The sequence below is a fragment of the Bufo gargarizans genome, chromosome 4, assembly GCF_014858855.1.
Source record: "Bufo gargarizans isolate SCDJY-AF-19 chromosome 4, ASM1485885v1, whole genome shotgun sequence".
NCBI lineage: Eukaryota > Metazoa > Chordata > Amphibia > Anura > Bufonidae > Bufo > Bufo gargarizans.
In genome coordinates this window covers 3,114,472-3,186,560 of record NC_058083.1, presented here as the reverse complement: position 1 = coordinate 3,186,560, position 72,089 = coordinate 3,114,472, and the positions used below count along the sequence as shown (strand labels likewise).

General features: G+C 47.3%; 2 protein-coding genes across 2 annotated transcripts; both read left to right on the top strand.

Moving 5' to 3' along the window:
• The first annotated feature begins 16,905 nt into the window (after positions 1 to 16,905).
• On the top strand, positions 16,906 to 41,363 carry LOC122935826 (piggyBac transposable element-derived protein 4-like). The gene is made up of 2 exons (XM_044291733.1): positions 16,906 to 16,950; positions 39,436 to 41,363. The coding sequence occupies exon 2, from the start codon at positions 39,526 to 39,528 to the stop codon at positions 41,224 to 41,226; it is 1,701 nt and encodes a 566-aa protein (XP_044147668.1). The 5' UTR covers positions 16,906 to 16,950; positions 39,436 to 39,525; the 3' UTR covers positions 41,227 to 41,363.
• On the top strand, positions 38,065 to 70,521 carry LOC122935827 (zinc finger protein OZF-like). The gene is made up of 2 exons (XM_044291734.1): positions 38,065 to 38,121; positions 64,542 to 70,521. Exon 2 carries the CDS (start codon positions 64,574 to 64,576, stop codon positions 65,840 to 65,842), a length of 1,269 nt encoding a protein of 422 aa, XP_044147669.1. The 5' UTR covers positions 38,065 to 38,121; positions 64,542 to 64,573; the 3' UTR covers positions 65,843 to 70,521.
• Positions 70,522 to 72,089: the final 1,568 nt, after the last annotated feature.

The window sequence follows — 72,089 nt, the reverse complement described above, 5'->3', positions numbered from 1 at the left end:
TAAGGTTGCTTTACTACCCGGGTGCCCAGCAAGTGCCGAATTATGATGTTCCTTTAATAATTTGAGACGTAGGTTCAACGGTACAAACAATTTCTCTGAGGGGCAAGAGACCGGGGCGTCCCCCTGGGCCTCTAACACCTTCCCCTCCAAAGCAGAGTGTACCGCAGAGACAACCACTCCTCTTTGTAGAATGGGTACCTGATCACTCACATTACCCCCTCCAGGGAAACAACGAGACAATGCATCAGCCTTGGTATTCTTTACCCCAGGACGATAGGTAATCACAAAGTTAAACCTGGTAAAAAATAGCGACCACCTAGCCTGTCTAGGGGTGAGACGCTTAGCTGATTCGAGGTACAGCAGATTTTTGTGGTCCGTAATCACAGTGACGGGGTGGACTGCCCCCTCTAAAAAGTGACGCCACTCCTCAAACGCAAGTTTAATGGCTAATAGTTCCCTATTGCCAATATCATAGTTCTGTTCTGCTGCAGATAGTTTTTTAGAAAAGAAAGCACAAGGATGCCATTTGCCAGGAGACGGACCCTGAGACAGCACAGCCCCCACTCCCACCTCTGATGCATCGACTTCAACAATAAAAGGCTGAGAGACATCAGGTTGGACTAGTACAGGTGCCGAGGTAAACCTCTCTTTTAGAGAGGAAAAAGCAACTTTAGCGGCGTCAGACCATTTAGAAAAATCAGTCCCCTTCCTAGTCATATCAGTAAGCGGTTTTACAATAAGTGAATAATTTTTAATGAATTTCCTATAGAAATTCGCGAAGCCCAAGAACCGTTGCAGTGCTTTGAGGTTCTCAGGAAGATCCCAATCCAAAATTGCCTGGACCTTCCTAGGATCCATACGGAAACCTGACGCAGATAAATAATAACCTAGGAATTGTATCTCCTGAACGGCAAAAACACATTTTTCAATTTTAGCATATAATTCATTCGTCCGTAGGACCTGCAGTACTTGTCTGACATGCATCTCATGTGTTTTCAGATCAGACGAATAAATTAAGATATCATCTAGGTATATTACCACAAACCTGCCGATTAGATGACTAAAAATGTCATTAACGAAATGTTGAAAGACGGCAGGAGCATTGGTCAGGCCGAAAGGCATAACTAGATTTTCATAATGCCCCTCAGGGGTGTTAAAAGCTGTTTTCCACTCATCCCCCTCCTTGATACGAATCAGATTGTAGGCCCCCCTAAGATCGAGTTTGGAGAACCACCTAGCACCCGCAGTCTGGTTAAACAGGTCAGGAATGAGAGGAAGAGGGTATGGGTCTCGGATGGTTATCCGATTTAATTCACGAAAATCTAGGCAAGGACGCAGGCCCCCATCTTTCTTTTTAACGAAGAAAAACCCTGCAGCCACAGGTGAAGAAGAGGGTCTGATGTGTCCCTTAGCCAAACTCTCGGAGATATAATCCTTCATGGCTTGTCTCTCTGGACCTGAAAGATTATATAACCTGGTCTTGGGTAATTTTGCGCCGGGAATAAGGTTAACCGGGCAATCATAAGGACGATGAGGTGGTAACTTCTGACAACCCTTTTCAGAAAAAACGTCCTCAAAGTCCGAAACAAATGTAGGTAGGGTAGCTATGGAGGCGACTAAGCAATTGCTATTTAAGCAATTTTCTCTGCATGGCTCACTCCACTCCAATATCTCCCTGGCCTGCCAATCCACCACTGGATTGTGCGCTACCAACCAGGGAAGACCCAGCACTACCGGAGCGGGAAGCCCCTCCAGAACATAACATGAGAGCATCTCGTTATGGTGGTCCCCTACCCGAAGGTGTAAATTATTGACAATGTGGGTGAGGTTTCTCTGAGACAGAGGAGCAGAATCAATAGCGAATATGGGAATAGGTCTCTGTAGTGTACAGAGAGACAAACCCATAGTGCGGGCAAAATGGGCATCTATCAAATTTACCCCTGCTCCACTGTCTAGAAAGAAAGAAATAGTCTCTGTCTTATCACCAAAAACAATAACCGCTGGCAACACAAATTGCGATGTACGTATGGAGGAAACGTATACCCCCCGGCTGACATCCTCCACACAGCCTGGGGTTAGTAGTTTTCCGACGTTTTTTTGTTTCTGAGGAAAGAAGGACAGACGTTAATGAAATGACCCCTCTCCCCAGAGAAAAAACAAACCCCACGCCTACGGCGAACCTCAGGAGGACGGACCTGACGAGTGGTTCCTCCTAGCTGCATAGGCTCGTCTAAGTCCGTACAGACTAACTGCTGCTTGGGAGGGGTTACCAATGGCTCTGGTTTTTTCAACCTGTCCCTAAGGCGTCTATCTATACGGATAGAAAGGGACATAACCGCATCAAGGGAAAAGGGGGTCTCATACAGCGCAAGCGCATCCTTAACCCTTTCGGATAACCCAGAGCAGAACTGACTCCTGAGAGCCGGGTCGTTCCATTGGGTATCCGTAGCCCACCTACGGAAGTCAGAGCAATATTCCTCTACCGGCCGCTCTCCTTGTAGGAGTCTCTGTAATTTTGATCCAGCCAGTGCGACTCGGTCAGGGTCGTCATATATGAGACCCAAGGCCCCGAAAAACTCATCCACTGACCGAAGAGCCTGGGAATCAGTAGGTAAAGAGAACGCCCAGGACTGCGGGTCCCCCTGCAGCAGGGAAATAACCACACCCACCCGCTGTTCTTCATTACCAGAGGAGTAAGGGCGCAGCTTAAAATATAACTTACAGGCCTCACGGAATGTCAAAAACTTGTCCCTTCCCCCAGAAAATCTGTCAGGGAGAGGGACCTTGGGTTCCGCAACAACCTGGTTACCAGTAGCAACCGCTGGGCTTGCGGTCAGTTGTAATTGCTGCTGTTGCTGGAGGACCGACGCCTTCAATCCTGGCACCTCCAAAGACAGGCCATGAAATTGTTTGGACAGAGCAGCAATTGGATCCATACTGGATTCTAAGTAGGTAAAAAAATATATATATATTTTTTTTTAACCTACACAAAAATAAGGGCCAGATATAATGTAATGACCGGCGTCACGCACAGGGAGGGAAAAGGGAAAGTCCTGCCCAAGGGAGAGGGAAAGGTGGTGACCCCTGACTCACCTTGCGGCTGGCACCTGACTGCCCTGACGTCCCTAGACGGGTTCCTCACCCGTGCGGCGATCACGTGCCTAAACCCTGGCTTTCCCTGAAATGAGCCCTAGATAATGAACGGGCCGGTGGGATCACTAGTCCGCACCACTGCACTAAGAGGGAAACACCAGGGAGAGGACAGACAAACACAAACACCCAGGTGGACGACAACAACTGTCCACAAAGGTCCAACAGGGATCCGGAGGGTAGCGTTCTAAACCAACAATCAAAAAACGCAGCAACACAGCTCCAGTGGGTCAGAATAGATGTCCAGGCAGGAAGCTCTATATCTGGCAACCAGAGAAGTGTGAGAGGGGAATATAAGGAGGATTGGGAGTGCTGGACAAGGAACAGCTGAGAGAAGGAGCTACGGATCCCTGAGAGAGCCAAAAGGGTTTGCAAAGCAAACCCAGAAAGCTACAATAAGGAAACAGCCCTATCTTACATAGAGCGTGCAGCCAACCGCTGCGACCTCCTGACCCCGGGTACAACGGAGTCAGGCGTGGCTCTTGACACCCTCGTGACACCAACAGAGAGTTGGAGGAGACCACCGACTGCAGAGAGAGGAGCGGACCTCCACTAATGGTCGAGAAGTGAGAGCGGAGAAGAGCAACGCCCCCAACAGAGAGATGGAGGAGGAGACCACCGACTGCAGAGAGGAGCGGACCTCCACTAATGACCGAGCTGCGAGAGCGGAGAAGAGCACTGTCCCTAACAGAGAGATGGAGGAGGAGACCACCGACTGCAGAGAGAGGAGCGGACCTCCACTAATGGCCGAGCTAGGAGAGCGGAGAAGAGCACTGCCCCCAACAGAGAGATGGAGGAGGAGACCACCAACTGCAGAGAGAGAAGCGGACCTCCACTAATGGCCGAGCAGTGAGAGCGGAGAAGAGTACTGCCCCCAACAGAGAGATGGAGGAGGAGACCACCGACTGCAGAGAGAGGAGCGGACCTCCACTAATGGTCGAGAAGTGAGAGCGGAGAAGAGCACTGCCCCCAACAGAGAGATGGAGGAGGAGACCGACTGCAGAGATGGGAGCGGACCTCCACTAATGGCCGAGCGGTGAGAGCAGAGAAGAGTACTGTCCCCAACAGAGAGATGGAGGAGACCACCGACTGCAGAGAGGAGCGGACCTCCACTAATGGCCGAGCTGTGAGAGCGGAGAAGAGCACTGCCCCCAACAGAGAGGTGGAGGAGGAGACCACCGACTGCAGAGAGGAGCGGACCTCCACTAATTGCCAAACTGTGAGAGCGGAGAAGAGCACTGCCCCCAACAGAGAGATGGAGGAGGAGACCACCGACTGCAGAGAGGAGCGGACCTCCACTAGTGGCCGAGCTGTGAGAGCAGAGAAGAGCACTGCCCCCAACAGAGAGATGGAGGAGGAGACCACCGACTGCAGAGAGGAGCGGACCTTCACTAATGGCCGAGCTGTGAGAGCAGAGAAGAGCACTGCCCCCAACAGAGAGATGGAGGAGGAGACCACCGACTGCAGAGAGAGGAGCGGACCTCTACTAATGGCCGAGCTATGAGAGCATAGAAGAGTACTGCCCCCAACAGAGAGATGGAGGAGGAGACCACCGACTGCAGAGAGAGGAGCGGACCTCCACTAATGGCCGAACTGTGACAGCAGAGAAGAGTACTGCCCCCAACAGAGAGATGGAGGAGGAGACCGACTGCAGAGATGGGAGCGGACCTCCACTAATGGCCGAGTGGTGAGAGCAGAGAAGAATACTGTCCCCAACAGAGAGATGGAGGAGACCACCGACTGCAGAGAGGAGCGGACCTCCACTAATGGCCGATCTGTGAGAGCGGAGAGGAGCACTGCCCCCAACAGAGAGGTGGAGGAGGAGACCACCGACTGCAGAGAGGAGTGGACCTCCACTAATTGCCAAACTGTGAGAGCGGAGAAGAGCACTGCCCCCAACAGAGAGATGGAGGAGGAGACCACCGACTGCAGAGAGAGGAGCGGACCTCCACTAATGGCCGAGCTATGAGAGCGGAGAAGAGCACTGCCCCCAACAGAGAGATGGAGGAGGAGACCACCGACTGCAGAGAGGAGCGGACCTCCACTAATGGCCGAGCTGTGAGAGCGGAGAAGAGCACTGCCCCCAACTGAGAGATGGAGGAGGAGACCATCGACTGCAGAGAGAGGAGCGGACCTCCACTAATGGCCGAGCTATGAGAGCGGAGAAGAGCACTGCCCCCAACTGAGAGATGGAGGAGGAGACCATCGACTGCAGAGAGAGGAGCGGACCTCCACTAATGTCTGAGGTATGAGAGCGGAGAAGAGCACTGCCCCCAACAGAGAGATGGAGGAGGAGATCACCGACTGCAGAGAGGAGCGGACCTCCACTAATTGCCGAGCTGTCAGAGCGGACCCCCATCACAGGACATTAGAGAAGGTAGAAAAGGAGAGGATTACAACTCCCATCATGTCCAGCCTGTTATTATGTGACATTAGAGGACATTACAGGAGGAGATATAAAATGGAGAGAACTACAACTCCCAGTCTGCTATGTGATATCAGAGGAATTTCTGTTTGATTCAAAGCTCCGCCCCTTCAGGTCACATGACATCTTTACAGCTTCTGCGCCATCATTCCTCAGCACTACAAAGCTCCCGCCCACAACTGCTGGGATCACATGACGGTGACGTCACCGCAGGTCCTGTTGCTCAGTGTTGTGTGGTCGAGGCTGAGGGACGATAGTTGTGGGCGGGGCTAGAAGAGGATCTGCCCCCGGCCGCCATGATGGAGGCTCCCCTCCCAGGTAACAGGAGCTGTGGACGAGTCTGGTCCGGGCTGACACTGCTGGATGTACGGGGAGAATCCTGGCGGCTCCGCCCCTCACGTGACTTGGCGTTATAACATGTCATTGACTGTGCACTGCTGATCTCCCCTCCTGCTCTATTCATATGAAAGTGACGTCACCGCAGGTCCTGTACCACCACCTGTCTGCACTGCTGAGCCACGCCTCTTCTTGCTCTGGTCACATGACAGTGACGTCACTCCAGGTCCTGGAGAAACATTTCTGCACTGCTCAGCTCCGCCCCCTGTTCTGTCACATGACAGTGACGTCATTCCAGTTCCTGTAGAAACATTTCTGCACTGCTGAGCTCCGCCCCCTGTTCTGTCACATGACAGTGAGGTCACCGCAGGTCTTGCACCACCTCCTATCTGCACTGCTGATCTGCCTGCTCTGGTCATATGACAGTGACGTCACCGCAGGTCCTAGACCACCACCTGTCTGCACTGCTAAGCCCCGCCCTTTCCTGCTCTGGTCACATGACGATGACGTCACCCCAGGTCCTTCCGCTCTCAGTCCCCATGGAGAAGCTGCCCCCGGCCGCCATGATGGAGGCTCCCCTCCCAGGTAACAGGACGGGTCCGGGCGGACATTCCCGGCGGCTCCCTCGCGGCCATGTTGGTTCCGGGCACATCTCGGGCAGACCCCCTGGGTTATGCCTGGCACATATCAGTCCTCCCAGACTGCGGCAGACATGGCTCCCTGGGAGATGTGAGGGGGAGGCCGGGCGGCCATCATGGAGACAGAGCGCGGGGCCGGCAGACCTTAGAGGCTCCTGTGCGGCCCCGGCCTCCGTCCATGTCTGGAGCAGGTCAGCTGCGGCCTCCATCCAGGGGAGTAATGCGGCCTCTGTGGCCTCCTGGTCTGTCAGGGCGGTCACCACAGCCGGAGGGGCTGCTCTCCAATATGGCCGCCGTCCAGCCCCCCGGCATTGTATATAGGCTTCCCTACAGAGCTCAGGAGGGCGACATCAGGGTCTACACCAAACACAGCCCTGGAGTCGTATAGATGTCCACCTCCTTGTCCTCTCCCAGATTACACCCTGCAGGGATGGAGATGTCCTCACCCAGATTACACCCTGCAGGGATGTAGATGTCCTCCCCCAGATTACACCCTGCAGGGATGGAGATGTCCTCACCCAGATTACACCCTGCAGGGATGTAGATGTCCTCCCCCAGATTACACCCTGCAGGGACGGAGATGTCCTCACCCGGATTACACCCTGCAGGGATGTAGATGTCCTCACCCAGATTACACCCTGCACTGATGTAGATGTCCTCACCCAGATTACACCCTGCACTGATGTAGATGTCCTCACCCAGATTACACCCTGCAGGGATGTAGATGTCCTCACCCAGATTACACCCTGCAGGGATGGAGATGTCCTCCCCCAGATTACACCCTGCAGGGATGGAGATGTCCTCACCCAGATTACACCCTGCAGGGATGTAGATGTCCTCACCCAGATTACACCCTGCAGGGATGTAGATGTCCTCCCCCAGATTACACCCTGCAGGGACGGAGATGTCCTCACCCGGATTACACCCTGCAGGGATGTAGATGTCCTCACCCAGATTACACCCTGCACTGATGTAGATGTCCTCACCCAGATTACACCCTGCACTGATGTAGATGTCCTCACCCAGATTACACCCTGCAGGGATGTAGATGTCCTCACCCAGATTACACCCTGCAGGGATGTAGATGTCCTCACCCAGATTACACCCTGCAGGGATGTAGATGTCCTCACTCAGATTACACCCTGCAGGGATGTAGATGTCCTCCCCCAGATTACACCCTGCAGGGATGGAGATGTCCACCCCATTGTTCTCACCCAGATTACACCCTGCATTGATGGCTTCACCTCCACCTCTTGTGCTGAGCACCTAGAAGGCAGTGGTTTCTGGATCGTTGCCTGGTATTCCCGGTAATGATTCCCCTCGGTCCACATTCCACCATCTAGGACCATCTACAGAACACTCAGTATAAGGATCAGTGAGACAGACATAGGTGATACTGTGTTAACCCTTCGATGTCTGACAACCATGTACATATATCATCACAAACTGCTCCTCCTCATCAGTGGTCTCTCGATGCCCCAACCCCCCCCCCCCCCCCCTATCAATGTCATTTCCTATCCCCCCCCCCTTTCTGACCCCACGGACAGCAGCAGAGCTGGTTCACAGCATTACAGGATTGGGGGTTGTAATAAGTCACTGGAGAGGTGTCTGGGCTGGAAGGTCTATGAGAGGACCTCCGAGGACTATGTCCTCCATCTTCTTGATGAGTTCAGCTACAGCTGCTGGTACACAGAGGACCCCAGCAGTATCCCGGGGCCTTCTGTTTACCCCTGTGCCCAAATCCGTATTTCCTCACGCTTCGTGGTAACGAATCTTATTCTTTCCTACAATGGTGACTACACGTGTGAGGACATGGAGCAAGGAACTCTGGGAAGGCGGGATCACCCACAATGCCATGCGTGCAGCCAATCAGCAGCCGGCCCTGTGATGTCACTGCCCTATAAATAGCCTCAGCCATCTTGGATTCTGCCCGTTTCCAGTACTTAGTGCAGGGAGAGACGTCGGCAGGCGCTAGGGACAGTGCGAGGAAAGGCTTCATTGTGCTGGAAAAACGATTTACAAGTTCAGGGAAAGAGTCTTCAAGGTGCAGGGAGAGGACAGGGAGGGATCATTCCGCAGCGTTTCTGTAGAACAGGGTTCAGTCGGGAGGTCACAGCCTGGGGAACAGGCACAATCCTATTACACCTCGCTGCACGGACTGCGGCGCCAGATTGCAGTTATTCTGCTGCTTTCCGGTTTGCGCTGTATGATACAGCAGTAATTTGCCTGTGATCGGGGTGCAGGCGCTGTGATACCGCCACTTACCGGGTGCATTAATAGGGACTATACCTACCTCCTATTGGCCGTCCTGCGGGGATTTACATTATTTTACTTTTCTGGGGTTTATTAATAGAGGGGAAAAAAGAAAGTATATGTGATAATTGCCGTTCAGCGGTGAAGTTACGTTGTACTATAGACATTTATGGGGTGTATTAACCCTTTCGGTACTGGACCACTTTTCACCTTAGAGGACCTTTCATGGGTCCAGACATTAGGAAATAAGTAGCGGGTTATGTAGGGCATAGAGCAGGGATCTACGAGGGCTTCTGGGCGCCGCTCCGTTCACCCGCTGTGCCCCCCTGCAGCACTCCTGCCTGGTATGCTAATGAGCACCATCGGAACAGGAGGAGGGGACGGCAGGGTTTCTCATTGGGCGTCTCCTTCTCCCTGGCTGTGACGCTCTGCGCTGTGATTGGACCCCGGCACACAGCGCTCCGGTGTGAGCGCGAGCTGGAAACTTTAAACTTGAGCCGCGCTACCGGCCGGGGCGAGGTGATAAAACATGGATAGGGCTTCTCTCCTCATCAGACATGTGCAAGCGCGAAGGGAGGACAGAGACGTCCAGGACAGGGAAATAAATACACACAGTCTCGGACAGCACTGCCCGCGCACATTGCTTTTCTCCGTTTATTTTGTCCGTTGTGTTTCCGTTCCGTACTTCTGCTAAAAATCTCTGTTTGGTTTCCGTCTGCGATCCGTGTTTTGTGGATCGGAAACAGGAACTTATTCATCATATTTGGACACCAAACACATGCGCAAAATAGTCTGGGCCTAGCATTTCTACAGTATGGATCCGAAAAATACGGCAGACGTAAGTGTGTTCTATATGCATTCCGTATTTTTTGCAGACGCATTGACTTGGAGACACGGAACGTTATTGGCGGACAATAATAGGACAAGTTCTATCTTTTAGCGGAACGGAAAGGGAATAACGGAAAGAAAAGTGACCCTATTTTGGAAATTACACCCCTTAAAGAATATATTATGGGTGGGTTCACATCTGCTCATTTTTTGTGGGATGCGGTGACTGATTGGTACAATTTTAGGTTACATAAGACTTTTTGTTCACCTGACGGGGTGGGTCATGTGATAGCCGGTCGATACGGACGCGGCAACAACTAATATGTCTACTTTTCTTTTTTCCCCTATTTTAATTTTATTTATTTTATTATAGGAAACTTTTTTTTTTTTTTTTACTTTTTATCCCACTCTGGGTTTTTAAACTTTTGGGGGTCTGATCCCCTGTAGAATACTTCTGTATTGTAATGCATTGGCTGTAAGTGTATTACCAGGTCCCTATCACAGCAGCAGGGGGACCCCCTGTGCCTGGCAGGATGCCGCATGTGCCGCAGTCAGCGCAGACCGCGGCAGTGCAAGGATTAATGTTTTCACCGATGCCGGCGCATATTGCAGGGGGCCAGTTATCTGTCAGTGCCGGACCCCTGCAGCTTATTGGGCGGGCACAGCTCCTGCGCCCACTGATCAGAGCGCCGCATCTGTACGGCGCTGAGATTTGTGACCCTGATACCGGCACCGTACATGTTCGACGCTGCTATCCTACGGGTTGAAAGGAAATATATGTACGTCCCAATAACCGTTCTGCGGTGAATTGTGATTGTTATATTTCTTTTTTGGGATGTAGTTATAGGAAAAAGAATGCGTCTTAATTGCCGTTCAGCGGTGAATTGTGATAAATTTTTTATGGGGGGGTTAATAATCAGAAAAAAAAAAAATATATATATGTCTTAATAGTTGTTCAGCGGTGAAGTAACATTGTACTACAGCTTTTTTGGGGGTATTATTTAAATTTAATTATTTTATTATACCGTATGTCAGACAGACAGGTGACAGGCCCTTCACAGGGAAGGGGCAGTGGCCAAAATGTTTGTCGCAGGAAGCTGAAGGTGGGGGGGGGGGTGGCAGCAGGAGTCGCAGCGAGAGGCCTGAGCTCCCGCTGTCATCTAGCAGTCGTGTCTTGACCAGCAACCCAGCGGTGCTTGAATGATTGCTCTGGAGGAGACATCCGCCGCGTCCTCCGGTAGGCGGGCAAGCAGTGTTGATGAGAGTGGTGTGGGAGCTGATGTTGTGAGCAATCAGGCTCCTGGCCCTGAGACCGTTGAGGGGGACATCAGTGACGTGCAGACAGTAGCGGATGATGATGATGAAGCCAATCGCACTTAGGAGCCGGGTAAGGAAGGGGCTTCATCATTATCAGGAGAAGAGGGTGGCAGCTTGCGGGCGGGAGCGAGCGGCTGAGCCAGCAGCGTAGCAGGGTGGCAGCAGTGGGAGGTCAGGAGCCAAACGTGCCCGGGGTAGACCACCTGCTTCACAGGAGCCTACCGGCCTGGAAAGTAGAGGTGCAGGGGTTCATTGAGGTGGCAGGCAGTCAGTGCGGAGTGTTGGGAAAAATGCCATACTCGGCGGTGTGGCTATTTTTTGTTAGGCCCCTGGAGAAGGTGAACATGGCCATTTACCAAATTTGTGGGCAGAAGGTGAAGTGTGGCCAGTGTGCCAATGTTGGCTCCACAGCCCTGCGTCAACACATGCAGCAGCACCATAAAGTGGCCTGGGATAAATGGCCGGATGCATGCTCACTTGCTTGCGTAGTGACAGCTGAATTGTCACCATTCGGCAGAGGATGACTTCTGGCTCTCCACCATGTTAGACCCTCGCTACTGGTTGAAATTGGGGGCCTTTTTTACAGCCGCTGAGAGGGAGGACAAACTGAACTACTATAGAGACATCCTATGTAGTCAGTTGGCTGCTGCCTATCTGCGCCGTCGCCCATCCTCATGCAGGTCTGCCCTGACCTTTGTGAAGATGAATCAGGCGTGGATCAGCCAGGATTTTTAAACACCAGTGCCTGTTTCTTCTAGCTACCTTCTTCAACTACTATTCTGATGCTGCCACCCGCCTGATGCCACACCTGCTGCCAGGTGCTCCTACTGCCAGCCACCATCTTCAGCTGGTATTGCCCCCCACCTCCCCACTATGTCACTGGGCCACTCTGTGGTCTCTTCATGCTGCTGCCACCTCACCACTCTGTGGTCTCCTCATGCTGCTGCCACCTCACCACTCTGTGGTCTCCTCATGCTGCTGCCACCTCACCACTCTGTGGTCTCCTCATGCTGCTGCCACCTCACCGCTTTGTGGTCTCCTCATGCTGTCATAAGGTCACTCTGTTGACTTCTGTGGTTCCCACCCTCCCCACTTCATGACTGGGCCACTATTTTGCCTTTCAGCCTTGCTGACATCATTTATTTGAGTGCGCTTCTTCTTGGCGCTAACATCGACCTGTAAGGCTGAGTTCACACTTGAGTTATTTGGTCAGTTTTGGCCCCGTGACTGCCCAAATAAGTGAAGTGTGCAGTGATTCTAAGAGCGACGCCTGTCATCTGCGTGTCATACGGACTCACAGGATTATTTCACTACCACAGCAGACTCTCTGTGTGTTACTGCAAGGCACAGTGTTCTACACCGCTATACAGGCACAGTGTTCTACACCGCTATACAGGCACAGTGTTCTACACCGCTATACAGGCACAGTGTTCTACACCGCTATACAGGCACAGTGTTCTACACCGCTATACAGGCACAGTGTTCTACACCACTATACAGGCACAGTGTTCTACACCGCTGTACAGGCACAGTGTTCTACACCACTATACAGGCACAGTGTTCTACACCGCTGTACAGGCACAGTGCTCTACACCCCTATACAGGCACAGTGCTCTACACCGCTGTACAGGCACAGTGCTCTACACCGCTGTACAGGCACAGTGCTCTACACCGCTGTACAGGCACAGTGCTCTACACCGCTGTACAGGCACAGTGCTCTACACCGCTGTACAGGCACAGTGCTCTACACCGCTGTACAGGCACAGTGCTCTACACCGCTGTACAGGCACAATGCTCTACACCGCTGTACAGGCACAGTGCTCTACACCGCTGTACAGGCACAGTGCTCTACACCGCTGTACAGGCACAGTGCTCTACACCGCTGTACAGGCACAGTGCTCTACACCGCTGTACAGGCACAGTGTTCTACACCACTATACAGGCACAGTGTTCTACACCACTATACAGGCACAGTGTTCTACACCGCTGTACAGGCACAGTGTTCTACACCGCTGTACAGGCACAGTGCTCTACACCGCTGTACAGGCACAGTGCTCTACACCGCTGTACAGGCACAGTGCTCTACACCGCTGTACAGGCACAGTGCTCTACACCGCTGTACAGGCACAGTGCTCTACACCGCTGTACAGGCACAGTGCTCTACACCGCTGTACAGGATCTCTGCAGCCAGGAAATAGCTGTTTATTAACACAATTCGCCACAAATAAATTCGGATCGAATCAAATCTTTTCGGAAAATTCAGCGAACCGACCAAATAAAATTATTGAGAAATTCGCTCATCTCTAAAAGGGACCATTGTACCAGAGGCATTACGTATCCAGAGGGGACAATACTGTACGAGGCCTAAAAAGGCACATAATGACTTTGGCAGTGACACTTTGGCTATGGCAGGGCTGGTCAACCTGCGGCTCTCCAGGTGTTGTAAAACTACAATTCCCATCATGCCCTGCTGTAGGCTGATAGTTGTAGACAGTCTGGCCATGCTGGGAGTTGTAGTTTTACAGCAGATGGAGAGTCGCAGGTTGGAAATCTCTGGGCTATAGCATCAAGTCTACTAAGGCTGAGATCTTTAATGCCCAGAGACAGACCGTGACCTAAAATGGCGACTGTCATTGACAAAGCTGCAGTTTCTCCTTTGAAGCCTTACACCCATTTGAACTAAAAAAAGTGACTTTGACTTATAGAGGACCTTTCATGGGTCCTGACTTTGTAAACTCACTGCTCTTACAGTAAAGAGTCCATACTCTCACCGCTCTTACAGTATAGAGTCCATACTCTCACCGCTCTTACAGTATAGAGTCCATAGTCTCACCGCTCTTACAGTATAGAGTCCATAGTCTCACTGCTCTTACAGTATAGAGTCCATAGTCTCACTGCTCTTACAGTAAAGAGTCCATAGTCTCACTGCTCTTACAGTAAAGAGTCCATAGTCTCACTGCTCTTACAGTAGAGTCCATAGTCTCACTGCTCTTACAGTATAGAGTCCATAGTCTCACTGCTCTTACAGTATAGAGTCCATAGTCTCACCGCTCTTACAGTAGAGTCCATAGTCTCACTGCTCTTACAGTAGAGTCCATAGTCTCACCGCTCTTACAGTAAAGAGTCCATAGTCTCACTGCTCTTACAGTAAAGAGTCCACAGTCTCACTGCTCTTACAGTAAAGAGTCCATAGTCTCACTGCTCTTACAGTAAAGAGTCCATAGTCTCACTGCTCTTACAGTAAAGAGTCCATAGTCTCACTGCTCTTACAGTATAGAGTCCATAGTCTCACTGCTCTTACAGTATAGAGTCCATAGTCTCACCGCTCTTACAGTAGAGTCCATAGTCTCACTGCTCTTACAGTAGAGTCCATAGTCTCACCGCTCTTACAGTAAAGAGTCCATAGTCTCACTGCTCTTACAGTAAAGAGTCCACAGTCTCACTGCTCTTACAGTAAAGAGTCCACAGTCTCACTGCTCTTACAGTAAAGAGCCCACAGTCTCGGTGCTCTTTCGGTGGAGAGCCCACAGTCTCGGTGCTCTTTCGGTGGAGAGCCCACAGTCTCGGTGCTCTTTCGGTGGAGAGCCCACAGTCTCGGTGCTCTTTCGGTGGAGAGCCCACAGTCTCGGTGCTCTTTCGGTGGAGAGCCCACAGTCTCGGTGCTCTTTCGGTGGAGAGTCCACAGTCTCGGTGCTCTTTCGGTGGAGAGCCCACAGTCTCGGTGCTCTTTCGGTGGAGAGCCCACAGTCTCGGTGCTCTTTCGGTGGAGAGCCCACAGTCTCGGTGCTCTTTCGGTGGAGAGCCCACAGTCTCGGTGCTCTTTCGGTGGAGAGCCCACAGTCTCGGTGCTCTTTCGGTGGAGAGCCCACAGTCTCGGTGCTCTCTCGGTGGAGAGCCCACAGTCTCGGTGCTCTCTCGGTGGAGAGCCCACAGTCTCGGTGCTCTCTCGGTGGAGAGCCCACAGTCTCGGTGCTCTCTCGGTGGAGAGCCCACAGTCTCGGTGCTCTCTCGGTGGAGAGCCCACAGTCTCGGTGCTCTCTCGGTGGAGAGCCCACAGTCTCGGTGCTCTCGCGGTGGAGAGCCCACATAACACAAAGGGTTGCCCACTGTGATTGTTGAATTTCAGTAGTCCCGTGGGAGATAGTCCTGGTCAGGTAAAAGAAGTCTGTTGACGTTTCTGGGTTTCTAACACCATGAACTGTAGATGGAAGCCCTCTTCTCTGGAATTTGTACTTCAAAGGCCTCCAAGTCTGTCACTGAAAGAAAGAAAGACACAGATACAATGTCTCCAGGTGTGTTTTATATGTCTATACGGGGGATCTCCTGCCCCAGTACTATACCAGTATGATCTGGTCTTCCCCAGTATGAACCATCCTATGGACACAGTTTATGAACTCTAAATGACTCTACAGTAAAAGAGATGACAGAGGGATGTGCGAGACGTACGGGAAATGCAGAAGTCATCTTTATCAGTGATGTCAGTCCTGATATCAGGGTGCTCTCGTCCCTCTATGGGGGTTCAGTCCTGATATGGGGGGGTGCTCTCGTCCCTCTATGTGGGTTCTGCTCTGATATCGAGGGGGGGGGGTCGGTGCTCTTGTCCCTTTATGTGGGTTCAGACCTGATAATTCGGAGGGGGGCGGTGCTCTTATAAATCTGTGGAGGTTCTGCCTGGATATCGGGGTGCGCTATCGTTCCTCTATGGGGTTGATACTTTGGCAGGATTTTTAGGTCTCTCTTCCATTACTATGGGGGTTCAAGCCTGATATCGGTGGGGGCGCTCTGATCACTCTATAAGGGTTCAGCCCTGATATCGGAGGGAGCTCTCTTCCCTTTATAGGGGTTTAGTCCTGATTATCGGGGGTGCTCTCATCCCTCTATGGGGGTTCAGTCCTGATGTCAGTTTGCGCTCTTATCCCTCTATGGGGGTTCAGTCCTGATTATCGGGGGAACGCTCTCATCCTTCTATGGGGATCACACTTTCTGAGGATTTTTCTTTTCCATTAGAAGCAGAAAACTGAAGGGTCAGAAATTCTCCTGGAAACTATAAAATGTCCGGTGAATCTGCGGCTCATAAACTGCTGCCGGCTGCCCATAGACTTCCAGACTGCTGACTGCCAGACCCCAGTCATCCGGACACTCAGAGGGCAGGGGGGTGAACGCCACCCTAATCCACCCACAGGTTTCTGCTCTCCTCTGCCGCATTTCTGGATCTACAAGAGGATTTACAAAGATGGCGGCTGACAGCAGAGTTCCTCCTCCTGTTTGTGGCGCTTAGTATTGTATTCAGTCTGTGTGTTATCTCCTATAGGTTCTGAATCCAGGAGAAGTCCCCCCGAGAGATGTCCCCGTCCTCTGTATTCCCAGGACTGTCCAGAGGAGAAGCTCCCAGAGAACCATCAGGTAGATGGAGCTGAAGTCTCCCCAGAATCTGACCAGAAAGGGATTGAACCAAAGATCATTTTACATTTCTCTTCTTTAGGATGAAAATCTGATGGATGTTAAGGCTGAGGTTAAAGATGAAGAAGAAGAGGAGGCGGATTTATGGGGCGATCAGCAGGGTAAGGAGGGGGGCTGTCATGGGTCACCTGGATACTACTCCCATCATCTCATCACATGTAATAATCTCTCCTGTCCCTGTGTGTTTCCAACAGATGGATCCAGGAGGAGAAATCCCCCCGAGAGATGTCCCCGTCCTCTGTATTCCCAGGACTGTCCAGAGGAGAAGCTCCCAGAGAACCATCAGGTAGATGGAGCTGAGCCCAATACACATCTATATAGGGGGGTCCTGCAGTCATAGAGGGGTCATAGATTGTGGGGGTCTCTTATGTGGATCTGTTAGATTTCCCACCTGTCTGCTGTATTGTCCTGAATTGTTACAGATGACAAATCAGGGGGAAGATCTGACTGATATTAAAGTGGAGGATGAAGAAGAGCGGATGATGGGCGATCCCCCGTGTAAGAGTGAGGTGGAGGAGGACATTCCAGTCCATGTGACCACAGGTATGGCATAATGAATGGAGGAAGGGAATTGGGAGGTTTCTTCAGGTGAGGCTCTACCTTAGAGCTGCAGTAAAGGAGCACTCCGGGCAGTGACCCAGCTTTGAGTCTTTAAATAGCAGGCTAATGGTTTTATACTAGCAAAGGCACCAAAGATATGTAGTAATGGCTGTTATACCTCAGGTAGGTGTCATCAGATGCCGGGTGTTATAGATGACATTACTTCTACATTATAAAGGCAGGAGACATGTAGTAATGGCTGTTATACCTCAGGTAGGTGTCATCAGATGCCGGGTGTTATAGATGACATTACTTCTACACTATAAAGGCTGGAGACATGTAGGAATGGCTGTTATACCTCAGGTAGGTGTCATCAGATGCCGGGTGTTATAGATGACATTACTACTACACTATAAAGGCCGGAGACATGTAGTAATGGCTGTTATACCTCAGGTAGGTGTCATCAGATGCCGGGTGTTATAGGTGACATTACTTCTACACTATAAAGGCTGGAGACATGTAGTAATGGCTGTTATACCTCAGGTAGGTGTCATCAGATGTCGGGTGTTATAGATGACATTACTTCTACACTATAAAGGCTGGAGACATGTAGTAATGGCTGTTATACCTCAGGTAGGTGTCATCAGATGTCGGGTGTTATAGATGACATTACTTCTACACTATAAAGGCTGGAGACATGTAGTAATGACTGTTATACCTCAGGTAGGTGTCATCAGATGCCGGGTGTTATAGATGACATTACTTCTACACTATAAAGGCTGGAGACATGTAGTAATGGCTGTTATACCTCAGGTAGGTGTCATCAGATGCCGGGTGTTATAGATGACATTACTTCTACACTATAAAGGCTGGAGACATGTAGTAATGGCTGTTATACCTCAGGTAGGTGTCATCAGATGCCGGGTGTTATAGATGACATTACTTCTACACTATAAAGGCACCGGAGACATGTAGTAATGACTGTTATACCTCAGGTAGGTCTCATCAGATGCCGGGTGTTATAGATGACATTACTTCTACACTATAAAGGCTGGAGACATGTAGTAATGGCTGTTATACCTCAGGTAGGTGTCATCACCTCTTTGGCCTGTATTATAAGAACAGATTATCTGACAGATTTTCGGACCATTCATTGGTCAGATGGCCTATTACACACACAGATCTTTTGTTATACACACCAACTATTGGTCTCATTGGACAAATATTATCTATTATTAACCCCTTCATGACGCAGCCAGGCCATTTTTACCTAATCTCACTTTGTGGTAATAACGTTGAAACACTTTTACTTATCCAGGCCATTCTGAGATTATCTCGTCACATATTGTACTTCATGACAGTGGTAAAATTGAGTCAAATTTTTATTTTTATTCATAAAAAAATATCAAATTTACCAAAAATTTAGAAAAATTCACAATTTTCCAAATTTCAATTTCTTTACTTTTATAATAGATATTGATACCTCATCTAATAGTTCATTTTTGTCAATCATGTTTCGGTCATTTTGTAAATTTAAAAATGATGTTTTAGTGTCTCCATAGTCTGAGAGCCATAGCTTTTTTATGTTTTGACCGATTGTCTTAGTTAAGGTCTCATTTTGTGCGGGATGAGGTGCCTGTTTCATAGGTTCCTATTTTGGGGGCATATGCCTTTTTGATCGCTTGGTGTTGTAATTTTTGTGATGTAAGGTGGCTTTTTTTGGCACTGTTTTTATTTTTACTGTGTTCACCTGAGGGGTAGAGTCATGTGATATTTTAAGAGTTCTTACGAATGCGGCGATACCTAATATGTTTACTTTATTTATTTAAGTTTTATACAATAATGGCATAAAAAAAAAAAAAGGTTTTAGTGTCTCCATAGTCTGAGAGCCATATCTTTTTTTTATTTTTTGGGCGATTGTCTGATGTAGGGGATCATTTTTTGCGGGATGAGGTGACGGTTTGACTGGTATGATTTTGGTTTACATAAGACTGTTAAGATCACTTTTAATACTTTTTTTTTTGGGTGAGGTGGGCAAAATTTTAATTTCATCATAGTTTTTCTTTTTGGAGTTCATCGTGTGTGTAAAGTAACATGACCCTATCATAGATCAGATTGTTACGGACGCGGTGATATCAAACGTGTAGTGTATTAAATTTTTTACATTTTTTAATCAGTGATAATTGTGCGGTTATAAGAAGAAATGTTTTTTTTTTTTTTTTTTTTTTTTTTTTTACCCAGACGCGCTTAGTTCTTGAAGATCCGGTGGGTCTGATGCCTCTATAATGCACTGCAGTACACTATATAGTGTACTGTAGTGTATTGTGACTTTACACACAGGCTGATCAGGCCGCTGCTGCCTTTAGCAGGAGGCTAATCAGGCTTTTATACCATGGCAAGCCGGAAGCCTGTGAAGGCGTCCGGTTGCCATGGTAACCATCGGACGCTGCCACCACAGAGTAGTGTCCGATGGGGAAGGGAGCCCCCTACCTCTGTGAACCCGTCAAGTATTGGGTGGCTGCAATGGCACAGCAGCCCCCGATGGGAGAGGGAGGGAGCTCCCTCCCTGTTAACACTTTCCATACAGCAAATGAAAGGGGTTAAACAGCTGCCATCGTTGCCAGCCTGCTCTGCCATCCTGACGGGGGCACAATAATAAAGGCTGGAGTCTACAGGTGGGGAGTTTTTTTAATTTTTTATATATACAGGTCCTTCTAAAAAAATTAGCATATTGTGATAAAGTTCATTATTTTCTGTAATGTGCTGATAAACATTAGACTTTCATATATTTTAGATTCATTACACACAACTGAAGTAGTTCAAGCCTTTTATTGTTTTAATATTGATGATTTTGGCCACAGCTCATGAAAAAAAAATGAGCATATCATGAAAAGGTTCTCTAAACGAGCTTTTAACCTAATCATCTGAATCAACTAATTAACTCTAAACACCTGCAAAAGATTCCTGAGGCTTTTACAAACTCCCAGCCGGGTTCATTACTCCAAACCGCAATCATGGGTAAGACTGCCGACCTGACTGCTGTCCAGAAGGCCATCATTGACCCCCTCAAGCAAGAGGGTAAGACACAGAAAGACATGTCTGAAGGAATAGGCTGTTCCCAGAGCGCTGTATCAAGGCCCCTCAGTGGGACGTCTGTGGGAAGGAAAAAGTGTGGCAGAAAACGCTGCACAACGAGAAGAGGTGACCGGACCCTGAGGAAGATTGTGGAGAAGGACCGATTCCAGACCTTGGGGGACCTGCGGAAGCAGTGGACTGAGTCTGAAGTAGAAACATCCAGAGCCCCCGTGTACAGGCGTGTGCAGGAAATGGGCTACAGGTGCCGCATTCCCCAGAAACAGCGGCAGAAGCGCCTGACCTGGGCTACAGAGAAGCAGCACTGGACTGTTGCATGTCATTCGGAAATCAAGGTGCCAGAGTCTGGAGGAGACTGGGGAGAGGGAAATGCCAAAATGCCTGAAGTCCAGTGTCCAGTCCCCACAGCCAGTGATGGTCTGGGGGCCATGTCAGCTGCTGGTGTTGGTCCACTGTGTTTTATCAAGGGCAGGGTCAATGCAGCCGCTATCAGGAGATTTTGGAGCGCTTCATGCTTCCATCTGCTGAAAAGCTTTATGGAGATGAAGATGTCATTTTTCGGCACGACCTGGCACCTGCTCACAGTGCCAACACCACTGGTAACTGGTTTACTGACCATGGTATTACTGGGCTCAATTGGCCTGCCAACTCTCCTGACCTGAACCCCATAGAGAATCTGTGGGATATTGGGAAGAGAAAGTTGAGAGACGCAAGACCCAACATTCTGGATGAGCTTAAGGCCGCTATCAAAGCATCCTGGGCCTCCATAACACCTCAGCAGTGCCACAGGCTGATTGCCTCCATGCCACGCCGCATTGAAGCATCCTGGGCCTCCATAACACCTCAGCAGTGCCACAGGCTGATGGCCTCCATGCCACGCCGCATTGAAGCCTCCTGGGCCTCCATAACACCTCAGCAGTGCCACAGGCTGATGGCCTCCATGCCACGCCGCATTGAAGCAGTCATTTCTGCAAAAGGATTCCCGACCAAGTATTGAGTGCAGAACTGAACATAATTATTTGAAGGTTGACTTTTTTTGTATTAAAAACACTTTTCTTTTATTGGTCGGATGAAATATGCTAATTTTTTGAGCTAGGAAATTTGGGTTTTCATGAGCTGTGGCCAAAATCATCAATATTAAAACAATAAAAGGCTTGAACTACTTCAGTTGTGTGTAATGAATCTAAAATATATGAAAGTCTAATGTTTATCAGTACATTACAGAAAATAATGAACTTTATCACAATATGCTAATTTTTTTAGAAGGACCTGTATATATATACATACACACATTTTAGAAGGTTCGGATCTTCACAGTCACGGACTGTGGGGATCAGAACCTTTCAGCCGGCATTAGAATCCTCTGATTGGCTAGTCTGGCCCGGGACCGCCCTCATTGGTCCCGGACTGGTTAGCTGAGATCTCTGGCTGTGTGTAACAGCCGGAGTCTCAGCGCTGTCACCAGATCTGCAGACATGGTGACAGTTTAATTCTGTGACGAGTATACATGTCAAATAGCACTAAGGGGTGAAGCGCCATTCCTTCCATAGCGCTGTACATATGATAAGCGGTGCACATACATAATACAGACAATTGCAGACAATTACAGTGCAGACAATTGCACTAAGCATAAACAAGACAAGTTACAGACTGGTACAGAAGGAGAGAGGGCTCTGCCCGCGAGGCTTACAATCTACATGGTATGGGAGAAGGACACAGTAGGAGAGGGTGAAGCTGGTCATGGCGGTATAGAGGCAGCAGGGTCATTGGTTGTAGGCTTGTCTGAAGAGGTGGGTTTTCAGGTTCCTCCTGATGGTCTCCACTGTAGGTGAGAGTCTGATATGTTGGGGTAGCGAGTTCCAGAGTGTGGGGGATGCGCGGGAGAAATCTTAGAGGCGATTGTGGGAAGAGGAGAGGAGAGAAGAGGGTTTTGTGAGGATCGGAGAGTGCGTGTGGGGATGTATTGGGAAAGTAGCTCAGAGATGTAGGGAGGGGACAGGTTGTGGACGGCCTTGTATATATTTGTTAGTATTTTGAAGTGAATTCGCTGGGCAATGGGGAGCCAGTGAAGGGATTGGCAGTGGGGAGAGGCAGAGGAGTAACAAGGTGAGACATGGATTAGTCGGGCAGCAGAGTTGAGGATAGATTTGAGGGGTGCGAGAGTGCTAGATGGAAGGCCACAGAGGAGAATGTTGCAGTAGTCTAGGCGGGAGATGATGAGGGCAGGTACAAGCATTTTCACAGATTCAAAGTTGAGGAAAGAGCAGATTCGGGAGATGTTTTTGAGCTGGAGGCGGCAGGTGGTGAAAAGGTCTTGGATGTGTGGTCGGAAGCAGAGGGCAGAATCCAAGGTCACTCCAAGGCAGCGGACTTGGTTGACCGCGGATAGTGTGCAGCCATTGATTGTGATAGGTCTGTTGGGGGGGTTGATGAAGATGGGGGAAAGATGATGAATTCTGTTTTATCCAAGTTTTAGAAAGCGAGAGGAGGAGGAGGATATGGAAGATAGGCATTGTGGGATTCTGGATAATAAGGTGGTGATGTCTGGACCAGAGAGGTAGATCTGTGTGTCGTCAGCATAAGAGTGATACTGAAAACCATGGGACTCTGAGATGTCCCAGGCCAAAAGTGTAGATAGAGAAGAGCAGGGGTCTTAGGACAGAGCCTCGCGGGACACCAACAGAGAGGGAATGAGACGAGGAGGTGGTGTGAGAGTGGGAGACGCTAAACGTCCGGTCTGTGAGGTATGATGTGATCCAGGAGAGGTCCAGGTCAGTGATGCCAAGAGATGAGAGTTTGTAACAGAAGGGAGTGGTCGACAGTGTCAAAGGAAGAGCACAGGACAAGGAGAAGAAGGAGAGAGTAATGTTTTTTGGTCCTGGCTGTTAGTAGGTGGTGACTTTGGTGAGGGCAGTCTCAGTTGAGTGGTGGCTTCGGAAGCCAGATTGTAGCCGGTCAAAGAGGGAGCAGGAGGAGAGGTGAGAGGACAGTTCAGAATGGATGTGTTGTTTAAGTAGCTTTGAGGCATACGGAAGAAGTTATATGGGGCGATAACTGGACAAAGAAGATGGGTCAAGTGAAGTCTTTTTGAGGATGGGTGTGATGGTAGCATGTTTAAAACCAGAGGGGGAAAAACAGAGGTTTGTGATAGGTTGAAGAGATGAGTTAGGGCTGGGATAAACACTGTGCTGAAATTATGGATGAGGTGGGATGGGATTAAGTCAAGTGCACAGGTGGTGAGATGTAGAGTGGAGAGTTTTTCTTCTGTAATGGTGGAGAAGCGGGTTTTGGGAGAAGAGGACCAAACAGTTGGGTAGAGGGTCTGTGGGGACTGTGCTTTGAAGCTTTCTCTGATGTTGACTATCTTTTGTTTGAAGTATGTAGCAAAGTCATCAGCTGAGATGAGAGGAGAGGGTGGGGGCGCTGGGGGACGGAGAAGGGAGTTAAGTGTTAAAAAGTTGTTTAGGGCTGTGGGCCAGGAAGACATCATAGATGAGAAGTCGTCTGTTTTGCATCAGCGAGTGAGGATTTGAATATGCGGAGGGATTGCTTGTATGCGGTGAAGTGATCCTTAGAATGGGATTTCTTCCATCGTCGCTCAGCAGCCCTGGAAGCTTGTCTGAGTTTTTTGGTCAGGTTGGTGTGCCAGGGTTGTCTGTTGATTGTTCGGGTTTTTTTGTGTGTATGGGTGGGGGGGGGTGCAGCAGTGTCCAGAGCTGTACTTATTGTGGTGGTATACAGGGTGGTGTCAGCATCTGGGTCTTGGAGGGAACAGATGGTAGAGAGTGTCAGAAGAAGAGTCAGAAAGCAAGTCGAGATGTTTAAGGTTCCTGCAGGGGTGTGCTAGTGTGTGGACCGGGGGAGCAGCAGAAGAGACCAATGAAGAGAAGGGTGAGTAGGTTGTGGTCGGATAGGGGGAGAGGCGAATTAGAAAGGTTAGATAGGCAGCAAAGGCGGTTAAAGACAAGATCCAGAGTGTGACCATCTCTGTGGGTGGGAGCATAAGACCACTGTGATAGGCTGAAGGAGGAAGAGAGTGATAGGACTTTAGAGGCAGCTGAGTAGCAGGTGTCAATAGGGATGTTGAAGTCACCCATGATAATAGCGGGGATGTCGGCAGAAAGAAAGTGTAGTAGCCAGGTGTTAAAGTGGTAAAGAAAGATGGTGGCTGGGCCTGGGGGTGGTAAATGACAGCTACTTGGAGGTTGGAGGGAGAGTAGATGCGAACATAGTGTACTTCAAATGAAGTGAGTGTAATGGAGGGTGGCAGTGGAGTTGGACTGTAGGAGCAGGTGTCTGATAGGAGAAGACCAACTCATCCACCATGTTTGCAGCCGGGGTGGGATGTGTGAGTGAAATGAAATCCACTATATGAGAGTGCAGCAGGGGAGGAGGTGTCTGAGGGTGTCAGCCATGTTTCTGTGAGAACAAGAAAGGAACGTTTTGGACAGATGAAAAGATCATGAATGTAGGAGAGTTTGTTACAGACTGAGTGTGCATTCCATAATGCTTCTGCAAGAGGAACCAAAGGAGCAGGGGTCAGAGGAATGGGTATTAGTTTTAAGGGGTTGCAGGAATTTGTAGAAGGAGATTTGTAGTGGGACATGGAGGTGATAGTGAGGATTTGGAGAGATATCACCAGCAATAAGGAGAAGCAGAGAAAGTGTTAGTAGGTGAGAATAAGAGAGGGCAGGGGAGGTATCTGTGTGTGTTTGGGAAGGAAGTGTTTTATGTTGGCAAACAGGTTTGTGCAAGTGTCAGATGAGAAGGTAAGATGGAGGGAGAGAAGAATAGTTCCTTGCTGGATCAATAGATATAGGGGATTTCAGGAGGTTTTGGAAAAGATTAAAAATTGAAACATTATTTGCATTAACTATTTCTGTATTTACCTGTGGTCCAATTCTGGTCCAATTCTAATATAATTCAGAATGTGCACTTAAAAGATGTTGCATTTGGAAAGACCAAGGTCTGAAAGACCTAAGGACTTAGATTTATACCACTCGGTGTTCACTCAGGTTTGATCAAGAGGGGAGGGGGCTACATTTGGCCTAATCAAGGGAGGACTAGATAGAGGGTGAAATAGTCAATGTAAACAAATACTCAATAAATCCAGCAGAGAAAGAGACATTGAAGTTCAATGTAGACATATCAGGGAATGAGAAGGAAAGATGAGAGGTGTGGACAATATCAGACTGTGGAAAGCTGGGTGCAGCAGTTAGCTTCAATGTAGATATACCTGGAGAGGAGAGAATTGGTGATGGTCAGTCGGCAGTGATGACAAAGTGGATTCCATATCCATAATATTACATTCTGGTATAATTCAGTATGTGCACTTAAAGAGTTGCACTTAAAAGATGTTGCATTTGGACAGATATTGGTCAGATAATCTGTTGGTGTAATACAGGCCTTAGTCATTTAGAGATCAGGATTATTAGATGACCAGCACAAGTACCAGTCACACAGCTAGAAGAACAGTTAACCCTTTGTGGCAGAACGGCTCAATATTTTTACTAAAGACCAATTGAAAAAATGATTTTCTCTTTCGCCTATGACAGCACCCCTGGAGAGACCGCCTCCTCCTCTGGACAGGAAACAGGAACCAGAACGCCTTTTAAAAGAGGGGACCTCCCCTCCACCTCCAGCTCTGTTTCCTGTCCTAAGAGGCAGGAAGGAATCGGATCGACAATACTCTGTTAGAGCTGCGGGGGCTCCAGCAATTTATGCAAGTGAGGAGGGTTACCCTGAGCGGCTTAGGTCTCCATGAGGAGCCGCTGCTCAGTTTGAGCTCCAGAGTCTGTCCCTCACCTTCCGTCCCCTTCCCTGGACCTGGGGGGTTGGTACCTCTGGGTCTTCTGCGGCCGTGTTTGCATGTTCGGCCGCCGGCCCGCGTGTGTCTGAACTTCCGAGTGCGGCGGTGGAAGGAAGCCGACGCTGCCGACCGGAAGGGGAGGTAGCCGGCAGCGCGTGCCGAGGACAAAATGCCCAGCCAGCTCACTGCCATGCGGACTGAAGAGCTGTCAGTTTCCCATTCCGGCTGAGTTTGCTGTGTAAGGAATGGAACAGGTTCAGCGTGCTGAGACCACCAGTAATACATCAGTACCACGGTGGGGTAAGAGGTGTCATTCCCCAGCAGATTTAATTTACTATTGCTTATGGGGTTATGTTTGTTTGTGCCTAGGTGTCTAAGGTGTCTTCCAGGAAGACCTCCAGAGCTAAAGAGAGGGGGTGTGCGGTTTGTAAAAAGAAGCTACTCTCTGCATGGGCTAAACCCCTTTGTCAAGGATGTGTCAGCAAGTTAATGGAGGAGGAAGCTCCATCCTTGATGAGCAGTATTAAGCAGATGATCAGGGATGAGGTCAGAGTTGGTTAGCGGATTGATGAAATGTCGCCCTGGTACTTCTGCTGCTGCATCTAAAGATTCCCCCTCCAGCGACAGCGATATACTATCTGGGAGGAAGAAGGAGAGTGTTTGTTTGTCATCGGACGATTCTTCTGAGGACGAGGCTGCAGGAAAACCGCTGTTTCATACTGAGAACACTAACTCCCTAGTCAAGGCGGTTAGAGCTACTATGGGATTGGATGATCAATGACCTCAGCAGTCAGTGCTATGTTTGAGGGCCTGGGTCCTAGAAAGAGGAAGGTGTTTGATGTACCTAAGAACATTCAGGCGGTAATCGCCAGGGAATGGAAGAGACCAGATAGGAAGTTTTCCTCTGTCCATTGGGTCTTTAAGGGAACCCATATCTTCAAAGGGTAGAGAATTTTTCCTGGACATCTTAGCCACGGGTGTGCCGGCATACATACATAATTCCTCTGGGTAGCCATCTTCTATGCTTCTGGCATATGTAAAAAACTGTGAACTCTCATCTTCCTGAAGCCTGGGTCGCCTATGATATAGATGGACACTTTTATTACCACTACTCTGTAAGGCCAGCAATAAAAGGTCATAAAGGCTACACCAGGCCCAGCTCATCCTGTTCTTTGAGATAAGATCAGCTCGCTGTCAAGCCTGGCTGGAGCGTGACGTCATTAATTTCCAGGTCTGGTTTGAGGAGAGCTAATAGCCCTTAATTAGCTCTGGGCATAAAACCAGTCCACTTTCATATTTCATTTATGAATCAACTTATGCCCTTTCTGACACCAGATCCAGGCTCTACAGAGTATTGTGGTTAATTGGGTATCAAATATGACTAGAGGATGTGATTCCTTAGCTGACCTATGGGTGGTAGAAGAACTACAGGTCCCAGCATTACCGTGTGTGGTCTCATTCTGTAGGTAAATAAATAAGGATCGCAAATATGTATTCTGTATAAAAATATGCCAATGTATCAAGGAGATACGAGCTTAAGTATAATCCTCATTGTAGGAACTGAACTTTGATGGGGTCATAAAACACTTGGGGGCTATCCCTAGGCTTCACAGTCACTCTGCTGCCATTGGCTGACAGGAGTAAGTCTCCTGCCCATTGGAGAGTTCATAAAAATCCATGCACAAGGACAGAGGAGAGAGACCCATGGAACATCACCAGACACTTAATTGGACATTGACGGCATATCCCTGTATCAGAAGAACTTTGAGGGTCTCCCCTGATGCATACTGAAAAGGGGTTTGCAAGGATTCAAAAAGGACATATGAACGACCATCTGAAACCCTCCAGAGAAACTAAGTATTCTTTCATCTTTTTCCCTTTCATTTGAACTGTCGTGATTATTTATATTGTTATTATTATTCTGTAGATTTATAGTCATTGTCATTAGACTTGTCTGCACTGCTTTTTACCGCTTATTAAAGATTATAAAATCTAAGTGGCCAAGTCTTCCATATTCTAAGCTGCTGAACAACGTACCTTGCCTTTGAGGAGACGTTACCAGGTAGTTAGTTAAATTGCATTTAGGAATTGTAGTTGGGGGTGATTGACTGCGGTTGGTCAGTAAGTGATATCCGGTTCATCCACTGATCTGTGTGATAGTGAATTACCCGGATAGTCGGCTCGTGGACCGGGAACCCACGTGGTGGCAGTTACCGAAGTGTAGTGGGGGGTGTTAGCCGGATGGTAATACCCCGGTCACGTGAGGTCTCTGTGTGTGCGCAGACTCCGTCACAGACCACTACGTCACAGCTGTGGGATCCGGAGCGATCGGATCCATAGTTCGTGACATTTTCTGGTGGCAGCTTACGGGATTCTGTATGCTTAGAATATTAGTGCATGAAGTTATGTCCATAACTCTGTACTAAAGGATTGAAAAATTCTGGAAGACGAAGCACAGTGCATTAGTTTTGATAGAATAATAATTCACGACAGTGCCCTCCCCTCTCTCTTGTTTTCTGTCCTATCTTTTATTTGGCAATAATGTCCGAATCCGTGAATTATGACGTCCTGAGCGTGGCTGATATCACAGCTCTGTGTGAGCACAAAGGCATCCAAGTATATGGGAAAAATAAGACTGTCCTCATCCAGGAGTTATGTGCACGGAGGAGTCAAGAGTCATCCCTGCAGGATTCAGAGAATGGAGGAGACTCTGGGGCCCCTGAGCCAGGTGACCCCTTCCAGAATGAGGATGATGAACTGGGAGGAGGACAGCCTGCTGGGGCTTGCAGTCCTCTAGCTGGACATAACTCTGTCTCTATGCCATCCCAAAATGGTCTGGACCAACTAATGCTCAGTAACCCGGACTTATATTTTCGGCTGCTGGAGGCACGTCGGGCAGAGCGCCAGGCTGAGCGCGAGGCTGCAGAACGGGAAGCTGTCCGCAGGCATGAACTGGACATGGCCCGAGTACAGCTTCAGGGGTCAGACTGGCATGCCACATCCACAGGCCCATCCCTGATGGTCAAGCCAAAACTGCCTGTGATGGAGTCTGAGAACTGTGACATTGATCTTTTCCTGCATGCTTTTGAAACCTCATGCCAGCAGTACCAGGTACCAGAGCCACACTGGGCGGGACATCTAATGTCCGCACTGAAGGGCAAAGCTATGGAGGCCCTGGTCGGACTACCATTAGCAGAGCGTACCAGTTACGCGGTCATCAAAAAGGCTATTCTGGTCAAGTACCAGCTGACTCCAGAGACTTACCGTTTACGGTTCCGGTCCCTGCGGAGAGGGCCCGGAGATACTTTTATGGACCATCTGGGCAAGTTGCAGACCACCTTCCAACAGTGGTCTGATCCCCTCACAGAGGACACCAAGCAGTCCCTGGCGGATCTGATGGTCCGAGAACAGTTTGTCTCCAATTGCCCCACGGATGTGCAAAAATATGTATGTGAGCACAAGCCGAAGAGTGCGCGAGAGGCGGCCGAGCTAGCCGATGAATACATCGCCATGCCCAGCACTCGGGCATTCAAAGACACTCTGTCCCGTCTGGGAGGAACCTCTTCATCTGCTTCTTCCTCCCGGCCAGCTTTGTCCGTTCCTGTCCAGCGACCCTTTCACAGGCCTGCACAAAGACCTGAAGGAGTCAAGCCAGCACCGACAGACGTGCGCAAGTGCTATGCGTGCGGCAAGCCAGGACACCTCAGCCACTCGTGCCCGGAGAAGAAGACAGCACCCCCTGGCAAGCTTGCCCGCAACCCATCATCTGTGCTGTTGGTGAATGGAGCTGCAAGACACACCGCAGACAACCTACAGTCGGTTACTGTGGGCAACCGGTGCACCACAGGCTTCTGCGATACAGGAGCCGAAGTCACACTAGTTCGGCCTGAACTAGTGGATGACGCAGACCTTATTCCCGGCAAAAGCCTCACCATCACGGGAGTTGGGGGGGTGAGCCCTAATGTTCCCCTAGCTCGTGTTTTCCTTGATTGGGGGGCTGGGAGTGGAGTAAGGGAGGTGGGAGTCTCTGCGGAGATCCCCACAAATGTTTTATTAGGCACTGACCTAGGACGTTTGGTCTCGTGCTACGTGCCCCCTGGAAGCACACAGGACTCACCTGTCCCTATGGAGGTCCCTGGACATACCGAGGTACTGTGCAAGGATGTTTGCGTAACATCAGATAACCTTGGGGATGGACCTCGGGAGGTGGGGTGTGTGGGAGCAGTTCTCCTATGACAGGAGATGTAGAGGGGATGGCGGGTGTATGTACACAGGTAGTGGACATGTGTTTAACTGATTCAAGTTGTGCAAATGTTAAATGTGATGACATTATTGTGCCTGTGTTGCCCGTCACTCGCAGGGCTGCAAAAGCCGCAGCGGAACGCTCCATTGGGGAAGAGCAAGTGGAAGTGTCCCCTTCCACCGGTTCGGACCCCGTGGACTTAACCGCGTCAGAGCCTCAGCCACTGTCCCTGTTCACCACAGGACAGCTGGCTGGGACTTGTAGTGCCGCCTTTGAGCAGGCCCTGCGAGATGACCCTACCTTGGAGCAGCTAAGAGGGTTAGCTGCCAGCCCTCCCACTGAGGGAGACAAATACCGAGTGTGTTGGGACAATGGGAAACTGTATAAGGAGGACATCTCTCACAGTGACAGTAGGGTGGGGCCACTCAAGAGGCAGCTCATTGTACCTGTGCGGTTCAGGGAACAATTACTGCAAGTGGCTCATGAGATCCCCTTAGCTGGTCACCTGGGAATAACCAAAACAAAGTCCCGGGTGATGCAGAATTTTTTCTGGCCTGGCCTCGGGGCAGATGTCGCCAAGTACTGCAGGTCCTGCGACACCTGTCAGCGAGTTGGCAAAGCAGGAGACCGTCACCGAGCTCCATTGAATCCCTTACCGATAATGGATGTTCATTGGTCCACTGGCCATCCCCAGCAGTTCGGGTAAACGGTTCATATTAACCCTGGTGGATTACGCGACGCGCTACCCGGAAGCAGTGGCGTTATCCTCCATTAGGGCGGACAAGGTTGCAGACGCCCTGCTGGGGATCTTCACGAGAGTGGGGTTCCCAGCTGAGCTTCTCAGCGACCAAGGACCTCAGTTCATGTCTGAACTAATGCAGGGGCTCTGTAAGAAAATACAGGTGAACCATATTGTAGCCAGCCCTTACCATGGGACGTTGAAGCAGATGCTGAAGACGTTTGTGGAGGCGCAAGGGAAGGACTGGGAACGATATCTACCTCACCTGCTATTTGCCTACAGAGAGGTTCCCCAGGAGTCAACCGGGTTTTCGCCCTTCGAACTCCTGTATGGTCGACGAGTAAGAGGTCCCCTAGACCTAATCAGAGAGTCTTGGGAAGGCAAGGTTGCCGGAACTGAAGTCTCTGTAGTAGACTATGTCCTCAGGTTCTGAGACAAAATGGAGTCGCTGGTAGGTCTGGTACAGGAGAATATGGTGCAGGCCCAAAGCAAACAGAAGCAGTGGTATAACCGCACTGCCCGAGAGAGAATCTACCAGAAGGGGCAGAAGGTCCTGCTGCCAATGCGGCAAAACAAACTGCAAGCTGCATGGGAAGGGCTGTACCCCATTGTCAAATGTCTGAGTAAGGTAAATTATGTGGTGGGCCTTGGAGAGGGAGGTAGGAGACAGAAGACGTTTCACGTCAACATGCTCAAGGAGCATCACGAGAGAACGCCACATGTTATGCCGGTTTGCAGCCTGCCCGAAAGGGAGGAGGCCGACCCCCTACTAGATCTGCTAGCTGGCACTCGAGAGTTGGAGGTGGACTTAACCCTCAACTCTCGTCCCAGCAGAGATCTCAGCTCTTAGAAGTGTTGACGGCTCACCGTGACACTTTTACAGGGAAACCCGGGAGAACTCACCTTGCAGTCCATCATGTGGACACAGGTACACATGCTCCCACAAAGCAGTCCGCCTACCGTGTCTCACTGGAGGTCCAGGCAGACCTCAGGAGGGAGATCGAGGAGATGAAGCAGCTCGGGGTCATTCAGAAATCCCACAGCGCTTGGGCCTCACCGGTGGTTCTGGTCCCGAAGAAAGATCAGACAACCAGGTTCTGTGTGGATTATCGGAAACTGAATGCCATCACAACCTCGGATGCTTACCCCATGCCCAGGATTGATGAACTGTTAGATAAGTTGGCAGGAGCCAGCTACCTGACAATCATGGACCTGAGCAGGGGGTATTGGCAGATTCCCCTGACCTCGGAGGCTCAGGAGAAGTCGGCCTTCATCACCCCTTTCGGCTTATACGAATTTACTGTAATGCCGTTTGGGATGAAGAATGCGCCAGCCACCTTTCAAAGGCTTGTAAATGACTTGCTGGAAGGACTAGAAGAATGTGCTGTCGCCTATTTAGACGACATTGCCGTGTATAGCCCCACGTGGAAGGAGCATCTGGTGCACCTGTCGCAAGTACTGGACAAACTTGCTGCGGCTGGACTAACTGTTAACCCTAGCAAGTGCCAGCTGGGCATGAATGAGGTCACTTACTTAGGCCACAGAGTAGGAGGAGGCACACTGAGGCCTGAAATAGAGAAGGTGAAAGCCATTACGAGATGGCCAACACCTCTCACCAAGAAGCAGGTCATGTCTTTCTTGGGAACGGCCGGGTACTATAGGAAGTTCATCCCGAACTATAGCGCCCTGGCCAAGCCTCTGACAGACTTGACCAAGAAGAAGCTGCCCAGGATGGTGTCATGGACGCCGGAATGCGAGCAAGGCTTCCAGGCCCTGAAGGATGCACTAGCCAGTGCTCCTGTGCTTCAGGCCCCAGATTTCGCTCTGAAGTTTGTGGTCCACACGGATGCTTCCGCCTTTGGTCTGGGTACAGTCCTGAGTCAGGTGAACCAGGCCGGGGAGGAGCATCCTGTACTATACCTGAGCCGCAAGTTACTGGCCAGGGAGACCAGCTACTCCACAATAGAGAAGGAGTGTTTAGCTATTGTGTGGTCCCTGCAAAAGCTACAACACTACCTGTATGGGCGCAATTTCACAGTGATAACTGATCACAATCCCCTCAGCTGGTTGGCACGTCTCGCAGGAGACAATGCGAAACTGCTGAGATGGAGCCTGATTTTGCAGCAGTACAACTTCACCGTGCAGCACAGAAAAGGTAGTTTACATGGAAATGCCGACGGGTTGTCGCGGCAGGGAGAATCGGCCGGAGACGGCTGGGTTGCTGTGGAATAGGCTTGTGGCCATTTCCCCAGGCAACCTTTTAAAAGAGGGAGGTGTGCCGGCATACATACATAATTAATCTGGGTAGCCATCTTATATGCTTCTGGCATATGTAAAAAAACTGTGAACTCTCATCTTCCTGAAGCCTAGGTCACCTATGATATAGATGGACACTTTTATTACCACTACTCTGTAAGGCCAGCAATAAAAGGTCATAAAGGCTATACCGGGCCCAGCTCATCCTGTCCCTTAAGATAAGATCAGCTCGCTGTCAAGCCTGGCTGGAGCGTGACGTCATTAATTTCCAGGTCTGGTTTGAGGAGAGCTAATAGCCCTTAATTAGCTCTGGGCATAAAACCAGTCCACTTTCATATTTCATTTATGAATCAACTTATGCCCTTTCTGACACCAGATCCAGGCTCTACAGAGTATTGTGGTTAATTGGGTATCAAATATGACTAGAGGATGTGATTCCTTAGCTGACCTATGGGTGGTAGAAGAACTACAGGTCCCAGCATTACCATGTGTGGTCTCATTCTGTAGGTAAATAAATAAGGATCGCAAATATGTATTCTGTATAAAAATATGCCGATGTATCAGGGAGATACGAGCTTAAGTATAATCCTCATTGTAGGAACTGAACTTGGATGGGGTCATAAAACACTTGTGGGCCATCCCTAGGCTTCATAGTCACTCTGCTGCCATTGGCTGACAGGAGTAAGTCTCCTGCCCATGGCAGAGTTCATAAAAATCCATGCACAAGGACAGAGGAGAGAGACCCATGGAACATCACCAGACACTTAATTGGACATTGACGGCATATCCCTGTATCAGAAGAACTTTGAGGGTCTCCCCTGATACATACTGAAAAGGGGTTTGCAAGGATTCAAAAAGGACATATGAACGACCATCTGAAACCCTCCAGAGAAACTAAGTATTCTTTCATCTTTTTCCCTTTCATTTGAACTGTCGTGATTATTTATATTGTTATTATTATTCTGTAGATTTATAGTCATTTTCATTAGACTTGTCTGCACTGCTTTTTACCTCTTATTAAAGATTATAAAATCTAAGTGGCCAAGTCTTCCATATTCTAAGCTGCTGAACAACGCACCTTGCCTTTGAAGAGACGTTACCAGGTAGTTAGTTAATTTGCATTTAGGAATTGTAGCTGGGGGTGATTGACTGCGGTTGGTCAGTAAGTGATATCCGGTTCATCCACTGATCTGTGTGATAGTGAATGACCCGGATACTCGGCTCGTGGACCGGGAACCCACGTGGTGGCAGTTACCCAAGTATAGTGGGGGGTGTTAGCCGAGTGGTAATACCCCGGTCACGTGAGGTCTCTGTGTGTGCGCAGACTCCGTCACAGACCACTACGTCACAGCTGTGGGATCCGGAGCGGTCGGATCCATAGTTCGTGACAACGGGAGCATCCAGTTTTGGGGCCCTATCCCAGGGGGGCGGAGACCTCTTCATCAAACGGACATTTATGTTTAACAGAGGAAGGAACGATTTACTTAAAGAAAAATTGGGAGGCCTCTGCAGCTGCCTTTAAACCTGCTATTACTGCTACCTCTGTCGCTAGGTCCCTAAAGGTGTGGATGGGAGAGTTAGAGGCCCGCATTAAAGGGGGTACCCCTAGGGAGCAGTTGCTTACCTCCTTCCCCTTACCCCTTGGGCTTTCACAGGCTCTGAGAGTGTTCACGAAAATCGTTTCAGAAATGATGGCCCATGTGAGGGAGAAAAATGGTTATCATACTTTACCTGGATGACTTTCTTCTTGTGTCCCAATCGTATCGCGCCCTTCAGAGTCAGATTGCCTGGTTGAAGGAAGTTCTAAAAAAGCTAGGATTGGAGATAAATCTAGAAAAGTCCAGTGTTTATGTCCAAGCCAGAGGTGCAACTTCCTAGGGATGATTGTAGACTCCAGAGCCCAGAAGTGTTGGTTGCCCCTTCAGAAGGCCTTACAAATTAAGTCCAGGGTCCAACACATTCACTCATACCCGTCTGCCACCCTAAGAGAGGCCATGTCTGTGTTGGGCCTCATGACAGCTCCGATTCCAGTAGAATGGGCCCCAAATCATTCAAGGATTCTACAACTTCAGATTCTACAGGAATGGGACAGATGTATACTCTCGCTGGACCCGGAGATATCTCTATCTCCTCGGACTCTGAGCTCCTTGAGGTGGTGGATGAATTTAGAAAATCTTCAAAAAGGGGTTCCGTGGATCAGAGACGCAGTTCTTCCTTTGACTACAGATGCAAGTCCATCCGGTTGAGGAGCCCATGTGGAGTCCCTTCTGTTGCAGGGGAGCTGTGACAGCAGAGCCTTATCCCAGATCAAGTTAGCCCTGGAACAGAGTCTTCCAGTTATCAGGGGCAGAAATGTAGAGATCTACTCGGTCAACACAACAGCCATAGTCTATATCAATCGGCAGAGAGGTACAAGAGCTCAGGGCCTCATGTCCCTTAACCATCAGATATTCAGTCCGGCAGAGGCTTCTCTATTTTCTCTTTCTGCGGTGCATCTCAAGGGCTCAGACAATGTGAAAGCAGACTTTCTCAGTTGTCACCACCTAAGCCAGGGAGAGTGGTCCCTAGAGCAGAGGGTTTTCAACCAGGTCACAGCATTATGGGGGATTCCGGAGATAGATCTTTTTGCCACCAGATCAAACAGAGATGTAAAAGTTTTCTATTCCCTATCTCCATGGGAACATCCGAAAGTGGTGGACGCATTGTCTCAATCTTGGAGACAGGGCCTTTTCTAGGCCTTTCTTCCCCCCCCCTAAAAATGTTACTGAGGGTTCTCAAAAAGATCAGAGAGGAAGAGGCCACTGTAATAGTTATAGCCCCCTTCTGGCCGAGAAGAGTTTGGTTCTCCTCGCTCCGCAGGGTGTCGATAGTAACTTCGTGGGTGCTTCCGGAGTCTCAGGAACTTCTGTCTCAAGGTCCAGTCTTTCACCTAAAAGTAAAAAAATCTACATCTGACTGCTTGGCTCTTGAGAGGGAGATTCTAAAAAGAAGAGGTCTTTGTGAAGAGGTAGTTAACACTCTGTTTGCCAGTCGGAAGAGGGTTACTTCTGAGATCTACCTTAGAGTTTGGAGGGCCTTTTTTAGATTCGTCAATAGACCAGTGGATGTGCTAGAGGTTCCTGACATTCTGCTAGTGCTAGAATTCTTGCAGGAAGGTTAGAAGAAGCAACTCAGGCCTAGTACTTTAAAAGTCCAGATATCGGCATTTAGTGCCTTGTTTGAGTTTAGATTAGCAGGTCATCCCTGGATCAAGAGGTTTGGTACAGCTGTGTCCAAGTAATCTCCTGTCTCTATGGTCAAAAGCCCTGTTTGGGATTTAAACCTGGTCCTCTCTGCGCTTTCTTCTGACCCCTTTGAGCCGATTGATAACTCCCCAAAGATGCTCTCCCTAAAGCTTGCTTTCTTGCTTGCCATCACCTCGGCTAGAAGGGTTAGTGAGATCAGTGTACTCTCTGCTGATTTCCACCCCCCCCCCCCCCCCCAATTTGGTAATCTTGGATGATCGGGTAGTTATTTCTCCCGATCCTTCTTTTTTACCAAAAGTCTCTTCTCATTTTCACCGCTCTCAGGAGATGGTGCTACCTTCCTTCTGTGCCTCCCCTAAGAATGAGAAGGAATCAGAATTCCACTGCCTAGACCAGGCTTCCTCAAACTGCGGCCCTCCAGCTGTTGTAAAACTACAACTCCCAAAATGCCCTGCTGTAGGCTGATAGCTGTAGTATGTTTGGGCATGCTGGGAGTTGTAGTTTTGCAACAGCTGGAGGGCCACAGTTTGAGGATGCCTGGCCTAGACGTTAGGAGGTGTATTTTACTGTATCTGAAGATCACTCAGCCTTGGAGAGCCTCCTCTCGTCTGCTGCTTTTGTTTCAGGGAGCTAAGAAGGGTTCTGCTGCCTCTTCTTAGACCATTGCTAGGTGGATCAGACAGGCCATTGCCTTAGCTTCTTCTTCTAAGGGACTAGTTCCGCCCTCGGGGTTTGGGGCTCACTGTACAAGATCAGTCTCCACATCATGGGCAGAGAGAGCTTCAGCTTCAATTGAGCAGATCTGTAGAGCAGCTACCTGGAGCTCTCCAATTACTTTTTTTAGGCACTATAGACTGCAGCTACCTTCTAATGAGAGTATTTCCTTTGGCCGTAAGGTGCTGCAGGCTGTTGTCCCTCCCTAGATAGGATTCTTGCCTATTCTCCTGGGGTGCTGTCATAGGCGAAAAATAAATATTGGAAAAAAAAAAGGGGGGAAGTGTTTACCGGGGGGTGGGGGGGGGGGAAATAAATAAATCGCTCTCCTCTGATGCATTTCAGCACTCAGTATTGTATTCAGTCTGTGTGTTATCTCCTATAGGTTCTGACTCCAGGAGGAGAAGTCCCCCCGAGAGATGTCCCCGTCCTCTGTATTCCCAGGACTGTCCAGAGGAGAAGCTCCCAGAGAACCATCAGGTAGATGGAGCTGAAGTCTCCCCAGAATCTGACTAGAAAGGGACTGAACCAAAGATCATTTTACATTTCTCTTCTTTAGGATGAAAATCTGATGGATATTAAGGCTGAGGTTAAAGATGAAGCAGAAGAGGAGACGGATTTATGGGGCAATCAGCAGGGTAAGGAGGGGGGCTGTCATGGGTCACCTGGATACTACTCTCATCATCACATGTAGTAATCTCTCCTGTCCCTGTGTGTTTCCTACAGATGGACTCATAGAAGGAAATCCCCCCGAGAGATGTCCCCGTCCTGTGTATTCCCAGGACTGTCCAGAGGAGAAGCTCCCAGAGAACCATCAGGTAGATGGAGCTGAGCCCTATACACATCTATATAAGGGGGTCCTGCAGTCATAGAGGGGTCATAGATGGTGGGGGTCTCTTATGTGGATCTGTTAGATTTCCCACCTGTCTGCTGTATTGTCCTGAATTGTTACAGGTGACAAATCAGGGGGAAGATGTGACTGATATTAAAGTGGAGGATGAAGAAGAGCGGATGATGGTCGATCCCTCGTGTAAGAGTGAGGTGGACGAGGACATTCCAGTCCATGTGACCACAGGTATGGAATAATGAATGGAGGAAGGGAATTGGGGAATTGGGAGGTTTCTTCAGGTGAGGCTCCACCATAGAGCTGCAGTAAAGGAGCACTCCGGGCAGTGACCCAGCTTTGACTCTTTAAATAGCAGGCTAATGGTTTTATACTAGTTAAAGCACCGGAGACATGTAGTAATGGCTGTTATACCTCAGGTAGGTGACATCAGATGCCGGGTGTTATAGATGACATTACTACTACACTATAAAGGCTGGAGACATGTAATAATGGCTGTTATACCTCAGGTAGGTGTCATCAGATGCCGGGTGTTATAAATGACATTACTACTACACTATAAAGGCTGGAGACATGTAGTAATGGCTGTTATACCTCAGGTAGGTGACATCAGATGTCGGGTGTTATAGATGACATTACTACTACACTATAAAGGCTGGAGACATGTAGTAATGGCTGTTATACCTCAGGTAGGTGTCATCAGATGCCGGGTGTTATAGATGACATTACTACTACACTATAAAAGCTGGAGACATGTAGTAATGGCTGTTATACCTCAGGTAGGTCTCATCACCTCTAAGGCCTGTATTATAAGAACAGATTATCTGACAGATTTTCTGATCATTCATTGGTCAGATGGCCTATTACACACACAGATCTTTTGTTATACACACCAACTATTGGTCTCATTGGACAGATATTGGTCAGATAATCTGTTGGTGTAATACAGGCCTTAGTCATTTAGAGATCAGGATTATTAGATGACCAGCACAAGTACCAGTCACACAGCTAGAAAAACAGTTAACCCTTTGTGACAGAACGGCTCAATATTTTTACTAAAGACCAATTGAAAAAATTATTTTTAGCCCCAAATGAGTAAAATGCAATCATAAAAATAATGTTCCCCATACATAGTTGTGTTAGGGTCAGAACCGACCCGTTTTCAGGTTTTGAATGTCTATAAGTATCACATAAATTTGTTTATTGCATCAAGATTTTTTTACTTTGTCAGGAACCTCTATTTAAACAATGTAATAGAAAAAGAATCCTTTTCACTAAATTATAAAATACTGTGGTTAAAATTAAGACGTTTATGGTGTTAGGGTCAATTCTGACCCAGTTATAATATAGGATTATAGGACACTAATAAACACTCTCTCTGCTTAGTAACACTGACAGCCAATCCCCTCTCAGCCCTGGGAGCTGTAGTTAGCGAGGGGCCCATCTCTTTGCCTGCTTGTCTGCTTGTCTAAATAAAGTAAAGAAACATAGGACCAATACATTTCAGAGTTGCTGACTTGCAGAGCAATCATCTCCAATATGCAGCATGCAAGAGTGAGAAGATTTACAGGAAGCCAAATACTGGATTATATCTTGGATGAAAATGAGGCAGAGGACACAGAGCAGCATAGCGATATGGATGAGCAGGATTCTGAGGCAGAAGATGAAGTAGAGTATCAACCAGAATACACAGACACATCTGATGAGTCTGATGAGGAGGCCACCAGTGCTGAACCTGCTGCTGTTCCTGCTGAAACATTCAAATCCAAAAGTGGTAAGATCTGTTGGAGTTCAGAACCTCCTGACTTGCATGGCAGGGCAGCTGCTGCAGATGTAATCAAAATGACCCCTGGGATCACAAGGTTTGCTGTGACGAGAGTAAGTGACATCAAAACATGTTTTGAACTGTTCATGCCATTGTCACTAAAAAAAGTGATCATTGCAATGACAAACCTTGAAGGAAAAAAAGTCCATGGCAACATGTGGAATGACATAAATGAGGAATGCCTAGATGCTTATATTGGTGTTCTTCTTCTTGCTGGAGTGTACAGATCATATAATGAGGCCACTGATAGTCTCTGGGACAAGTCAAGAGGCAGATATATCTTCCCAGCAACAATGTCACTTCACACCTTTCGAATGATATCAAGAGTTTTCAGATTTGACAACAGAGATACTAGAGCAAAATCTGACAAGCTTGCTCCCATAAGGGATGTCTGGGAGAAATGGGTTCAGCTCCTTCCACTAATGTTTAACCCTGGGCCTCAGGTAACAGTAGATGAACGTTTGATCCCTTTCCGTGGAAATTGCCCCTTCCGGCAGTATATGCCCAGTAAGCCAGGCAAATATGGCATAAAAATCTGGGCAGCCTGTGATACAAAAACAAGCTATGCATGGAACCTACAGATTTACACCGGCAAACCCGAAAGTGGCATCCCTGAGAAAAAACAAGGACAACGTGTAGTCCTTGATTTGACTACTGGACTGCGGGGCCACAATATCACGTGTGACAATTTTTTTACCAGCTATGACCTTGGACAAGAACTTCTCAGGAGGAAACTCACCATGGTAGGCACAATAAAAAAAAATAAACCTGAGCTGCACACTGAAATTTTGCAGGTGAAGGACAGAGCTCCACTTTCTTCAAAATTTGCTTTTACAGACACCACCACTGTTGTTTCATATTGTCCCCAAAAAAATAAAAATGTGATACTTATCTCCACTTTTCACAAAGATGCAGCTGTGTCATCGAGAAGTGACAAAAAGCCCACAATTCTCCTGGATTACAATAAAAACAAAGGAGGAGTGGACAACCTGGACAAGCTGACTGCTACCTATACTTGTCAGCGAATGACCAGGAGATGGTCGATGGCTGTGTTTTATAACATCCTAGATGTGTCTGCATACAATGCATTTGTGTTATGGACCCACATCCACCCAGGTTGGAGCACAAAAAAAAATAACAAGCGGAGAATATTTCTCGAGGAGCTAGGAAGTTCCCTTGTCAAGGCACACATTGAGCAAAGGAAACGGGTGTCTCGAGATCCAATCGCTGCAGCCGTGATCAGACAGATGCAGAGTTCATCAAGCACTCCATCCACACCATCAACAACACAAAGAGAGTCAGTGCCAGCATCCTCATCATCATCTAGCCTTGCCTCAACATCAACCAGCACAGCCACAACTCCAGTGATGCCATCTGAGTCTAAAAGAAAGAGGTGTCAGGTCTGCCCCAGCAATAAGGACAGAAAGACACACACATTATGCTTCCACTGTAAAAAATATATCTGCAAAGAACATGCTAAAAGTGTCAGCTTTTGCCACACATGCATCTAAAAACACCCACACAAACACATGCAAGTTCTTGCACAAAGATGCTTTGAAACTAGTACTTGATTTCTATTGGTTTGCCTTGCTTGATTGTGGTGTTTGACCTTGCAAGTCTACATTTTGTATTGTATTGCTTTTCATTGTTTATGAACATGGCTATTTTCTTGAAGTAAATATATATGGGTCAAAATTGACCCTAACACCATCAATGTTATTATAGTTAATGTTATTAAAATAAAAATCTAAAAAAAATATTTAAGAGATGTGTTCAAATACTCCTCAGCAACATTCTGGTGACATAACAACCTTTTATTTACTTATAATATTCTATTGAGGTTTATTTTACCAATTTTTTTATTTGAAAATGAGAGGTATGCTATCAAAAGAAAGGTCTAAGGGGTCACACCAAAAATATTAAAGCCAATCTTTTCAAGGATAAAGAAGCCTAACAAGGTAACCAAGAGGGAAGAAACAAATTGGATGATAAATAATTGTTCAGAGGGTATTTTATGGCTGATTTAAGACACGGGTCAAAACCGACCCGTTAACATCATGGATAGTAACAGAAAGCGAACATAAGAGGAGGGTTAAATGTATTTTATTGGGATTTTATGTGATCGACCAACACAAAGTACAAGTCTGTGTGAGGTTTCTCTGCCGAAGCGTCTGAACAGCAATTTTTAAGTCTTGTCACAGACAAGACTAAACCCTTCCATTGTAGCTCTGGCTGGATGTTTAGGGTTGTTGTCCTGCTGGAATGTGAACCCCTGCACCAGTCTGAAGTCTTCTCCAGCCTCTACCAGATTTTCCTCCGGGATTGCCCTGTATTTAGCTCCTTCCATCTTCTCATAAACTCTGACCAGCTTTCCTGTCCCTGCTGAAAAGAACCCCCTCCCACAGTATGATGCTGCCACCACCATGTTTCACGGTGGGTTCAGGGTGATGTGCAGTGGTAGTTTTTCACACACAGCATTTTGCATTTGTGCCAAAAAGTTCCACTTTGGTCTCCTCTGACCAGAGCACCTTCTTCCACGTGTTTGCTGTGTCCCCTACATGGATTGTGGCAAACTGCAAACAAGATTTCTTATGACTTTCTTCTTGCCACTCTTTCATAAAGGACAGATTGGTGGAGTACACAACTAATCGGTGTCCTGTGGACAGATTCTCCCACCTGAGCTGTGGATTTCTGCAGTGTGACCATGGTCCTCCTGGCTGCTTCTGTAATTGGTGCTCTCCTTGCCTCGGCTGTCAGTTAAGGTGGACGGTCATGTATTTCTAGATTTGCAGTTGTGCCATACTCCTTCCATTTTCGGATAATGGACTGACCAGTGCTCCGTGAGATGTTCAGAGCTTTGGATATTTTTTATAACCTGACCCTGCTTTACACTACTTCACAACTTTATTCTTGACCTGTCTGGCGTGTTCCTTGGTTTTTCATGATGCTGTTTGATCCCTGTTGTTCTCTAACAAACCTCAGAGGCCTTCACAGAAGAGCTGGAGTTATACTGAGAATACATTACACACAGGTGGACTCTGTTACTAATTAGGTGACTTCTGAAGGCAAAGGTCACAATGGATTTTATTTAGGGGGATCAGAGTACAGGGGCCTGAATACAAATGCATGCCACATTTTTCATATATTTGTTTATTAAACATTTTGGAACCATGTCTCATCATCTTCTCACTTCACACAGACTTGTGCTTTTTCGTTCGATCAAATAAAACCCCAATAAAAAACATCTAAGTTTGTGAGTGTAACGTGAAAAAATTTGGAAAAGTTCAAGGGGTATGAATACTTTTTATGGCACTGTATAAGACCTACATTCCGAATACTGCGCCTTCTTTATGAAAGACCCCAGCCAGCCTACATTGCTTCATGGAATGTTCACTACGCCTTGCCTTCAGGATGTATGAGGAGAGGGCTGAGCGAGCTGAAGTTTATAAGGGGAGTTATACCCTGTGGTTTATATACTTCATGGGTTACCTGAAATGCTTTTATTTTGTTGTAGAGCTAAGACCAAGAGGATAGTGTGTTCCTCAAGAAACCTGCCCCCACATGGCTTACACCATTGTATAAGCAGTGAGTGGATAAGGTTATGGAGGAAGAATCCCCATTTCTCAGTCAGAACATTAGACGTGATTAGGATGGAAGTATCTACTTCTTTTAAAGCTTTTGAGAATGTTCCACATTATCTGGGAAGTTAGCATCTTCTATTACTGTATCCGACTCTGCCTCCTCTGATGGGGAACTCCACTTCCTCTTCTGACTATGAACTATTCTTCAGAAGACAAGGGCGGTCTGGGAACTTAGTGGCCCTGGAAAAAAAAAAAAGAAAAGTGGCCCCATGTTGTAGGCAGGTCCGAATTAACAGAAGACGGGGCAACAGAAGTAGACGGGATCAACAATACCATAGTGCAAAACACCATCCCAGCAGAACCAAATAACACAATGTAGAGTGGCCGGCTGGGGCATCCGCCCACCGGGAAATTTCCCTGTAGGGTCTATGGCTAATCTGCCCATGGACAGGGATACTCTGATGATAACTGAGGGATTTCTTTGTAAGAGCCAGTCAAACTTTAAAAAAAAAAAAAAAAAAAAAGTCTAATTAACAAAGACGCAGGATCACTGGGCCTGAGAAAAAGGGGCACTTTGCTTTTCTCGCTCATATCATTGGGGAACATAGGACCGTGGGTATAGCTTGCTGCTGCCACTAGGAGGCGACACTAGGCTAAAAACTGTTAGCTCCTCCCCTGCCAGCTATACCCCCTCCAGTCTGAAGAGAGCATATCAGTTTTTAGCTTAGCGTCGTAGGAGGCAGACCTCTCTGGCTCTGTGATTTATTTTATTTTACTCTTTTTTTTCTTTTTTTTTCTCTCACAGGTTTCGGGAACACAGAGTAGCACGGCTGCTCTGTATCCCCGGGAGGCTGGCCGGTGTCAGTTGTCCCACCGCCTTGCCTCCCCCCAAGAAGACAAGTGGACCAGGGCAGCCTAGCTCCCCTGCTTCCCGCCAGCAAGAGGGCCACCTGCTCCAAGCCCTTTATTGCCCGGTCCCCTACCACTTCGGTGCCAGCGGCCGTAGAGGTGGCACTGCTGGTCTGTCTTGGAAGGGCGAAGACCTCAGATGAAGGCAGGTGAGGGGGTTAATGTCACCGCGCGTTTGCGGCGATCGGCGGGGGTACTCTGCGGAGGTCTCCTACCGCTTGCCCCTGCAGTCACGGCGGCAATTCGATTCAGTTTTGTTGTCCTTTATCGGGCATTCAGGGGGCGTGGCTTGAGGTTCTTCCTCGTTCAGGCTCCTCAGCGTCCAGTAAAGGGGGGAGCCATCTTTCCTGCCGCGACTGTGTCCCTACCTTCCTTTTTCTCGGCTCTCCTCCGCATTGGTGTGACACAGGACCTGGGTTACGAGCATTCTGGTAGGAACATCGCTACTTCTTCCAGCCTAGAGTATCTGTGGCACTCATGTATGACCCGGCCAATAACTCCCCTCAGGCACCCTGCAGGGCCAACTACTATGCTTGCACTTTGTGCAGGGTAAAATTCCTTTGTGGACAGGCAACATCTCTGTGTTCTGCATGCCATGCGCCTACACAGAGCCATCTTTCCCCTCCACAGCCCACAGAAGTACAGGACCATCCTGGCTGTGTAGAACCTGACTGGGCAAGGGCCCTGACCCGGGCAGTGGAAGACCTTTCTAAAATCTCCCACTCCACCCTTTTTCTATTGGGTCATTTGATTGAGAAATCACCACCGGTGCAGTCTACACCGTCTCAGGGTCGTACAACCCAGGAGCAGGCTTCCCAGCAAGCGTCCCAGAGCAGGTCGCCATTCTTCCTCTGACTGCTCAACATCCCCACTTCCTCCCTGTTCCCATTCACAGGCGTCCTTCCTTGGTGACGCGCTGTCGGAGGGGGAGATTGTGGATTCAGATGCGGAAATGGATCTGGAGCAAACTTTCCAGATTGCATCCATGGTGGATAGTCTAGTATCTGCTATCCGGGATACTTTTCAGGTACAAGGGGACCTTCCCTCCACTAGCCACCAGGGGGTGTCTTTTTTGCGTGCGAGACAGGCCTCTAAATCTTTTCCCTTGCACGACGATGTTTCTGTGGTTGTAGCAAAAGCTTGGGAACAGCCAGGTCTGCGCTTGCTGATTCCAAAGCGGCTGGACCTGCTCTATCCTTTTCCGGCTAATTGCGTTATGAAATGGTCCTCTCCTCCGAAGGTGGATCCACCGCTCACTTGCCTACGAAGAACATGGCCATTCCGGTGGCAGATGGCTCCTCTCTTCAAGACCCGGTGGACCGTCGCATTACACCAAGACCTGGCAGCGGATCTCCCTAATGCAGAGCTCCAATCCGTGGCAATACAAATCTCTCAGGCAGGAAAGTACCTCTGCGAGGCGGCTTTGGATGTTGGTACTATGGTCGCGTGCTTTTCTGCTATCGTAGTCTCTATTTGCCGGGAGCTCTGGCTTAAAGTTTGGGCGGCAGATTCCTCCTCTAAGCACTCGCTTTCTATCCTCCCTTTTACCGGGTCTCGACTCTTTGGTTCCCGGCTCAACTAGATCATTTCGGAAGTGACGAGTGGGAAGAGAACTCATCTTCCACAACCCAGAGCGAAAAGTTCCTTTCGTCCTAGAGCTTCGTCCTCCTGTTATTAGTCCTTTCGGAGGTTCTCTGGCACCCGTCCGGCAGCTACCTCGGCGGCCAGACTGCCCACACAGGACCAGCGAAAAAAGCCATCCTTTAAGCCCCAGCTGGCCTAGCGTCTGCAGGCTTGGCCACCACGTTCCTCTTCAGGAAAACAATCTTCTGCATGAAGGTGCGCTTCCCCCCCTCGCTGGTGGGGGGGGGGGTCTCCTCTTTCAGGAGACATGGCGAGCTCACATCTTGGATGCATGGACACTCAAGGTCTTCACCTCGGGTCACAAAATAGAATTCAAGTCCATACCTCCTAACCTTTTTTCCTCTCACAACCCCCCAGGGATCCAGTTCGGGCTGTGGCATTCCTTCAGGCAGTTCAATCCCTTCTCACGCGGGGGGTGATAATTCCCCTAGAGGAAAGATTTATGGGTTCCTATTCAAACTTGTTTGTGGTTCCCAAAAAAAAGGCAAGGTCCGCCTAGTGCTGGACCTCAAGGTGGTAAACCACTTCCTCCACATTCAACGGTTCAGGATGGAGTCCCTTCGCTCAGTGGTTGATTTGTTGGTCCAAGAGGAAATTCATGGCATCCTTAGACATTCAGGACGCCTACCTGCACGTTCCCATCGCAGCTGTTCACCAACGTTTTCTTCGTTTCGCTGTTCAGTCGTGCCATTACCAATTTGTCACCCTTCCAGTCGGTCTGACAACAGCTCCTTGGGTGTTCACAAAGGTACTCGCTACCCTCCTGGGCCTTTTGCAGTCCAGGGGCATTACTCTTCTCCCGTATCTGGATGACATTCTGATCAAGGCTCCGACAGTCACTCAGTGCGAGGAAAGTCTTGGGATCACCTTGGACACTCTCGCCCGATTCGGTTGGTTAGTGCAGTGTTTCCCAACCAGCGTGCCTCCAGCTGTTGCAAACCTACAACTCCCAGCATGCCCGGACAGCCTTTGGCTGTGCAGGCATGCTGGGAGTTGTAGTTTTGCAACACCTGGAGGCCCACTGATTGGGAAACACTGCGTTAGTGAATCTGCGAAAGTCCTCCCTCAGTTTTTCCACCCAGATCAGATTTCTCAGCATGACGCTGGACTCGGGCGCGGCATTGGTACGCCTTCCGCAGGACAAGAGATTGGACATCCAGCGGTTTTTCCACCCTTACCTTTTCTGCCCCGGATTCTGTGCAGTATCAGGATGGAGAACAAGGCGATCCTGATTAATCCAGACTGGCCCCGTCGAGCCTTTTATTCAGAGCTCATTCTTCTTCTAGGGGATGCGCCGTGGCCCCTTCCACTCAGGGCTGACCTTCTTTCACAAGGTCCAGTCTTCCACCAGAGTTCGGATACGCTACGTTTAATGGCGTGGCTATTGAACCCTTCATTTTGAGATAGAAGGGTTTCTCTGATGCAGTCATTAGGACTATGATTAGAGCCAGGAAACCCTCATCATCCAAGATTTATTACAGGACTTGGAAGTCCTTCCTGTGCTTCTGTGAGGAGCGTGATCTCCCTCCCAGATGTTTTTCCTTCCTAATATACTGACAGCGTTTCTGCAGTCCGGATTGGAGCTGGGTCTGGCACATAGTTTGTTGAAAGGGCAGGTCTCGGCCCTGTCCATTTTTTTTCCAAAGGCCCCTGGCCGGGTTAGCTCCGATCAAGACGTTTATGCAGGTGGTGGCTCACACAGTGCCCCCTTATATTCCCCCCCTTACATGCTTGGGACGTGAACTTCGTTCTGGGTTCTCTCCAGGCCATTCCGTTTGAACCTCTGAGGGAGGTCTCTCTTCGCTTGCTCTCCTGGAAAGTTGCCGTTTTTTGGCCATCATCACATCTATCCGGAGAGTTTCAGAACTGGCAGCTCTTTCTTGCAAGGAGCCCTTCTTTGTGTTCTATCAGGATAAAGTGGTGCTTCGCCCGTGCCATCTTTTCTACGTAAGGTAGTATCCATTTTTTATGTTAGAGGACATTGTTCTGCCCTCGTTTTGGCCGCAGCCTTCTCATCCGAGTGAGATCTTGCTCCATCATCTGGATATGGTGTGGGCTTTGAAGACGTACCTATCGGTCGTGGCCCTCTTTTGGGGTATGGATGCTTTGTTTGTCGTCCCAGAAGGTCCTCATAAGGGGTTGGCGGCCTCCAAGGTGACGATTGCTCAGCGGATTCGGTTGCTATTGCTGAGGCTTATCGCTCCTGGGACTAGGCGCCTCCTCCTGGGATCATGGCTCACTCTACCAGAGCGGTCAGAGCTTCTTGGGCTCACCTACACCACGCTTCTGCGTCCCAATTGTGTAAGGCAGCAACTTGGTCCACCTTCACAAAATTTTACCGGGTGCACTCTCTTTCAGGCCGCAGTGTAGTGACTTCCATGAGGGAGTTGTTTTCTTGGAGGTGTTGTTTCCCTCCCCGGGGATTGCTTTAGGACGTCCCACGGTCCTGTGTCCCCCAATGATATTAGCGAGAAAACAAGATTTTTGTGAACTCGCCTGTAAAATCTCTTTCTCGCTTTATTCATTGGGGGACACAGCACCCACCCATTGTTCTTAGTGCGGCAGGTGGGGTTCATGGGTTGCCAGTTGGGGCCTTGTTTTGCTTTGGTCTTATGGCAGTGTGCAGTTCTTGTTTGGTTTTCAGTTTACTTCTGCTTCTCCTACTACTAGAGCACAAACTGATATGCTCTCTCCAGACTGGAGGAGGTATAGCTGGCAGCGGAGGAGCTAACAGTTTTCAGCCTAGTGTCGCCTCCTAGTGGCAGCAGCAAGCTATACCTACGGTCCTGTGTCCCCTAATAAATAAAGCGAGAAAGAGATTTTACAGGTGAGTTCACAATGTCGTTTTTTTCCCCCAGGCTTGTGAATACATTTTGGCAAGCTGTTAGATGAAAAGCATTGTAAAGCATGGTTACCACCTTCAGTCCCGGCCCCAGAAAAATACAAAATCTCAGATTTACATGCTAATTCAGAAAGAGCTTTTGCAGTAAACAAGGAGAAACCTCAGGGAGATAATTCCATACCTGGCGTGTAAGGAAATTCCGGATAGAGTCCATCCAATCCACAATCAAGTATCGTTTCAAGGACTGTGTGATAGGCACAAAAGTTATGAAAGATGCTTAGTATCACGTTTCTTTTATTTTTTTATTTTTTATTACAGGGTTATGGGGGGGAAACAAATTTGGATTTCTTTATTTTCAATATCGTGCCCTATTGCTTTGGAGTCTACCAAGCCCCCAGACTGTTCGCGGCGAGACCCGTGTAGCCCTTTGACTAGACCACCATAAAAAGGCATATTGTTGGTCATTGGGTTAAAGAGGTTTTCAGGTTTAATGTTTCCTCCGCTCCAGATAAGTAGCATGGGATGCATTTAAGGCTTTTGTTGGGGGTTTGAATTAAAGGGGTTCTCTACGCTTTTACTATAAATACCAGATCAGCGGTGGCCCGACGCTTGGCACCCTCGCCGCTGTATGAAGGGAAGGCGCGTGCACTGCGCACATGCCGTCTCCCTTCCTGGTCATCGCTGCTGCTGTCTATGGCAAAGCTCTCCTGTGAGCGGCGTCACATCTTCTGTACTTTTATTTCACACCATCAACACTGATACATCTTTAATATCTTTTCTTACGCGTTTCGATCATAACGTCTTAGTCACAGCCGGGGTTACACTAATAAATGCCATCTTTACAGAATGTCCAGTCTGAGACTCCCAGCATGCACCTCTCACTATGGGGGGAGCGCCGGCCCCTGTGGTTACCAAACCTTAGTGAAAACAGATGGAATTGGAAACCTGAGCATGGTGGGAGAGTCACTCCTGAAGTGTTAGTAGGTGAGCGATGGTGGGATGTTATGTCCGTCAGTACGCCTCTCCTTCCTCATCTGAAACCATCTGGATTGTTCTTGTGATGTTGTATGAAATGTTTGGAGGCCGAGGAAGGGTTAACTGCCCTTTTGCTGGTGACAAATGCTTCCGCAGGGCAGGTTGTGCCACCACGTACTGGACACTGCAAAACGTGCAAGTTATTCCACTAGGTATGTAGTGGAGCAGTGGATGTAGGACTAGATCTGCGGTGCAAGATGGAAACAGATGCCGCACTTCCAAAAACCTGCAAGTTTTGCAGATATTGTGTCCGCACTTATGGGAACCATTCACACTAAGCCAAGTAGCCGCAAACAAACTGGGTGAACCGGAGCTGATAAAGCGTTTCATATCGAATTCTTTAAATCTACATTTTACTGCAAATTTTCATTATTTTTTTAATCATTTTTTGGGATTTAAATATTTACAGTGGTCTTGTCTGAGGTGAAATTCGTCCGTCCACGTAGCGTAAACCCGTCTCGTGTCATCCAATACACCGTAGAAAAGCTGCCCCTATGGGTGAACTTTATATGGCAAAGAGAAACTGCTCCACTGAAGGTGGGACTACATGTACCAGACTAACTGAGCGAGGCTATCCCGGGTGGACTGTCCATCGGGCAGCGCAGAATTAACATGATCAGCGGTGATGGTAAATCCAAAGCACAGAGCGAGACGCAGTCAAATACCGTGAACAATTCCAGGAAATACAGAGGATATTTGATCATTTCGTATGCTTGGCTATTTTCACCGGGAAATTTCGGTATTCATAATCCTTGACCTGACGTGTCTGGGTGAGAAGCAGGAGTTCACTCTTATCCGCGTTGATTTTGAAGCCAGACGCGTTTCCGAAAACCTATAAAAGACTATTTATCAAAGGAATTAAATCTCTCTGGGGCTTTGACAGGAAAACCAACAGATCATCCGCATGTAATACGTGTTTAATCTGTTTGGAACCCACCTTAATTCCTTCTATCTCCCTGGTGTTAGTTAGGTATCGGGATAAAGGTTCCAAAGCAATATTGAAAAGTAACGGTGAGACCAGGGGACACCCTTGTCTAGTTCCCTTGCCTATAGCAAAAGCTGATGAGAGAAACCCCGGGGTGTGGATCTTGGCTGATGGATTAGCATACAATACTTGGATGTAATTTCTAAAATTCCCAATTAGCCCTATTCTATCCAACACTCTACCCATCCACCCCCAACTTACATCGTCAAACGCTATTTCAGCGTCTATTGTTAGCAGAGCCGGGGATGGGTGAGATTCAGGCCTCATTTTTATTTCATCTAGCACTGTCAAGACTTTTCGGATGTTAGTGATTGCTGAGCGGCCTTTAATAAAACCCACTTGGGGGTCAGAGATGATTTTGGGAAGAACAACCGCTAGTCTCTCTGCCAAAATTTTGGAGAGGATTTTAATATCCGTATTTATCGGCCGGTACGAAGCGGCTTGCAAGGGGTCTTTACCCGGTTTTGGGATTAGTTTTATATGGGCCATGTTAGCAACCTCTGGAAGTAAAAGTCCCGAAGTATGGGAGTTAAAAACTTTCGTTAGAAGTTCCGACGTTCCCCCCCCCCCCCCCCCCCCCCCCCCCCGAATTTTAAAAAACTCCCCCGTATACCCATCTGGACCTGGAGCCTTCCCTAGTTTTAAGCTTGAAATAGTTGTCGGCACTTCCTGTACTGATATGGGGGCGTTAAGGATAGTTAAATCTTCCTGGGATATACTTGGGAGAGTAATGGAATTCAGCCAATTAACCCCAGCATCCACGTTTTCCGTCTCCTGTTTATAAAGGTTACTATAATAATCCCTGATTATCCTGTTTATGTCTTTAGGGCCGTGTTTTAGCAGTCCCTTATTGTCCTTTAACCACTTCAGCCCCGCTAGGTGAAACCCCCTTCATGACCAGAGCACTTTTTACACTTCAGCACTACACTCCTTTCACCGTTTATCGCTCGGTCATGCAACTTACCACCCAAATGAATTTTACCTCCCTTTCTTCTCACTAATAGAGCTTTCATTTGGTGGTATTTTATTGCTGCTGACATTTTTACTTTTTTTGTTATTAATCAAAATGTAACGTTTTTTTTGCAAAAAAATGACATTTTTCACTTTCAGCTGTAAAATTTTGCAAAAAAAACGACATCCATATATAAATTTTTCGCCAAATTTATTGTTCTACATGTCTTTGATTAAAAAAAAAATGTTTGGGCAAAAAAAAAAATGGTTTGGGTAAAAGTTATAGCGTTTACAAACTATGGTACAAAAATGTGAATTTCCGCTTTTTGAAACAGCTCTGACTTTCTGAGCACCTGTCATGTTTCCTGAGGTTCTACAATGCCCAAACAGTAGAAAAACCCCACAAATGACCCCATTTCGGAAAGTAGACACCCTAAGGTATTCGCTGATGGGCATAGTGAGTTCATAGAACTTTTTATTTTTTGTCACAAGTTAGCGGAAAATGATGATGATTTTATTTATTTATTTTTTTCTTACAAAGTCTCATATTCCACTAACTTGCGACAAAAAATAAAAAATTCTAGGAACTCGCCATGCCCCTCACGGAATACCTTGGGGTGTCTTCTTTCCAAAATGGGGTCACTTGTGGCGTAGTTATACTGCCCTGGCAATTTAGGGGCCCAAATGTGTAAGAAGTACCTTGCAATCAAAATCTGTAAAAAATGGCCTGTGAAATCCGAAAGGTGCACTTTGGAATATGTGCCCCTTTGCCCACCTTGGCTGCAAAAAAGTGTCACACATCTGGTATCGCCGTACTCAGGAGAAGTTGGGGAATGTGTTTTGGGGGGCCATTTTACATATAACCATGCTGGGTGAGAGAAATATCTTGGCAAAAGACAACTTTTCCTATTTTTTTATACAAAGTTGGCATTTGACCAAGATATTTCTCTCACCCAGCATGGGTATATGTAAAATGACACCCCAAAACACATTCCCCAACTTCTCCTGAGTACGGCGATACCAGATGTGTGACACTTTTTTGCAGCCTAGATGCGCAAAGGGGCCCAAATTCCTTTTAGGAGGGCATTTTTAGACATTTGGATCCCAGACTTCTTCTCACACTTTCGGGCCCCTAAAAAGCCAGGGCAGTATAAATACCCCACATGTGACCCCATTTTGGAAAGAAGACACCCCAAGGTATTCAATGAGGGGCCTGGCGAGTTCCTAGAAATTTTTTAATTTTTTGCATAAGTTAGCGGAAATTGATTTTTTTGTTTTTTTTCTCACAAAGTCTCACTTTCCGCTAACTTAGGACAAAAATTTCAATCTTTCATGGACTCAATATGCCCCTCAGCGAATACCTTGGGGTGTCTTCTTTCCGAAATGGGGTCACATGTGGGGTATTTATACTGCCCTGGCTTTTTAGGGGCCCTAAAGCGTGAGAAGAAGTCTGGAATATAAATGTCTAAAAATGTTTACGCATTTGGATTCCGTGAGGGGTTTGGTGAGTTCATGTGAGATTTTATTTTTTGACACAAGTTAGTGGAATATGAGACTTAGTAAGAAAAAACAAAAACAAACAAAAAATTTCCGCTAACTTGTGCCAAAAAAAATGTCTGAATGGAGCCTTACAGGGGGGGGGGTGATCAATGACAGGGGGGGTGATCAATGACAGGGGGGTGATCAATGACAGGGGGGTAATCACCCATATAGACTCCCGGATCACCCCCCTGTCATTGATCACCCCCCTGGTAAGGCTCCATTCAGACGTCCGTATAATTTTTACGGATCCATGGATCGGATCCGCAAAACACATGCGGACGTCTGAATGGAGCCTTACAGGGGGGTTATCAATGACAGGGGGTGATCAGGGTGATCACCCCCCTGTCACTGATCACCCCCCCCTGTAAGGCTCCATTCAGACATCCGCATGATTTTTTACGGATCCATGGATACATGGATCGGATCCACAAAACACATGCGGACGTCTGAATGGAGCCTTACAGGGGGGTTATCAATGACAGGGGGTGATCAGGGTGATCACCCCCCTGTCACTGATCACCCCCCCTGTAAGGCTCCATTCAGACATCCGCATGATTTTTTACGGATCCATGGATACATGGATCGGATCCACAAAACACATGCGGACGTCTGAATGGAGCCTTACAGGGGGGTTATCAATGACAGGGGGTGATCAGGGTGATCACCCCCCTGTCACTGATCACCCCCCCCCCTGTAAGGCTCCATTCAGACATCCGCATGATTTTTTACGGATCCATGGATACATGGATCGGATCCACAAAACACATGCGGACGTCTGAATGGAGCCTTACAGGGGGGTTATCAATGACAGGGGGTGATCAGGGTGATCACCCCCCTGTCACTGATCACCCCCCCCTGTAAGGCTCCATTCAGACATCCGCATGATTTTTTACGGATCCATGGATACATGGATCGGATCCACAAAACACATGCGGACGTCTGAATGGAGCCTTACAGGGGGGTTATCAATGACAGGGGGTGATCAGGGTGATCACCCCCCTGTCACTGATCACCCCCCCTGTAAGGCTCCATTCAGACATCCGCATGATTTTTTACGGATCCATGGATACATGGATCGGATCCATAAAACACATGCGGACGTCTGAATGGAGCCTTACAGGGGGGTGATCAATGACAGGGGGGTGATCAGGGAGTGTATATGGGTGATCACCCGCCTGTCATTGATCACCCCCTGTAAGGCTCCATTCAGACGTCCGCATGTGTTTTTTGCGGATCCGATCCATGTATCCATGGATCCGTAAAAATCATGCGGACGTCTGAATGGAGCCTTACAGGGGGGTGATCAATGACAGGGGGTGATCAGGGAGTGTATATGGGTGATCACCCGCCTGTCATTGATCACCCCCTGTAAGGCTCCATTCAGACGTCCGCATGTGTTTTGCGGATCCGATCCATGTATCCATGGATCCGTAAAAATCATGCGGACGTCTGAATGGAGCCTTACAGGGGGGTGATCAATGACAGGGGGTGATCAGGGAGTGTATTTGGGTTATCACCCGCCTGTCATTGATCACCCCCCTGTAACGCTCCTTTCAGACGTCCGCATGATTTTTACGGATCCATGGATACATGGATCGGATCCACAAAACACATGCGGACGTCTGAATGGAGCCTTACAGGGGGGTGATCAATGACAGGGGGGTGATCAGGGAGTGTATATGGGTGATCACCCGCCTGTCATTGATCACTCCCTGTAAGGCTCCATTCAGACGTCCGCATGTGTTTTGCGGATCCGATCCATGTATCCATGGATCCGTAAAAATCATGCGGACGTCTGAATGGAGCCTTACAGGGGGGTGATCAATGACAGGGGGTGATCAGGGAGTGTTATATGGGTGATCACCCGCCTGTCATTGATCACCCCCCTGTAAGGCTCCATTTAGACGTCCGTATGCGTTTTGCGGATCCGATCCATGTATCCGTGGATCCGTAAAAATCATACGGACGTCTGAACGGAGCCTGACAGGGGGGGTGATCAATGACAGGGGGGGTGATCAATGACAGGGGGGGTGATCAATGACAGGGGGGGTGATCAATGACAGGGGGGGTGATCAATGACAGGGGGGTGATCAATGACAGGGGGGTGATCAGGGAGTTTATATGGGGTGATCATGGGTGATCAGGGGTTTATAAGGGGTTAATAAGTGACGGGGGGGGGGGGGTGTAGTGTGGTGTTTGGTGCGACTGTACTGACCTACCTGAGTCCTCTGGTGGTCGATCCTAACAAAAGGGACACCAGAGGACCAGGTAGGAGGTATATTAGACGCTGTTATGAAAACAGCGTCTAATATACCTGTTAGGGGTTAAAAAATTCGGATCTCCAGCCCTGCCAGCGAACGATCGCCGCTGGCAGGCTGGAGATCCACTCGCTTACCTTCCGTTCCTGTGAGCGCGCGTGCCTGTGTGCGCGCGTTCACAGGAAATCTCGCGTCTCGCGAGATGACGCATATATGCGTGACTGTGCGCAGGGCTGCCACCTCCGGACCGCACATCTGCGTTAGGCGGTCCGGAGGCGGTTAAGGCCAAAATCGGGGATGATTGATGAAAACCCTTCGCTAAATTTGCTAAAAGTCTCCCTACTTTATATGTGAATTTATATAGTTGTGCATCTGCTTTCGATCTGTATAGTAACTCTTTTTTTTGCCAGAACTCGTACTCCTGCTTCTCTGCCTTCCACGCTGCTTCTGTCCCATCCGATGGGTTTGTTGTTAAGGCTCTGTAAGCCCTTCTCAGTTTTAAACCGTGTGTCTCGATTTCAGTTGCTATCTTCTTTTTGAGGCCCGCTACATAAAAAATCAGTCTACCCCTCAGCACTGCTTTCCCAGCGTCCCACGTTAATTGGGCGTTATCAGGCTGATCATTGGTGCTGATATAGTCATCCCACCATCCCATCAGTAGCTTTTGGAAATCTAAATTTTCATATAAATCCGAAGGGAAGCGCCAAATATAATCTGGTCCTCTAGGCGTATGATCCTGCAGCCAGATAGTGACCGATGCATGAACTGAAATCACTAGATCTTCTATAGAGGAGGATTTACATCTCCCGAACAGATTTCTTGAAACCAGCAAGTAATCTATGCGTGACCATGACTTATGCGCAAACGAATAATGCGTATAGTCGCGTCCCTCCGGATTTAAAGTCCTCCAGGTATCCACCAACCCCAAGGTGGACTTGAGGTAAGATATGTGCATTACGCTGTTTTGGAGGAACAGCGCTTTTATCTGTTCTTCTGTCTCCCCCCCCCCCCCCCCAATCTGCCACTATCTTTAGATCACCTCCAACTACTTTATCTGCTATCTGGTCGCCTAACAACCGCTCCGAGAATGCTTTATAGAACTTTTCGCTAGATTCATTGGGGCCATATATATTATATATGCTCATAGTTTTATTCATTGATTGTATGGTGAGATGGAGGATTCTACCCTCTTTATCGCAAGATTGTGAGGACATCAGATAGCTAAGATTTTTCCGGATCAAAATTAGTACCCCGGCCTTTCTTTTACACGCTTTGAATCCATAAACCTCCCCCACCCAAAGCTTCCTCATCCTATGAAAGTCTTCCCCTCCCAGATGAGTTTCTTGCAAGAGAGCGATGTCTGCCCCCAATCTGTTAAGGTGTCTCAGTACCATTAGACATTTCTGTGGGGACCTCAACCCTTCACATTCCATGAGATGACCTTAACCATTTTCTAGCAGAACAAGGTTTGACCGTACGATCTCTGTAGGAGAGCCCTTAGGCTTGGCATTCGACCTGACAATCCTGAAGCTATATAGTAACAGCGATCCCCCCTCCCTACCCCGAACATATAAAACAGTGTAAACCTCCCCCCTGAACGTCGCTAAGCGATTTTCTCCTTCAGACTCCTCAGACTTCCTGACTTCGCTTCTTCCTGACATAATAGGGCGAGTCTGCAAAGTACAATGACACATATATAACATTATCTGCATTCTCAATCTACGCCCCCCGCTCATATTAACTATATGTGAACATTACATATTAAGCATTAAATTCGATCATAGAACATACTATCTACTAACTGTCATAAACAATCTCTATCTCTCCGAACGGCAAAAGGTGTTTCTTATCAGACTAATGGCGTCTCAAATATACCTCTAACTTTACCATTCTGTTTGCAGCATTTCTTACGAACTATAACAGACAACGGATATCTTCCTGAGCTCTATCATATTGTTGAATACTTTCATTATTATGACTGCGCTAATCTAGCTAAAAGAGCACTCTGCTATTTTATGTCTGCTATAATAGAAAGGAACCCTGTAGAATATACCCCCGCCTCAGGTCTTACATCCATTTTGCGGTCTTTGACGCTGATCTTTTGGATGTGCTGTATTCCACCCCTCAATCGGAGGAGAGTTCCATGGTGCTGGTAGTTTCCTGCGTAATGGGTAGTCCAACTGGCTCATCCTGCTGTTACTCCTTGATTCTTCATGTAAGTCTTTGACCTCCTCTGAACTGTTGTAAATGTCCACTTGGCCATCCGCGCGGAAAACCTTTAGTATTGCTGGATACATTAGTGCAAATTTTCTTTTCTGCTGGTATAACGTTGAGCAGATCTGTGAAAAGGCTCTGCGGCGTCTCGTGACCTCGGCTGAGAAATCGCCAAAAATCAGAATGCGGTGCCCCTTTATTTCTAAGTCTCTGGACCGGCTCTTATATAAACGCAGTATTTCGTTTTTTTCAAAGTCTAAATAGCTCACTATGACCTGCCTCGGTCTCTGGGGTCTGTTATCTTCCGCTCTCTGGGTGTCTGACGTGGCTCTCGCCGGGCCTACCCTCTGTGCTCTCTCAGCTTTGCAGTTCGTCTGGAGGCCCAGTGCTGCCAGTAAATTCTGTTAACAGACGAGATGTAGCTCTTTCCCAGAGATGGATTCAGGGAGGCCTAATATATGGAGATTATTTATCCTGGACTGGTTTTCCAGGTCATCAATTTTCTCCCATAATCTTTTATTATCTACAGACACCTCTTGAACTTGCTGTTGCAAGGATTGTACCTCCATTTGCAGTGACTGTACTCCGTTCTCTACTACCTCCATGCGCTCTGCATTTCGCGGCACCTTACTCTGCAGTGCTGCAAAGGATGCCACCACCATAGTGGATAGAGATTCCTGTAGATCAGGTAGTATGCGATTTGCCACCTCCAGGGCCAGTCTTTTGTAGTCCACCTGAGGTGATAGTTCATCTGTACCTCCCGCTCCAGTGTCTTGGCTGCTGACAAGTTGAGGAGCATGCTCTTCTTCAGGCAGGAGTGTGGCCGGCTCCGCCATCTTTGGTACATCAGCATCTGGCTTGGCGCCTTTGGATTGCGCTTTTCCTCTGGATTTGCTCCCCATCGCCTTTATATAGCGATCCATAAGCTGCCTCCGTTACTGGAGGAGTCTCTGTCCGGTAAGCCACACCGTATCAAGGGGATATGTAAGATGTTGAGCGGTCAGGGACGGAGCTGCGCTCACTCGCCACCTACCATGTCGGCGCCGGAACCGGAAGTCAGAAAAGCCTATTCTTATCCGTAAAGCTGACAAGAATAGGACATGGTTATATATTTTTGCGGGGCCACATTAAGGAGTAACGGATTCGGACAGCACACAGAGTGCGGCCTACTGAAGTGAATGGGTCTACACCTGAGCCGCAAAAAATGTGTCTTGGGTGAGGAACCAAACAATGTTCATGTGAATGCGCCCTACTACTTTCACATCTACGTTTTTGCAGGATCCGGCAGGGTTCAGCAAAAACACTTCCTTTAGGATATTACAACCATCTGTTTCTGTAATAAACGGATCTGGTTCGATTATCTTCAAAATGACCAAGATGCATCCAGTGCCAAAACCATTGTAAGTCAATGGTGCCGGATCCGTTTTCTCAGACACATTATCCCATGACCACTGCATGCAGCGTTTTCTGTCCGGCCAAATGGGACGGAATGTAATCTGGTGACTCAGTTCCGTTTTGTCCCCATTGACGGGGAAGGGACAGAACTGAAGCGTTTTCCTCCGGTAGTGAGATCCTACGACATATCTCAGTGCGGAGAATCCTGCAGCACAGAGGACACTACATTCCTAGTCCAATAACTTGTACTTCCTGCAATGTCCAGTACGTGGCTGCACAGCCTGCCCTTTAACCCTTTCTACCTCTGCCTTCCCAGAGCCATAACTTGTACGTCTGTTCACATCGCCAGATCTGGGCTTGGTTTTTCAGGACAAGTTGTACTTTCCAACCCACCATTAAATATTGCGTATGATGTAGAGGGAAGCCGGAAGTAAATTCCAAAAGGGGTCAAATGTAAAAAAATGGGTGTTTTATTTACAACGCTCGATGTGCGATAAAACTGACCAGTTAATATTATTCTACAGGTCAGTACGAATCCGGCGATACCTTATATGTATAGTTTTTCTTGCATTTTGATGGTGATAAAAGAATTTTAAAAAAGTGGGATAAAATCAGTTTTATTTTTTCGTCTCTATATTTTGACCCCTATAACTTTTTTGTAATTATGTGTACGGAGCTGTATGGGGGCTCATGTTTTGCAGGGCGAACTGAACTTTTAATTGATGCCTTTCTGGGGGGTGTATGACTTTTTGATCACTTTTTATTAAATTTTTCTGTACAAAATTCTGGCGAATCAGCCATTTTGGCGCTTTTTTCTGTTTTGCTGTTCGCCGTATGGGGAAGATATTTTTATACTATGGGGGGTTTCGCACATGGCGACACCCATGATGTGTAATTTTTTCTAATTTGTTTAGTTTTTATTTTAGGAAAAGGGTGTTTTGGGGTTTTTTTTTCGCACTTTTTTATAGTTCCCATAGGGATCTATAACCAGCAGTCATTAGATTGCTGTTCTCATAGACCGCAGTGCACCAGCCTTGGAGTCTATGAGAAAATTGCTTGTTTCCTATGGAGCCCTATTACAGGTTAGAGCTCCACAGGAAAGACTGTGCAGCCGCCTCCTGTCATTCACAACGACGGGGGCCGCTGAACGCATGCTCGGCTTCTCCGATCGCTGCAGGGGGGAGCAGGAGCATCACTGGCAGACGCGCGCTTCTAGTATTTTACGCGGTCAGATGCCGTGGTCAGGATTGACCACGGCATCTGATTGGTTAAATGCTGGTTACGGGTATTAGCCGCGGGTGTCTGCTATAAGAAACAGGCGGCCACCCGCAGCTATAGCGCCCGCTCCTCTCATTAGCGGGCATCATCTTTAAAGACCCGCCCCACGCCGTACTATTATGGCGCTGGTCGGAAAAGGGTTAAAGGGCTTATGCACAAAGCATACTTTTGGTCTGCATCTGTTCAGCAGTTTTGGTGGGTCTGATGCGGATCAATTCACTTCAGTGGGGCTGTACAAGATGCGGACGGCACGTGTTCGTTCCGTGGTCCTGCAAAAAAAATAGAACATGTCCTACAACACAGATGGTTTAGATGTATGGGAACTGAATAAGTTAAATGATGCGGGGGGGGGGGGGGGGATTCAGAAGAGAAGATGACTGAACGAGAGGCGTACTGAAATCTAGATATCCAGAAGGAGGGAAGGACGGATAACAGCCCCCTATTGCTAATGGTGATGAGTGAAAGCTGCGGATCCTAGAACCGAAGTCGCTTCCCTCAAAACTTCAGATTAATGCTGTATGGAGATCAGTCTTCTTACAGCATTAAAATGTACGTCCTCCGATGAGGAGAAGTCTCGCAAGAGTTCATGGAGTAACTGCGGCATTTGAAGTGGAAAACGACTTTAAAACTTGGATCCGAACTCTGCTTCAGATCCGAGGTAGCAGTCAGAACCATAGGAGCACAGTGTAATTGTACTAGACTCCAGTGCATACATGCCCCAACATGAGCCCTCGTACAGCTCCGTGCACATAATAATTGTATTATAAATGAATAATAAATAAGGGTAAGAATATGCTGATGCAAAGAAAAAATGTTTTTTTCCCAAAATGTTTCACCCCCCTCCCAGTATTAAAACTATACACATTTGATATCATAATTGAAGTGACAGGTCAGTTTTACCTCATAGGTAATGCTGTAAAAACAAAAGCCATAAAACTTTGGCGGAATTTTTTTATTTTTATAATTCCACCCCATTTGGAACTTTCCCCGCTTCCCAATACATTTTATGCAACCATAAATGGTGCCAGTAAAAAGTACAACTTGTCCTGCAACAAAAAATCTCGCATACGGCTATGTGAATGGAAAAATAAAAAAGTTATGCCTTTTGGGAAAGCTGGGAGTAAAAAACTAAAATGGAAAATTGCCAGAACATTAAAGGATTAATGTCCCAGGATTTGGGGGGGGGGGGGGGGGGTGTGTTACTCAGTGCAGACCAGAATCTGGGACGTCACTGAAACATGTTAGCTTATGTTCTGAATTAGCTTTTTTGCGCCCTGACTTCGGGACACATTCTGTGTCATACTCCAGGCTGATCGATCATCTAGTAGATGATTTATCCGCACACTGTAGCAAGAAAAAAAGGGACCTCCTTCCTCCTATTACAATTTCCTTGCACAAATTCACTCCATTGATGTAGACTAAATCTGCAAGATCCTCAATATGCAAACTGCAGAAACTCAGGAGACGTTCGAGAGTCGGCCTTAAATTTCTACAGCAAATACATTGCAGAGAAAGGGAAGGATGTATTCCTCACATTCCTGATGGATCCACTTCTGACTTCTGGCACAAAAAATGTATTTTATATTGTATGTGTCTCTCCAGCCTAAGGCCAGATTCACATGAGCTTATTACGGACATATTATCCATCTGTATTGTGCACATGTGTCCCCACCACAGGTTCAGCTGACATCAACTCACAGCATCATAGATACATGTGCACGTAACATAGATGGATATGTCTGTATATACAGTTGCAAGAAAAAGTATGTGAACCCTTTGGAATGATAGGGATTTCTGCACAAATTGGTCATAAAATGTGATTTGATCTTCATCTAAGTCCCAACAATAGACAATCTCAGTCTGCTTAACCTAATAACACACAAAGAATTACATTTTACCATGTTTTTATTGAACGCACCATGTAAACATTCACAGTGCAGGTGGAAAAAGTATGTGAACCCCCTAGACTTATGACATCTGGAAGAGCTAATTGGAGTGAGGTGTCAGCCAACTGGAGTCCAATCAATGAGATGAGATTGGAGGTGTTGGTTACAGCTGCCCTGCCCTATAAATAAAAAACCCCCACCAGTTCTGGGTTTGCTTTTCACAAGAAGCATTCCATGATGTGAATGATGCCTCGCACAAAAGAGCTCTCAGAAGACCTACGATTAAGAATTGTTGACTTGCATAAAGCTGGAAAGGGTTATAAAAGTATCTCCAAAAGCCTTGCTGTTCATCAGTCCACGGTGAGACAAATTGTCTATAAATGGAGAAAGTTCAGCACTGCTGCTACTCTCCCTAGGAGTGGCCGTCCTGTAAAGATGACTACAAGAGCACAGCGCAGACTGCTCAATGAGGTCTCTGGCATATGCTACATCCCTGTTAGCGAATCTACGATACGTAAAACACTAAACAAGAATGGATTTCATGGGAGGATACCACAGAGGAAGCCACCGCTGTCCAAAAAAAAAAAAACATTGCTGCACGTTTGCAGTTTGCACAAGAGCACCTGGATGTTCCACAGCAGTACTGGCAAAATATTCTGTGGACAGATGAAACCAAAGTTGAGTTGTTTGGAAGAAACACACAACACTATGTGTGGGAAAAAAAAGAGGCACAGCACACCAACATCAAAACCTCATCCCAACTGTGAAGTATGGTGGTGGGGGCATCATGGTTTGGGGCTGCTTTGCTGCGTCAGGGCCTGGACGGATTGCTATCATAGAAGGAAAAATTAATTTCCAAGTTTATCAAGACATTTTGCAGGAGAACTTAAAGGGACACTGACAGGCAAATTCAGCATATTGTGTTATATATCTGACATTACAGGTCTTATACAGTCTATTAAAAGCATGTAAGTATCCCCCCTGTCCACCTTCTAAATACCGAAATATAAAGTTTTATAACTTGCCTGTCTCCTCACCAATCTGCCCAAGGGGCGGCGTTTCATCTGAAAATGCGCCCAGCCAGCCGCTCCCAACTGCCGTTCTGTAGCCCCGCCCAGCTCATCAATATTCACTTCGCTGGGCGGGGCTACAACTCTCCCCAGTCACGATCCTGCGTATGGTTGATAGAATCCTCTTGGCAGCGTCCGTCTAATCCTCTGCGCCCCGCCGTGGTTAGATCGCGCCTGCTGTACACACCCTGCCTGCGTTCCCAGAGGCAGCTGCAGCCTCTGCCTCATACGCATGCCCCAGGCACTGTTCAAAGCAGCGCTTCAGAGCGCTGCTCACTCACATCTCCAAAGGGGTTAATGATAGTGTGGAGAGTTGAAGCCCAGCCCAGCGAAGTGAATATTGATGAGCTGGGCGGGGCTACAGAACGGCAGTTGGGAGCAGCTGGCTGGGCGCATTTTCAGATGAAACGCCGCCCCTTGGGCAGATTGGTGAGGTGACAGGCAAGTTTATAAAACTTTATATTTCGGTATTTAGAAGGTGGACAGGGGGGATACTTACATGCTTTTAATAGACTGTATAAGACCTGTAATGTCAGATATATAACACAATATGCTGAATTTGCCTGTCGGTGTCCCTTTAAGGCCATCTGTCCACTACATGAAGCTCAACAGAAGATGGGTGTTGCAACAGGACAAAGATCCAAAGCATAGAATTAAAACAGCAACAGAATGGCTTAAACAGAAGAAAATACGCCTTCTGGAGTGGCCCAGTCAGAGTACTGACCTCAACCCGATTGAGATGCTTGGCATGACCTCACGAAAGTGATTCACACCAGACATCCCAAGAATATTGCTGAACTGAAACCGTTCTGTAAAGAGGAATGGCCAAGAATTACTCCTGACCGTTGTGCACGTCTGATCTGCAACTACAGGAAACGTTTGGTGGAAGTTATTGCTGCCAAAGGAGGTTCAACCAGTTATTTAATCCAAGGGTTCATATACTTTTTCCACCTGCACTGTGAATGTTTACATGGTGTGTTCAATAAAAACATGGTAACATTTAATTATTTGTGTGTTATTAGTTTAAGCAGACTGTGATTGTCTATTGTTGTGACTTAGATGAAGATCAGATCACATTTTATGACCAATTTGTGTAGAAATCCATATCATTCCAAAGGCATCACATTCTTCTTCTTTTTTTTGCAACTGTATGTGAATTCGGCCTCATTGGAATGTGATACATTTATCAAATTGTTTTAACCAAAAAATCATGAAATCTATTATTAATCTTAACAGAAAATCCCTGTGAAAAGCCTGACGGAAACATCATGTTATCTCTAGATTGTAAAGAAGATGAAGATACCATGCAACGCTCTTCAGGAGAAAGCTTAATTACCTGTAATGTACATCCAGAACTTCACAGTGCATCAAATAATTCCCCCAAGAATGAGGAACTTTCTAATGACCAATCACTGATTATTAACCCAAGTCCAAATCTTTTATATAATCATCCTAAACATGAGGAATCTTCTCCTGACCAATCACAGATTATTACCCCAAATATAGGGCAGAAACGAGGTAAAAGGTTTCATTGTGGGGAACGTGAAAAACATTTCAGATATAAGTCAGAGCTTTCTGTTAACAAAAGTAGTCATACAGGAGAGAAGCCGCATTCATGTTCAGAATGTGGGAAATGCTTTACTCAGAAACAAAGCCTTGATCGACATAAGAAAATTCACATAGGAGAGAAGCCATATTCATGTTCAGAATGTGGGAAATGCTTTACTCGGAAATATAGCCTTGATCTACATAAGAAAATTCACATAGGAGAGAAGCCATATTCATGTTCAGAATGTGGGAAATGCTTTATCCAGAAATCACAACTTGATGAACATAAAAGAATTCACACAGGAGAGAAGCCATATTCATGTTCAGTGTGTGGTAAATGCTTTATCCAGAAATATCAGCTTAATGGACATAAAAGAATTCACACAGAGAAGCCGTATTCATGTTCAGAATGTGGGAAATGCTTTATCCGGAAAGCAAGCCTTGATCTACATAAGATAAATCACGTAGGAGAGAAGCCATATTCATGTTCAGAATGTGGGATATGCTTTAAGATTAAATTAAAACGTGATCAACATAAAAGAATTCACACTGGAGAGAAGCCATTCTCATGTTCAGAGTGTGGGAAATGCTTTAGCCAGAAATCAAGCCTTGATTCACATAAAAGAATTCACACAGGAGAGAAGCCATATTCATGTTCAGAGTGTGGGAAATGCTTTAACCACAAATCAAGCCATGAAGGACATAAAAGAATTCACACAGGAGAGAAGCCATATTCATGTTCAGAGTGTGGTAAATGTTTTATATATAAGTCATATCTGGTTGGACATCAGAGAATTCACACAGGAGTGAAGCCATATTCATGTTCAGAATGTGGGAATTGCTTTGCCCATAAATCAAGCCTTAATGTACATAAAAGAATTCACACAGGAGAGAAGCCATATTCATGTTCAGAGTGTGGTAAATGTTTTATAGATAAATTACGTCTAGTTCGACATCAGAGAATTCACACAGGAGAGAAGCCATATTAATATTAATAATGTGGGAAATGCTTTGTCACAAAATCAAATTTTAATCAACATAAGGGAATCCACACATTAGAGAGGACATGTTGATGTTTTGTTAAAGAATAATGTTTTATTAAGAAATTAGTCTTTCAAACTTGCAGACTTGTGTGTTCATTTTACCTCGTTGTGCCAATATTCTATGTGAGTGAGCAACAGAACTCCTACTCACAAGTCGCTGGTACAAAACCTTTTGTTTTATTTCTTTTTACTTCATTCCAATATAAAATGGTGGTACATCATGAGGGACGCTGAGACAGACATCGTTCACACCTCCTCCCATCCACGCAACGTTTCGGGAGAACATGCCTCCTTACTCATGCGTGCAGGTAGAGGTGGAGGTGGGAATTTTATAGCACCAACAGCTGATAAACATATACAAACCATATAGTTTTATACAAAATGCATAGCCATAAATAACCCTAACACATGAAAGTGATCAATCATATAAATGCACTAAAGCTACAAATTTCATTTAACCCTTTAGGTATTAAAGACTGGAGTTTCACTCTCCAAAATGTGTCCCTTTGTAACAATCTCCTACTTTCATCCTCCCCATGGACTCCACTTTTTACCACCTCCAGAACCTGCCACCTGAGATCTGACACCTGATGGGCCCGATCATAAAAATGTTGAGCGACCGTAGTTTCACCTTGTTTTTTCACCTCCACTGTTTCCTTTTTACTCTGCCTTCTGAGTTCCTTCCTAATGCTGGACGTATGCTCATTGATTCTGATCCTTATAGACCGAGATGTTTGCCCAACATATATCTTACCACATGGGCATTTCAAGCAGTATATGACATTACATGTCTCGCGCGTTGCAAAATCTTTAATTTGTATCCTGTCTCCCTGTGTGGGGTGCACTACAGTGTCACCTTTTATTATAGCACTACAATTCCCGCAGAACGCCCCTTCTCTGAGTTGCAAGGAAACTCTGTCTTTCAATTTTTTTAGGGCGTATGTCACTAATCAGCATGTTATTCAGAGAGGCAAAAAGGGGTTTATCAACAAACATTCTCCCAAATTTTTGATCATGTTTTAATATCTACCAATATTTCAGAATAACCTTTTTTTTATTAGTTTAGAATGTCGAACATATTTGGAAAGATTACACAAATTGTTTCTTTTGCTTCTCCCTCTTTTTAACCTGTCTGATGTCCTGTCTTTATTTTTTTATTTTTTTACCAACCTCTATTCCAATTTCAGTGACCTCTTTCTTATTATAACCCCTCTGTGTGAATTTATTACCCATCAATAAGCGATATTTTTTCGTATTATTTGCCAGTACTAGATATCCTTCTGGCCCGTGTGAACTGGCTCCTAGGTATCTTAAAAAAATGTGAGGGGAGCGGTGGCTGGAATGAAGCAGCAGGTTATTTCGATCTGTGAATAGTGTGGTCTCAAATCCTCCCTCTACGCGCCGTAATCCAACATCCAAGATATGAATAACATTTTCATCATAACTCAGTGTAAGTTTGATGGTATTATGGCACTCGTTTAAATGGGTAACAAACTGTAGAAGGGAAGAATGATCACCCCTCCACAGCATGAACACATCGTCCACATAGCAAAGCCACCCACACAAAATACATGCCATGTCTCAAATGCTTCCATGAATATATTAGCGAAACTATTAGAGAAGCTGAAAGTAAAAATCGCTATCAAACCGAAGATAATTTTTCCATTTCATCCACCACCACGGCCACAATGAGAGATGACCCTTGACCTCTGTAGGGGCAGGAATACACAGAGCGTTTAAATTGCCCCCACCCCTTCTCCCCCTCAGTGTTTTCCTGCCCCTACGGATTAAGCACGCAGAGAGAGTCCTCCCTGTTGGGAGGTGAAGATCAGGAAGATTTTACCTTCATCTCCTGCTGCCTTCCCGTGGCAAGGCCTATGGCTTGACAACGTGGATGCTTGCCCTGGCTTGTGCTGGGACCCACGCTCCGTCTTAGATCACGGTCTTCCTTCCACTACATATCGGAAGCAGACCGCTGACGCTGGATCCACATGGGGTCCCTTTGATTTGACGGCGGAACCAGTGCGCATTGAACAGGGAAGTGCTTGTGGATGACGTCCGATGCCAGGAAGCATTTTAAAAAAGTGGCGCTCATGCAGCATAAGGCTGGTCATCACCGCCACTATGACAAATCCCGAGACTACAACTTCCCGTCAGGAGATTTCGGACCCCTCTCCGCTGCTCCTACCATGAGTTCCCCAAAGGGAAGTATGTTATCCTTATGTTTAATAACATAATACTCAAACTGATAATTGGTTGCTCTTCTTCTGTTCCTTAGGGAGCAAGATATACTAAATCTAAGTCGAGATCTCTAAAGTGCTCTATCTGTGCCAAGAGACTGCCTGATAACTATAAAAAGAAGTTGTGCAAGGGATGCTTTCTGACGTCTTAAAAAAGGAGCAACCATCTATCCTTTCCGAGATGAAATCTTTTATTCAGGATGAGATTACATCCTCCCTAGCATCTCTTACTACTCCTAGTACTCCTCTCCTGCCTGCCCAAAAACCGAGACTATCCATTCAATCCTCCTCTGATGCTGAGGACATTGATGAGGATACCTCTAGACGAGTGCTTGAAGAAGAACTCTCAGAGGGTGAAATTGTAGAGGACGATAAAAAGTACCACTTTTCCTCGGATGAAATGGAAGATTTATTGAAAGCAGTTAGATCCACTATGGGCATAGAGGATACTCCCAAGCCGCGTAAGGTTCAGGATGAAATGTTTGGGGGTTTACGTATTCCCCATTAATGAGAATATCAAAGAGATAATGGATGAGTGTATTGAACCTGAGAAAAGACCAGGGGTGTCCAGAGAATTCAGGAATAGATTCGTTTTTGATCAAGCTGAATGGAAATTTTTTTTTATGAGATACCGAAAATTGATATTCAGGTGGCAAAGGTAGTAAAAAAGATGGCCTTACCCTTTGAGGATTCGTCACAATTAAGCGATCCAATGGAACGCAAAGCTGATCCTCTATTAAAGCCTGGGAGGCAGCTGTTGGGCAAAATACATCATCACGGCTACATCTGTGGCAAGAGCTATGTACTTCTGGTTATCTGACTTACAGGAACACCTAAAGAACAAAACTCCAAGGGAGGATATCATAAATTCCCTACCGCCATTAAAATCAGCAATTGCTTTTCTGGCCGATGCCTCGGCAGAATCGGTACATTTTACCGCGAAAGATGCAGGTCTTTCCAATGCATCCAAAAGGGCTTTATGGATGAAAGCATGGTGTGGGATAAAGACTCCAAGACTAAACTATGTTCTATTGCCTTCTTGGGGGAGTTCGTTTTTGGTCCAGTATTGGATAAGATACTGGAGAAAGCGGGTGACAAAAAGAAATGGTTTCCGGAGGTAAAAGAAATAAAAAAAGAGGCCCTTTCGTCAATTCCCTTCACAATATAGACCCTACAGGGGTAAGTGTAAATTGGGCCGCTGGAGCTACCCAAAAGGCGGAAGGGGGAGAGAATTCATCCTTAATCCCCAAAATAAACAGAACAACAGACAATGACGCCAGAGTGGGAGGCAGATTGAAGAATTTTCTAAACTGGTGAAATCAGGTTACGTCAAATCCATGGGCATTAAACATCATAGCCCAGGGATACAGAATAGAATTTTCTTCAATGCCTCCAGAAAGATTTTCAGTTTCCACCCACAACAGGGGTATACGGGAAAAAAATTGGCAGAGAGTTCAAGGTTTATACTCCGCCCTCTTTCTAGTCAAAAAACCAGACAACGGCTTCCGCACAATAATAAATCTAAAACCTTTGAACAGATCTATAGTGTACAGGAGATTCAAGATGGAGTCAATCGCCTCCACTGATTCCAAAGGTTGCCTTTATGACTTCAGTAGTGAAGCGTACATATTAGTCATCAAAAGTGACAGGTGCCACCTCCTTCATTTAGAATACGCCCCCAGCTGCCAAAACCCCACTCGTCAACACCCCCTTTTCGTCCTCTTGACAGGTCCCCCTTCGCCCCCTCCCAAATCTGAATAATGCATGCCTGGACATGTCTAGAGAGCAGTTCACCATACCCCTTAATGTCAGTATACAAATTGAGCACAAACAAAAACGCTGCATTTTAAAAAGTTTGAGCAGATAAACAACGTACAGAAATTGGAGGCAGTGGCGTCTCTCTCAGTCTATTATCAGCCCAGATCAACCAGCAGACTCACAAGATACTTGTCAAGTTTACACACAACCTCGCGGCAGATCATCAATAAATCTAAGTAGTTTTTTATCATGCATTTTTTATGTATCATTTTATGGCTATTGATTTATATTTGTTTTTCAGTGTTTTGTGTACACAAAATTGGTTAGCAAATTTGTAAACATTTATTTTATTATCTCTTTATTTATATTTTGCGAGAGCCTGTGACCCCATACTATACAGTTTAACTTAAATTTGACAATCTTTTAGTAGAGCTTAAAATTTGTATAGTATAAGGCATACATGTATTTTCCTGCACTGGAAATGTATTGAAACATAGCGTTTAGCGTTGTTATCCTATATTTCGTAATCCGCTGTGGTATTATCAAATAACTGCACATGTGCTAATTGTTTTACTTTCGGTAATATTTGAAAGTTAACTTGTGATGTGAGCACTGTAGTAAACCTATTTTAATTAAATATTCCTTTTTAGATGTCGCAACTGATTCACTGTGGTTAGAGACGCCGCTTATATAACTTGTAACAGGTGACACCCACTAGGAGTGATAGTGATCAAACATACACGCTCATACCAGAAGTGTACACACAATATAAATTTATTTATCAATAGAGATGTCGCGACTCGCGAACATTAAATTTTCCGTTAGCGAACGCGAATTTCCGCAAATGTTCGCGAACCTCATAGACTTCAATAGGCAGGCGAATTTTAAAACCCACAAGGACTCTTTCTGGCCACAATAGTGATGGAAAAGTTGTTTCAAGGGGACTAACACCTGGACTGTAGCATGCCGGAGGGGGATCCATGGCAAAACTCCCATGGAAAATTACGTAGTTGACGCAGAGTCAGGTTTTAATCCATAAAGGGCATAAATCGCCTAACATACCTAAATTGTTTGGAATAACGTGCTGTAAAACATCAGGTATGATGTATCGATCAGGTAGTGTAAGGGTTACGCCCGCTTCACAGTGACAGACCAAACTATGACAGACCAAACTCCCTGTTTAACGCACCACAAACAGTCCATTTGCACAACCGCAAACTCCCCATTTGCACAAGGTTGGATACCAAGCTAGCCATGTCCCGTTCCTTGTCCTCACTGACGTCATTGAAGGTCTCTTCCTCCACCCAGCCACGTACAACACCAAGGGTCCCCGAAAGGTGACAACAAGCCCCCTGGGACGCCTGCTGTGGTTGGTCTTCCACCTCCTCAAAGCCACCTTCCTCCTCTGACTCCTCTTCTTCAGACTCCTCTCTCTGCGTTGCCGCAGGTCCAGCAATCAACGACGACAAGGCTGCTTCTGGTGGTGATGGTGACCACAACTCTTCCTGTTCATGCTCATTTACGGCCTGATCCAGCACTCTTCGCAGGGCACGCTCCAGAAAAACGCATATGGGATGAGGTCGATGATGTTGCCTTGGGTTTGACTGACCAGGTTTGTCACTTCTGCAAAAGGACGTATGAGCCTACAGCCATTGTGCATGAGCGTTCAGTGATAAAATACCCAGCTCTGTTCTTACTAGTTTAATCTCTGTTTTGTCCCCTATCAGGGGCCGGTGTATGGAATAGATTTTAGGAATCGGGAGATGGAAAAATATGCTTGGTTGGTCCTCTTACTTCCAATTTGGGGCACTGCGTGTGAGCCGTACAATGTACTGTGCTACCTGATATGAGTGGTATGTTAAGTAGTACTATTCCTATCAGTTTAATCCCTGTTACGTCCCCTATCAGGGGCCGGTGTATAGAATAGATTTTAGGAACCAGGAGATAGAAAAAGATGCTTGGTTGGTCCTCTTACTTCCAATTTGGGGCACTGCGCGTGCGCCGTGCAATGTACTGTGCTACCCGATATGAGTGGTATGTTAAGTAGTACTATTCCTATCAGTTTAATCCCTGTTACGCCCCCTATCAGGGGATGTGTATGGAATAGAGTTTAGACAACCGCAAAGAGTTGTCAATAGTTGACACACTCATGACATAAATTTTATTCCTCTATGCGTCAATCTTGGTGTAGTGAT

Bases quoted from the DNA above. Each gene is read 5' to 3' on its own strand.
- LOC122935826 (XM_044291733.1), top strand. From the start codon at position 39,526: ATGGATGAGCAGGATTCTGAGGCAGAAGATGAAGTAGAGTATCAACCA.
- LOC122935827 (XM_044291734.1), top strand. From the start codon at position 64,574: ATGTTATCTCTAGATTGTAAAGAAGATGAAGATACCATGCAACGCTCT.